A 72,089-nucleotide genomic window follows, 5' to 3' on the forward strand; every position below is an offset into this window, starting at 1 on the left:
TAGCAAAGACTGTGCCATCCGGAAGCACCCAAGAACCCCAGATCCACTAAGCGGGATGATCCTCCAGGATCGGGGGGCCTTCAACAGGGAGACAACAGGGAAGCTAGGATGCTACAAGTGCACATTGATTTAGCTGCTTTACTTTTCTTTGCACTCCTACTTTGCTACAGTTTTCAATAAACTTCAGTACATAACAGTAAACTAGACCTAAAGTAAGATCTAGAAATGTACGTGGAATTCATAGAAGCACAGTCCTATTGCTGAAAGGAATAAAAGCAAGCTAATCAGCTTACCTTCCTCCCAGACACAGCACTACCCATCTATCACCACCCAAATGAAGGACCCCATGCCATCATTAAAATGAAACACACTTATAAAATCATGGATTTATACCTTTGCCATTTATTTTTTAAAATCTTATTCAAAATATTAAATAATACAATTTCAGATATGAAAAAAATTACTGCAATAAAACAGTTCAGGTGTATTTCCACTCTGCTTCCCTTCCTTATTATAACAGTAAATTGTCCACCCAAGAGCAACAATGGACTGCCCTGCCTCTTCCACCTCTACACAAACCGCATGCCCACTGGCTCATCTGGGCTTTGTGAGTGGTGTTTAACATATATTAGGGGTTATGTTTTCTAAAAAGTTGTCGTGACACTTGTAAGAAGTCAACCAGGTTTCAAATCACATATTTACATATTGATCAACTCCTTATGATAGAAAGACAGGCTAAAATTAAATACAGTAAATCATTTCCAGTTTCTATTAAAAAAGAACAAGAAAACAAAACAAATACAGGGGGAGAAAGAGTTAGCATACACATATATCCTTCATGTATACAAACAACTTCATTCAGGTATAATTTTAATTTGAAAGACTTAGATACAATATTATTTAAGTGACATGGCCCCGAAAATTTATTCAAACTTACTATAAAAAAATAAACAAGTGAACAAATATGGTATAATTTTAAACTCTGCCCCTAGCTTGAACACTTGGAGAAACCCATGCTACAATCAGTTGCTAAGTAAAAGCAATTATTCACGTATTTAAAATTTTGTGACAATTTCTACCTCTAAATTTAATTCAGTAATTCAAACCAAAAAATGCTCTCTGTAACATTTTATTTATGTCCACTGCAAACTGCAGAGTCTCTACTGCAGAATTTCTAGACAAATTTATTAATGTGTTACTTAAAATTGTGGTCAGAATGAGCAATAATAAATTATGTATAAATTATCCAAAAATATCCAAAGCAATTTTCCTGGAAGAAAAAAATGTTACTTATATATAAAGCATTATTACATACATCCTTACATACATAGATACAATATGACAGCACAAAGAAATGTGTGCTTAAGAAACAGTATTTGGATGGCAGAAAGAGAATCTGAGTCAGCAGTATCAGATGTGTTAGAATTTAATTGTAAGTTTGGGATCTTTTAAAAGTAGCATTACTAACACTTCCAGAAAAAGAACAATAAAGAAATCTAAAACAATAAAAACAGGTAATGCTTAGCTCCACATTTTGGACACCTGATTGAATTCAACTCTAAAAATGTAGATAAAAAAATTATATACTCCTTGTTCATGAAACTTAACTTCCAAAGCACCAAGGCAAAATAAAGAGAGGCCCACCTCTCATTTAAGTACTAACTGCCAATGGCGAACATCTGCACAATATCATATAAAAAGTCAAGCAAATAAAATTACGTAATAAGCTAACGCAAATCACAGTGCTTTAAAATATATAATCATTGGTAATCTTCAGAGAAGGCATTGCCTCATTAACATTCTGGTCTAGACGATGATATTCCACTGTTTTCGAACAAAGACCATCACGCCATTTCCTGCTTTGAACCAGAAGGAAAATCTGGAATAAAACAAAATAAATCAGATATGCAAAAAAGAAAATAGAGGACATGCTAAAAGTTTTTTATAACAAGTGAAGTATCTCTCTCCTAGGTTCCCAAATACAAAAGTAAAATGTCAACAACAAAAGGGCTATTTTGTTTTCCATCTTGTAAACAAGGTGAGACAGTGCTTTTTAATTTTTAATGTACATAGGAATGCCTATTAAAGACTGATCCCTGGCATCTCTCTTCAGAGATGAGTTAGTAGATTGCAGTGGAGTCGAGGAACCTACCTGTTTAACAAGTCCCTTAGGTATTTATAATAGAGATGGTCCAACACTAAACACTGGAATAAAATATCACTGGCATTCAAAATTTTGTCCACCTACAAATATTTACAGAGCTAGTGACAGACCACTAAACCACAAATAACCAAAGGGTTTGTTTGCTTGTTTTCTGAGTCAAAACAACAAGCAAAATATTAGAATCACTGATTCTCAAAGCTGGAAGGCATTGTGAAATTCTCTGGTCCAGTTCTATCATTTCGCAAGTGAGAAAATCAAGGTCCCAAAGGGGAAGGTGGCTGCCAGGAATAACAAAGCAAGTTACAACAAAGTCAAGACTGAGAATTCCTGGCCAATAAGTATTAAAAAGGACATTGTGGGGCTTCCCTGGTGGCACAGTGGTTGAGAGTCCGCCTGCCGATGCAGGGGACACAGGTTTGTGCCCCGGTCCGGGAAGATCCCACATGCTGCAGAGCGGCTGGGCCCGTGAGCCATGGCCGCTGAGCCTGCGCGTCCGGAGCCTGTGCTCCATCTGCAACGGGAGAGGCAACAGTGAGAGGCCTGCGTACCGCAAAAAAAAAAAAAAAAAAAAAAAGAAAAAGGACATTGTGCTTGATCTCCCTTTAAATGTTTAAAAAGCTTAACTATTTAGCTCTGGGACTACACAGTGCCCAGATGAACCTTCACACTAAATTATCCATCCAGTCCTATTTATGCCTCCTCTGCTTCATGTAGTCCAACACACCAATTCCAGCACAGCAGTGTTCATCACAATATTATTTCTGAACCAAAAACTGAAAACCATCTAAATACTCAGCAGGAAAATAGCCAAATAAATTATGTAGCTATTAAATCATGTTTTTAAAGAATATTAATGATATGAAAAATGCTCATGATTTGTTAGGTAAAAGGGAAGATACAAAACTCTATATGAAATAATCAAATTCATTTAAAAATTAACATACACATATATGTCTGAACTATACACACATTTACAGACCAGAAATATACCAAAATGTTAATAATGCTCAGCTTTGGGTAGTAGCTTATATTTTCTTTTCTACACTTTTCTGTGTCCCTAAAAAAGACATGTAATACTTTAACAACCAGGGAAAAAAGTTATCAAAATATCATAAAGTTCAGTGCTTAATAAATTAGAAGTCTTAAATTAACAATCTCTCTCCACAAGCACTCCCAGTGAAGTAGCAATGCTAAGTTAAGATACAAAACCTTTTTTTAAAAAAATCACTGGGCTTTGGTTTTGCTCAATAAAAATATTTTGGCTTCTTTTTTCAGAAGCACATGTAGTAAAGCATTCTGTCTTTCATTTGTTAAAATACACCACAAATTTATAAACTGATATGAGACATCTTGATACTTTACCATCAATAGAAACCTGACCAAAAAAGAAAAAACCCTGAATCAGCAGAAGTATTAATAAGAAATATGACTGAGATTATAGAGGGCAACTAGAGGGGGTGAAAAATCCCAAACTTACCTTCCTTTTGTTGTGATATGTAATATAAACAATAGCAATACAAAAAGCAAAAATAATAAGATGGAAAAAGAAATGGCTATCTTCCTCTTCTATATTTGAGGGTGGGGTCTTAAAAGGTCTCACTGACTGTTCAATTTCCATATAGCTCCTGTTTTCTTCCAAGGCCTCATTGGACTCATCGTCCCGGGGGCTGGTGGTCCAGTCGTAGTCTGGTTCTCCATAATCTCCATTGTCCAGAGTGTCTTTGGCAGTGGACGGAGAACTATTCAGTGTAAGAAGATCCTCCTCCTCTATGCTAGGATCTTCATTGTTATCAGCTTCCTCTTGGGACAGAGAAGTAGTAGGCGAGGGATGAGGGGACAGAGATGCCACTCCACTTTTTTCTGTACTAGTTGTGTTAGGGAGAGTGGCATTGATTTGGGAAACAGGTTTGGTTTGGTTTTCATTTGTTAAAGCATCCATATTTGGAGTAGAAACATGTGACTTGAGTGCAGTCTGGCTCAGCGAATCAGCCTGTGATAGAGCTAAAATAAGTAAATAAAGAACATTAAACTGAAATCTTCAAATTTATCTCCACCAAGCTAGAAGCACATATACCTAAATTTTCCACTAAGCTAGGATCAGCCACCTGTCTTTCTGTTCTGGGGTTGGGGTAGAGTCTGGGTACTGAAGTCAGACCTCTGTGAAATGAAAACAGAGGGTACAAGCTCTGTGTGAACTTTGCCACTGTGACCTAAAGTCAAACCCCTCTCTATTCTTTCTTTTCTTTTTCTTACAGTGGCAGGCTATGTAATGCAGTAGGTCTCTTATGCTGCTTAAGTTGTTACTATCTGGCAAGGCAATTGTTATCTGATGAATATTTCATTTTTTACTTCAATTTATTTCATTTTAACTTTTTCATTTTTTATTTCATTTTAAATTCAATGCCCAAAATTGAGATATACATGTAATGCTGTCAGCAATTATACTGTATTTTCCTAGTCCGTTCACCCTTCTACTCCCTTAGCAGACCATTCACATTTCCTCTGTCCTCAAACTTCTAACACCTTCTCTGTTGTCCTCATTTTTAAAGGCTAACATCACTTCCTAACTTCTCTGAGAAAAATGAAGCCATCAGAAGAGAACTTCCATGTACTACCAGAACTCTAGGCTCATAAGTCCAGCTGCCTACCTGATATCTCCTCTTAGACATCTGTCATTCAAATTAACATGTTCAAAATGAATTCTGACTTTGGCTTCCAGGAAGATGGAGTAGATGTATTTTTCTCTATTCTTCCCACTAAAAACAAATTAAAACCCTGCATATTACATATAAAATAACATAAGATGACTCTGAAAGGTGGAAAGAATAAGGCAGAGTGGTTAGAGACCTGAGGACATGAGAAACAACCCAGTGGTGACTTTTCTGGATTTTCTTTTTACCTCACATATTCCAGACTTGAGCTGAAGAGCCCAGCAACCTGGAAACACCACAGGTGTGGACAAAAAGGGCCACCCAAAAAGCCTGCTCTCTTTTGCCAGGAGATCAGGAGAGAGGCAGCCTAGCAAGAAAGAAAACTTTTAGACAGTGACTGCTCTACTCCAAGCAAACAACACAGAAAAAACTGTGGCTCCAATCACACCTACACCAGCAAAGACCGAGTGGGGAGCCTAGATTTCCACCCTCACCAAGCTGTAATGAGGTGCCCCTTCCCCTCCACAATAGGGTGATGTCAGAGGAGGCCTAGTGAACAGTCAAGACTTTAACCATGGTCTAGCAGTAATGAGGCCACCCCCAACAATATGTCAGTGCAGACCATGAGGGGAGCCAAAACTCCCACCCCTGCCCAGAACTAACAGGACCACCACCACCCTTCAGGTGCCAACACAGATCAAGTGGAGACCCTAGATTTCTAGCTCTACCTGCCAGTAATGTGCACCAATCCCCACCTCCCCTGCCAGAGCAATGTCATAAAAAGCCAACTAAAAGAGAAAGTTTCAGACCAGAGTCTTAACAACACAAAGTACCACAATTTACCCCATACAAAATACATAATTTGAATAGCCCTTTAACTATTAAGGAAACTGAATTTTTAATTTTAAAACTCCCCAAAATCAAATCTCCTGGCCCAGATGGTTTCACTGGAGAATTCTACCAAATGTTTAATGAAGAATTAACACCAATTCTACACAATCTCTTCTAGAGACTTGCAGAGGAGGGAACACTTCACAATTCATGTTATGAAGCTAATATTATTATCCTGATACCAAAACCAAAGCCACTACAGAAAAAGAAAATTATAGACTGATATCTTTCATGAACAGAAATGCAAAAATCCTTAACAAAATATTAGCAAATAGAAATCAACTTTAGGACTTCCCTGGTGGCGCAGTGGTTAAGAATCCACCTACCAATGCGGGGGACATGGGTTGGAGCCCTGGCCCAGGAAGACCCCACATGCCGCGGAGCAACTAAGCCCGTGTGCCACAACTACTGAGCCCGCGTGCCTAGAGCCCGTGCTCCGCAACAAGAGAAGCCACCACAACGAGAAGCCCGCGCACCGCAACTAGAGAAAGCCCGCGTGCAACAACAAAGACCCAACACAGCCGAAAATAAAGAAATGAATAAATATTTTTTAAAAAGAAATCAACTTTAATATAAAGTTCTCTGGTTGCCTAGTGGTTAGGGTTTTCACTGCTGTGGCCCAAGTTCAATCTGTAGATGGGTAACTGAGATCCCACAAGCCACGCAGTGCAGCCAAAAAAAAAAAAAGAAAGAAATCTGCAATATATAAAAAGAATGATACTCCATGATCACTAAGGTTTATTCCATGGATGCAAGACTGGCTCAATACTCAAAAATCAAAGTAATCCACCATTTTAACAAGCTAAACGAACCTCAGCCTAAGTCTCACACCTTTTACAAAAATTAACTAAAAATGTATCACAAATTTAAATGTAAAACTACACAGATTTTTTTAAAGACGACTTAGGACAAAATCTTCAGAATCTAGGACTAGACAACAAATTCTTTGACCTGATACCAAAAATACATAAAAGGAAAAATTCATAAATTGAATTCCATCAAATTTTTTTAAATTTATTTATTTTATTTATTTATCTTTGGCTGCTTTGGGTCTTCGTTGCTGCACATGGGCTTTCTCTAGTTGCAGCAAGTGGGGGCTACTCTTCATTGTGGTAGAGTAGGGCTTCTCATTGCGGGCTTCTCATTGCGGTGGTTTCTCCTGTTGTGGAGCACGGGCTCTAGGCACACGGGCTTCAGTAGTTGTGGCACGCAGGCTCAGTAGCTGTGGCTCGCGGGCTCTAGAGCACAGGCTCAGTAGTTGTGGCACACGGGCTTACTTGCTCCGTGGCATGTGGGGTCTTCCCAGACCAGGGCTCGAACCCGTGTCCCCTGCATTGGCAGGCAGATTCGTAACCACTGCGCCACCAGGGAAGCCCAATTCCATCAAAACTTAAAAACTTTTTTCAGTGAAAGACCTTCCTGTGAGGATGAAAAGGCAAGCTACAAAATGGGAGAAATATTTGTAAGCCCCATACCCAACAAAGGCCTAGTATCTAGAATACATAAAGTGAAAAAGCAAACAATCCAATTAGAACATGGGCAAAAGACATAAAGAGACGTTTCACCAAAAAGAACATACAGATGGCAAATAAGCACATGAAAAGATGTTAACCATTAGGGAAATGCAAATTAAAACTTCAGTGAGAGGGCTTCCCTAGTGGCACAGTGGTTACGAATCTGTGGTCACGGAATCCGCCTGCCAGTGCAGGGGACACGGGTTCGAGCCCTGGCCCGGGAAGATCCCACATGCCGTGGAGCAACTAAGCCCGTGTGCCACAACTACTGAGCCTGAGCTCTAGAGCCCACAAGCCACAACTACTGAGCCCACATGCCACAACTACTGAAGCCTGTGCACCTACAGCCTGTGCTCCACAACAAGAGAAGCCACGACAATGAGAAGCCCGTGCACCTCAACAAAGAGTAGCCCCTGCTCACCCCAACTAGAGAAAGCCCGCACACAGCAACGAAGACCCAACACAGCCAATAATTAATTAATTAATTTTTTAAAAAAACCTCAATGAGATATCACTGCACACCTATCAGAATGGCTAAAATAAAAAATAATGACAATGCCAAATGTCAGCAAGGACGCAGAGAAACAAGATCACTCATATGTTGCTGCTGGTAATGTAAAATAGGACGACCATTCCAGAAAACAGCTTGGCAGTTTCTTAAAAAACTAAATGTGCAACTACCATGTGACCCAGCAGTTACAGTCCTGGGCATTTATCCCAGAGAAATGAAAACATGTTCACATAAAAATCTGTACATAAATGTTTATAGCAGCCTTATTCGTAATAGCCAAAAACTGGAAACAACCCAGATGTCCTTCAATGGATGAATGGTTAAACAAAGTGTAGTATCCATACCATGGAATATTACTCAGCAATTAAAAGGAACAAACTATAGACAAATGAAACAACTTAGAAGAATCTCCTGAGAATTATGCTAGGTGAAAAAAGCCAATCCCAAAAAGTTACATACCATATGATCCCATGTATCATATTCACAAAATGATAAAATTATAGAAATAAAAAAGATTAGTGGTTGCCAGGATTTCAGGAGGGAGTAGGGATAGGAAGAAAGTGAGGGTAACTATAAAAGAGCAACAGGAGAGATCCTTATGGTGATGGAAATGCTCTGTATCTTGATTGTATCGATATCAGTATCCTGGTTGTGATATTATACTACAGTTCTGCAGGATGTTATCACTGGGAAAAACTGGGTAAAGGGTACACAGAATTTCTGTATTTTATTTCTTACAACTGCAAGTGAATCTACAATTATTTCAGAATGAAAAGGTTAAAGAAATGCATTTTTTCTTCCCACTCCAAAAAGAAAAAACAAAGAAACAAAAACAAAAACTTGTTCTATCTATAGTCTCCCTCTCAGTTAATGGCAACTCCATTTTTCTGTTACTCAAGCCAAAAGCCTTGGAGTCATTATTTTAACACCCCACATCCAATCTGTTTCTCTGCCTTCAAAATATATGCAGAATTTGAAGAGTTTTCACCCCTCCATTGCTACTGCCTAGTCCAAGCCACCACAATCTCCCCTGGATTATTATGGTAGCCTTCTAAATGATCTGTATTCTTCTCCCTTAACCCCTAGTGTCCACTCTGAACATAACAGCCAGAGTCATCCCGTAAAAACTTAAGTTAAAATGACGTTACTCCTCTGCTTAAAACCATCTAGTAGCTCTCCATTTCCCTCAAGAGTGAAATTCAAAGTCTTTATAATAGCCTATAAGATCCTATATGATCTGGTCCCCATTATCTCAATGCTGTTATCTCCTACTAATCTTCCTAACTATTCTATCCCCACTGCCTACTTAACAGGTAGCAGGCATTCAATAAATATTTATTGAAAATGCTCAACTCTCACCACAAATCCTACACTGCTTCCCAAGTAGCGTTTCTGCACCTACTACACCCTCTGAAAAGCCTTTCTCATAGTTCTCAGCCAGGTAAGACCCCGCCACTCTTCTAAGGATATCTCCAACATCACCCTATTTGTTGCTGTAACTCCAATACCTAGCACCAAGTAGGAGCAGAATTAATAAATATTGTTCAAGGAGTAAAAATCTGGAAGTTGGGACTTCCCTAGCAGTCAGTGGTTAAGACTTGGCGCTTCCACTGCAGAGGTCAAGGGTTCGATCCCTAGTTGGGGAACTAAGATCCCACATGCCACAAAACACAGCCAAAAAACAAAAAAACACCTGGACGTTATATACAAGAAAACAAACTAGGACTTCATCTGAAACATTTGATGTAAATTAGATCAACCTCCTGGACTGCCACTCCTTCAAATGAAAGAGGTTGATCCAGTCAGCTATAAAGAGTATTCAGAACAAAGTGATAACTCTGACTTTATGGATTTGTTTGCGTTTATATATATATATATATATATATATATATATAAACTTTAGACTTTTACATATTGATATATGTTCCATTTCTACCCTTTCCTATTTGATATTACCTCTCTAGTTAAAACTTAACACTTTAAAAATTAAAAATTTTTAATTTAATTCTCTCCTACTGGTACCTTTTTAAAAACTGCCTTAAAATAAACTATATCAATATTTCTCGAACAAGAATGCAGAAGACCCTGAGAGTTCATTCACACACTGAATTCTGGGAAACAATGCCTTAAAAATTAAATACACATTAAATAAATTTAGGCAACATCTAGGAGCAATATGATGGTCAATGTAGAAAGCAGGCACTTTTGAAATGGCATGGCAAGACTAGGTCAGACGGTGAGCATCCAGTGATCCAAAATAACACTTACATTAACTTCTTTAAACTTTACCAAAACAAAAGCATCTGTAAAAAGTCTTACAGATTGCCAAGAATATACCCAAGCACTGAAATTTTAAGAAACCTAATATGGAACAAGTTTAAATAAATCTGATATGGAAACTTTCTAACTTCCTATGCTTATTTGAAGTTTGGAATGCAATATATTCTAGCTAGACTTTAATTTTCTTATTACAAGGGTAATTACTTTGAAATCACTTTACCATAAGGCATGCTTACAAAAAACATTTATATTACCCAAAGCTTTACACATGCTACACTGTACTACAATGGAGCTGCTTCCCTATTAAAAGCATACATGTTAGTTTTCATTTAAGTTATTTTCAATAGGGAATAATCTGAATTTAAAATTGATATATACAAAAACTTAATAAAAGAAAACCATTCCCTGAAATGTCCTAGTATAGTTGGAGCAATGTTTATGGGGCCTTAACAAATAAAAAAAAACAAGAGGACACCTTAATACTCCACACTCACCCTGCTTACCCACACATCAGAAAATTTTCAACCACCTCTTAAGAGAAAAAGTTGTTTTTGAAACTACAGTTACCAGCTACATATTCCCCAAACTGTATATCTTAAGCACTCCAGCAAGAAATATAAATGCTTAAATGTCAGTTTTTTCTTAGATGATTAAATGACCAAAACAACCATGCTACTTAGGAACTTTAGGAACAGGAGTATCTGCATCAACCAGAGAAATCCTCACTATATTTTATTAATGATGAAAGGGCCTTGGGAAAATGGGCCACAGTCCTTTCCCACAGAGTTACAAACACTTCGGGGAGGGTGGTCCAGGTGCCCTGCCCTCACGGCTGCTGGGGAAACCCAAGTAAGTAACCGCAGCACTGTAGTACAGGAATGTATGGCTAGACAGCCCCTGTTGGCAAATAAATGAACACTATCCCATTTATACTGTTTTTCATCTGAACTCAAACAAGATTTAGGCAGAAAAAGAAGGATCATGTCTTGGCCTGAAATAAAAACGGGACTACTAAACAAGATACTGCTTAATCATTGTAAATTCTTATTAGTGGATTTGTTCCCCCTAAGTCTCAGGCCCTGGTCTACAGGTTTCCTCTTTTCTCAATAAAGCCTTCAATATCTTGATTCACAATGCAACATTTCTAAGAAAAGGAATACTTAATCGTGCAGCACTATTTACAATAGCCAAGATATGGAAACAACCTAAGTGCCCATGGATCAATGAATGGATAAAGAAGTTGTGGTACACATACACAGTGGATTATCATTCAGCCACAAAAGAGAATGGAATCTTGCCATTTGCAACAACATGGATGGATCTTGAGGGCATTATGCTACGTGAAATACGTCAGTCAGAGAAAGACAGATATATGGTTTCATTTACATGTGGAATCTAAAAAACAAAACAAATAAAAACAAATTAAAAAGCTAAACTCATAAATACAGAGAACAGAATGGTGGTTGGCGGGGACGGGGGCAGGGTGGAGGTGAAGGGAATCAAAAGGTACAAACTTCCACTTATAAAATAAATAAGTCATGGGGATGCAATGTACAGCACGGTGACTATAGTTAATAATACTGTACTGCATGTCTGAAAGTTGCTAAGAGAGTAAATCTGACAAGTTCTCATTATAAGAAAAAAATGTCAACTATGTGTGGTGATGGATGGTAACTAGACTTAGTGTGCAATCACAGTGTATACAAACATCAAATCATTACGCTATACACCTGAAACTAATATGTCAATTATACCTCAATAAAAAATAAAAAAAGAAATACTTAAATCCTACAGATCCATTGAAATGAAGCAGGGTTGTCTGGTTAACCCAGGACACAGAGAAGGGGGACCATGTTTACAAAGAATCTCCCTTGTCCCAGAACTCCTCTTCTCCTCCCAAGCCCCTCAGGAGTCCAACGCCCCAGCATTCTGGCTCTTTACCAAGCCCCGGAACCTCCCAGTCCTCACAGATGCAACAATACTCAAAGATAGCTCTTTTCCTTTCACTTTCGCTCTCCAAATTATTCCATCGGCTCGGTCCGGTCAGTGCCCCTACCCACCTTCGTCTTTACCGCTGATCTCACCCGTTCTGGAAAGCCCCCGCCTTCCCTTGGCCCAGCTAAACCCCTGGGCACCCGCACCTGACCTTGGGACTCTCTCTAGACACCACACCTCTTACTCTCGGCTGTCTCCTCAGCACCTGTCCCCTCTGTGCTCTCTTCTAGACCCTCCTAACTCCCATCTCTGTAAAGAAAAAAAAGAAAAAAAAAACGTTGCATGCCATTCCAGTTCTACAAGAATCAAGCTATTAGCCACTGCAGTTGCCCACCTACAGTGGATCTGAGGGGAACTAAGGATGGAGAAAAACTGGATGAAGTATTCTGTTTTGGATACACGGGTCCTAGACAGGTAAGATGCATACCTAAGGAAGAATTTCAATAACCCCAGATTCTTGCGTCTTCCCACACAAAGTACTAAAATTATGATCTTCAGATGTCTGTTCTTTATGATGAGCAGTAATCTTTTGATGTTTGACTACATGTTTTTTTCCCAGCAAAAAATTCATCCATTAACCTGGCTCCTGCCTCACCTCTTCGAACAATTTCTCAGAACTGAGAAACTGGCTCCCCCCGCTACAGTCTTTAGTAAGACACTGAATAAACTCACAGTTCTTACAGTTGTGCGTTTTTGTTTGTAATCGACACCTCCAAGGGATCTTGGAGACCGCATCACCGCCATTCTCTGTGGCAACCCATTCTTCAAGACTCTCTAGACACCACCACCACTCCTCCCTCCCCGCCCATCTACACGCTCGCTGCCTGGGTCCCTGCAGCTCTCAACCCCACTTCTCAGGCCTCTTGGAGACCCCACCTCCATAGACCCCTTCAGACAGCCTACTCTCCCTCTTCGGGGCTGTAGAGACCCTGCCCCTCTAGACATCGCCACCTGCTCCGGACACTCGGAAGCGCCCGTTCCCTGGTCGGGCCCGTCTTGGCGTTCCGCGCCCGGGCCCTCCCCGTCTTCCCGCGACCTCCCTACCGCCACGCCCCATTTACCACTGGACGCAAGCAGAAGCGCCAAGACCAGCGGCAGCGCCAGCCCTCCGGGGACCTGGATGGCCGGCCTGGGCCGCAGTTTCGCTTGCTGGGCGCTCCTCATCCTCCTCAGCGTGGCGGCGGCCATAACGGTCTCGGCTGCGAGCCTGCGCGGTTGCTAGGCTCTACGTCATGACGTCAGACACTGCGTATGGCATCGCGGCCGTAGGCGTTTACGTCCCAACGTGATGACGTGTCAGCCTGGAGTGGGGTTCTGGGAGCCGGAAATGAGGGAGAGTGTTAGCGGGAATTGGGGCAAAGGGAAGCACCAGAAACTCGGCTGCAAGCTAAGGATGTATTGTGTAAGGTGTGAAGAGAGTCAGAACGAGCCCCTTCTTCCCACGTGATGAGCTAGTATCAGCTAATAACTTTTAGAACATTTTTAGAAGGAATATCCATCTGTGTAATAGACTGATCCCAAAAGAGAAGTAACTGCCCTCCCTCTCCCTCTCCCAACGGCAAAAGGGGACCTCACTGCTGGCGCAGCGGTTAAGAATCCGCCTGCCAATATATAGGGTACACGGGTTCGAGCCCTGGTCCAGGAAGTATCCCGCATGCCGCAGAGCAACTAAACCCCTGTGCCACAGCCACTGAGCCTGCGTTCTAGAGCCCATGAGCCACAAATACTGAAGCACACGCGCAGGGAGCCTGTGCTCCACAAGAGAAGCCACCGCAATGAGAATCCTGAGCACCACAACAGAGCGTAGCCTCTGCTCGCCGCAACTAGAGAAGGCCCGTGCGCAGCAACAAAGACCCAATGCAACCAAAAATGAGAAAAGGCAAAGGAAATAAATGTTGAGTGGGTGGTGGAATTTTAGGTTAAGTGTTAGTGTTCTATTTTTAACATTTCCCCATAATCATTTATTACTTCAACTAATACTTAGTACCTCTCCATATTTCAATATACAGCACTGAACAAAACACTTTTGTGGAATTTATTTTTCTGTGAGGGAGACTATAGTGTTTAAATACATACTATATACAATGGTAAAGGTATTATGGAGGAAAAGCAGGGAAGTGGGCTAGGAAAGAGGTGTGCAAACAGCTTCCACATTTCCTACAATAAGCTTCTTTTAAATGTTGTTAACTTAAACCCCCCAGAATATGAAAATGCAAATTTAGAAACTTCCAGGAAGTTCCCTCAGGGCCCTAGCCACAATGCTTTGGTCTGTGTGTTCTGTGAATATTTTCTTAATGTCTATAGGCTTCAGCTCGTAAAATTACATTTGATTGATTTGCAGGAAAATCAGCATGGCATGAAGCAAGACATTTATTTTACCCCACAGCTTCACCACTCTGGTCTCCATGATTTCCTCAGAGGATTGCTGCTATCCCCCAGAGACAGTTGAGCTGCCTCTTTGAAGAGAGAAAAGCCTGTGTTCTCCTCAATCTGGTTTCCCTTAACATTTTATCTGGCACTAGTGACCGCTCAAAAATACAAACTCTGTGTTGTTAAGAAAACTAAGAGGTCATTCATCTATTCATTTCCTTAAGCCCACCACAAGCCCAGATAGACTGAATGGTGCACTTATTGCAAAACTTCCAGGGTAGCCAGGGCACAAAGTCTTCCCAAGTTCCCCTGGAGCTTTCCCTCTGTGAGTACAGAAACCTTCACTCAGCTCAACGAATAAGCCTCTCAGTTCTAGCTTCTGCATATTGGGAGATTCAGACTTAATCAGGCCTTTTTCCTGTAATAAACACACCTTCAATCCTCTCTTCTTTGTCCACTTTGTTCCTTTGGCCCCATACCAGATTATTTCAATTCTCTTACTGGTGAGATATCATGAACTCAAGGCATTTTGCACAATACTCTGACATGCAACAACCAGAAAATATGTAAATGGGAGGAAAATATTCCCTCAGAAGGCCCTTTGTACATTTCAAAATACCAGAAATGCACCTGGCTTCTGACTGGATGTGCCCAACAACCATTATGGACCAAAATCTCTGGACACATTTAATAAAGTTAACTTTGAAATAGCTGCGGGTCCTTATGAACCTGATGAAGACAGTCTAACAAATGCTGAGGCCAGCAGGTTTGGGGTGACCAGTTACACAAAATGCTGGAAGTAAATCTGATACCTGTTGGGAATTGTCACTTCCAAACATCCATAAAAAGGAATTCTGCCTAAAAATATTTATCATTGAGTAGAAAAAACTATCTAGGGCTTCCCTGGTGGCGCAGTGGTGGAGAATCTGCCTGCCAATGCAGGGGACACGGGTTCGTGCCCCGGTCCAGGAAGATCCCACATGCCGCGGAGCGGCTGGGCCCGTGAGCCATGGCCGCTGAGCCTGCGCGTCCGGAGCCTGTGCTCCGCAACGGGAGAGGCCACAACAGTGAGAGGCCCACGTACCGCAAAAAAAAAAAAAAAAAAAAAAAGTCTACATTTGATGAAGCTGGATAATGTATATGCAGAGTTGTTACTATTCTATTGATATTTCGTAAACATTTGAAATCCGTGGTTTTTTTTAATATATACGGCAGAATTCTGAAACCATATCCAATGACCCATGCCTTTATATGATCCCCTGCCCTTGAGTGTGGGAGGTGTCTGTGAATATGATGGGATATCACTCCTGTGATTAGGTTATGTTGCGTGGACAGTTGACTTTAATGGAAGATTATCCTCAGTGGACCTGACCTAATCAGGTGAGCCCTTAAAAGGACAGGAATGCTTATAAAATAAATAAGTTATGGGGATGTAATGTACAGCATGGTGACCATAATTAATTGTACTGCGTCATATATTTGAAAGTTGCAAAGAGAGTAGATCTTAAAAGTTCTTATCCCGGGCTTCCCTGGTGGCTCAGTGGTTGAGAGTCCGCCTGCCGATGCAAGGGACACGGGTTCGTGCCCCGGTCCGGGAGGATCCCACATGCCGTGGAGCGGCTAGGCCCGTGAGCCATGGCCGCTGGGCCTGCACGTCCGGAGCCTGTGCTCCGCAACGGGAGAGGCCACAACAGTGAGAGACCCGCGTACCGCAAAAAAAAAAAAAGTTCTTATCCCAAGAAAAAACCAATTCTGTACAGTGATGGATGTTAACTGGGCTTATTGTAGTGATCATTTCACAATATATACAAACATCAAATCATTATGTTGTACACCTGAAACTAATATAATGTTATAGGCCAATTACATCTTAATTTTAAAAACAAATTTTTAAAAAATTATAAAGGTGTTTGGGCTCTTCTGGAGGATATTTGAAGTAGGGAAGGATTTGACAGTGAAATTTTTCTGTTCCAGCTCTGAAGATGGAGGACACCACATGGCAAGGAATGCAGGTGGCCTCTATTTGCTGAAAGTGGCCCCTAGCTGATGGCCAGCAAGGAAATAGAAACCACTATCTTACAACTAAAGGTAATTGAATTCTGCCACAACCATATGAGCCTGGAAGAGGACCCCAAACTTCAGATGAGAACAGAGTCCGGCTGACATCCTAATTTCAGCATTGTGAGAAACTTAAGAGAGCCCAGGCACCCGGTGCTTGGACTTCAGACAGACAGACCTGTGAAATAATTGTTGTTTTAAGCCACTAAATTTGTGGTAATTGTTATGCAGCAACAGAAAACTAAAAATATCACACACACACACAGCCACACCAAGGGGCCAAAGAACAAGACCAAACATATGTCCTGTTTATTTACACTCCTATTAATAAAGACAACAAAAGAAGGATAAGGTTTCAATATTTTATTCAAGTTTTATTTTAAGTGATGTTAATTACAGCATTTGAAGGGGAGGAACTAATTCCACACAAAATGGAAGACCCTAAAATGTACCCATTAAACTGCTAAAAAATAAACTGAGTGGCGAGAACACAACAGAAGTTCAATTTAGATTCTGAGTGTTGTCACCATGTGATTACAGTCACAGAGACTCTTCCCAGCTTGCAGCTGGAGCTCTTAGAAGCTATTTCATACTCTGGTGCAAGGGCAAAAAAACACAACATGAGAAAAAACACAGTTAAGTCCTGAATTATTGGCTTCATCACATCCACCTTCTCCACCCCAAAATGGCACAAAAGAAACAGCTACCACGCCCTGCAGACTACTTTTGGTGTAAAAGAGGTGATGGATTGGGGTGGAAAAAGTCCCTGCCTAAAAAAGTCCCTTTCAGATGAGTTTGTATACACCATCAAAGAGTCTCTCCTCAATCAGGGTAGGAAACCAAGGTTCAATTCTCAGGAAGTCACAATTTCATTCATTTACTCAATACGAATTTACAAATTACAAAGTGCCTGCAAATTATCAACTTCCACTTGCAGCCATTTCTAGGTAAAAAAGGAACCTGATATCTCTAGAGGGGCCAGCAAGCTCCCCCTCAAGTCTACAGCTGAAAGGACCTTTTTTGAAATTGGGTTTCTTCTGTACCTCTGAAAGGGTAACACCCTAAAGCTGAATCATCTTTAACCTGGAAGTCTAACATGGTATTTAGCGATACTCGCATCCCAGACATACAACATTAAAAGGTACACTAAATTCTGAAGGTAGCTATGCTGCAAAATAGTTTAAAATTAAACGATTGTACAGTATTCATTTATGCTTGAAACTCCAGTCCTAGACCAAGCTTGTGGCCACCAGCGTTGACATTCTTGCCATCCAGCAGAGCTGACAGTGTCAGTTTGATACCTGCAGGGGGAGAAGTCAGGGAGAGGAAGGGAGGAGAGAGGGAGGAAAGAAAAGAGAAGTTAGCAAATGGAGGATGGCTGAAGCACACTGGTGACACCACACCAGATTCAGAACCTGTTCCAGCTGAGTGTGATCAGCAGGGGCAAAACCACAGGCCCTTGAATCCCTGTTGCTCAGCGCCATCCGACTAATGACTGGGTAGCTGAGGATGAGCTTGTGCAACAATAATGACGACTCCATAGCTCACCCCAATCCACTTTCCTTCATCCTCTCATCATCCCCGCTACAAAATCCATGCAGAAAACTTCTTTAGCAAAAGCCCCTTGAAATGAAACCCCAACCACGAATCAGACTCCACGGTCTTAACACTCCCAATCGCAGCATGCACACAAATGCAAACACACACACACGACTAAATGCTATTTTCTCTAGAACAGCTTGATTCTGCCATCATGTAACCTTAGATTTCCAGTGTTCAAAGCCCCAGTCTGACCAAACTAACCCCAAGGGGGTATTACTTCCTGTAGCTGTAACATACTATGGACTAGCCTAGCTAACTGTGCAGAGGAAACCTACAAACCAGTTTCACAATGGGGATGACTTATAGGCTGGTTTTAAGAACCTGCTGGAAATAAGTATCAAGCATTAGGCACACACTGGGAAAAAGAATGGAAGAAAATAACCAAAAATGTAATACATGTTAGCCTTGGCCTTTTTCCTCCTACTTACTACTTCTCCTATTCGCCAACCGTTTTATAATGACCCTGCACTCCTTTACAAACAGTCAACTATAAAACTTTATATACACTCATTTACAATGTACTACACAGTCATTTTACAAGCAATAACATAAAGCAGCAAACCAGCACCACATCTTTTTTAAGACAAAGAACTAATTTCACACAACCAACACATACCTGGCTTTAGGGTCTGAGTATATCCTAACCCTATCAGGCTGGAGTTGTTCACTTTAGCCTAGTCAAGGAAAAGATAAGAGAGTGAAAATGTTAAGTACTTCACATTTCTGTCTCCAAACTGAATAAGAGCTTTTTAATCAACCAACTCTGGACTTCAGTATCAAATTCTCTTTTTTCATGACCACTTTGTTTATAGGATTCATTAAATTCAATATGAAATATATCAAATTTAGGAACTAGGTCTCAGAAGGGTAACGCAAAGAAACAACACAATTTTCAAGTAAAAGAAAGTTATTATTTACATTTGATTCCTTACAGTATGTGTGCCCAATTCCATTTATACATAGTAGGTCTGTATTTTTAAGTTGTAACAGGTGAGGACACCTTCATTTATGGCCAGAGACATAAAAGACTTTCTTGTATTTGCTGGGATAAAGAAAAACAGACCAAATGTCAGATGGGGTTTTAAAGCGTTTTTTTAAACAGCAGAACATTGTTCGAATTTTTTCTTCATGAAAAAGAGAAGCAAAAATCAAAAAAATTTGGCACTGACAAGCCTGAATTTTTGGAGCAAAACAATAACCTAGACAATCACTTAAATGTCAGCACTTACTGAATGCTGATTAATAAATTAATCAATAAAGCAGCTGAGTCGATAATAATTTCGCCCTTATTCTTCTGCCTGAGTTGTAGGGAAATCTGGGCCTCTCCCTGGCCCCTTTCTAGGGAAGTAAGGAGAGGTCAGGAGCAGAGCAAGCTCACGCTGTGAGAACACCTGGCGAAAGCCAGAGCTACCAGGGTGTGTGTCTTCCTGCTCACATGCTGTTTTTAGACGCAGCATCTCCCACAGGAGAAAACAGGAAGGTAGGCCTCCAGGCAGTCAGTGCCCCATCTAGATGTTCCATTTTGCCCACGCCCTCCAAATAATAAGGCCCCTTTTCCTTTGTTTTAAAGTGCCTAACATTAAGGAAGCCAAATTCAGTTCCTATTTCAGGAGACTTAAAATAGGCTGTCTGTAAATTACACAAGTCAGCCCAGAAACCATCCTGCAACATGAGATTTCCTCATTCCACCCCAAAAAGGATACAGCCGGCAGTGCCCTGTGACAACAGAGATGAGCTCAACAAGATTTAACGCAAAAACTGTGCAGCAACGCAAGGGTCCATTAGCTATGCTACAGGGTCTGCAAGATAAGATGCCAACCACCCAATGCCAGGGCCTGATTTCTTAATATGCAGTACAGGAGCTGGGCAAGAGAATGAAAACTGAGGGGGAAAGGAACATTTAAAACCTTCAGGTTCAAGGTAACCCCCTTTACAGTCTGCAGCATGGACCAGGGACTGGTTAGAGAAGGAGGTTCCATAGCAAGGCAGTCTGGGTCAAACACAAACCCCAGCACTTACCACCTGCCTGCCCTTGCGCAAGTTACTCAACCACTCTAAGCTTTCAGTTCCTCATTTGTGAAAACATGGATGGGATAATTAAAAAAAAAAAAAAAGCACCTATCTCAAATGGGTTGTATAAGAATTAAATACAGTAATCCACATATAATGGTCTCCATACAGTGCCTGGCAGCCATAGTAAATACCATTACTATGATCGTTTTACTCATTGTGAACCCTTTCACAGTGAGAAAATCTCTAGTCAAAGCATGGAATTCCATCAATCCAAAAGGATTCCAACCTAAGGGTCAGGGTAAGGTCTCAGAGATACATGATTCCACAGGTACCCACCGAGAAGCAGGCGTCAGGGTCGATCTGGTACTTGGCTGCTATTCCGAAGCGAGTGTTACTGTTTCCTGCTGTCCAGGCCAGATTAACAGCAGTCTCCAACTTCTTATTCACCTTCTGATAAATGGAGCCACCAAACTCTGTCCCGTCATTTCTGCAAATAAGCACAGCACAGATGCCAAGCAGCCCAGGAAGGCGACCTGAGCTGGGCAGAGCTGACCAAGTCTAACAGAGGACAAGCATGTTGTAAATGGATTCAACTGATCACAAAACAGGCACCAAATTACGGCAAGCCTGATAGGAATGGCACAGACACCAGGGTCAGGAAGGTTCAGAGGAAGGGAAAGGCTATCTCAGCCATCACTGGGAACACCCAGAGGCAGCTCAGTCAACTACTCAGGCTGCATGGAACTTGAAGTTTGCTTCTACATTAATCTTTAAAATAAAAGCAGTAACTAGGGCACTGGGATTCTGGATTCTGAGTGATTTCTTTCTTCTGCTGCTAAGGTTATTACTTTTATAAATGCTCTACTATAAAAATGGAAAGAGAGGACAAAGCCAGAAATGGCAAGAAAGTCTGGGCCACTCATGTTCCTCAGAAGGCAGCTTATAAGCCTTAGCACCAGCACCCTTAGCACCCTTAGCTGCATCCACTGCTGAGGGTGCACAGCCAGAACTGACCCAGGCCCTAGGAGGAACAGCAATTACAAGAGAGCTTAACCTATTATTCAAACTTGTTGGCCTATGCATACTATTGGCCCATGCTGCAACATCTATGGTCCTGGTGAGATTTGAAAAGGAGCAACTTGCTACATTACAAGATGTTTCTGTCTTTCAAAAATGGAATGAAACCCAGCAAGCCAAACTCCTTCCTCTCTTCCAAACACACCGTACTGACCGCAGCCTCTGGGAATATCCCCTTCCCCACTCTAACATTTTTAACATAAAAATACAACGTCAGGGGACTTCCCTGGTGGCGCAGTGGTTAAGAATCCACTTGCCAATGCAGGGGACACGGGTTCGAGCCTTGGTCCAGGAAGATCCCACACGCCACAGAGCAACTAAGCCCATGCGCCACAACTACTGAGCCTGCACTCTAGAGCCCGCGAGCCACAACTACTGAGCCCGTGTGCCACAACTACTGAAGCCCACGCGCCTAGAGCCCGTGCTGCACAACAAGAGAAGCCACCGCAATGAGAAGCATGCGCACCGCAACAAAGAGTGGCCCCCGCTCACCGCAACTAGAGAAAGGCAGCGTGCAGCAACGAAGATCCAACGCAGCAAAAAATAAACAAAACAAAGAAATTTAAAAAAAATACAATGTCAAAGTTCTGCCTCATCATTTTGGGTGTCTCCAGTGGAAATAGCACTGGAAACTATTAAGGCAGGTCCGATACACTTTGGAATCCAGCAAAGAGCTTAGAACTCACTAACCCATGAATAAATTGTTGCTGTTTCATTGCAAACTCTGCTCTTCACTAATATACTCTCCCTAAAGTAGATGCTCATTAAATACATTCTAAATTCTTAAGTTTTCCCTGAAATTCAGCCAGACAGACACTGTGCTTCCAGAAAGTACAGGAAGAGCATAGACACCATCTGATTCACAGAGAATCCTGACTTCTTCAGAAAGTCTTGAGCATGCTACAAAACAGCAGCTTGTCAAAAATAATAGATTTTAACTCAAATGGGGAAATTTCCTTGGGCTTAAATGTGTTTAAACATTAGATTTTTCAATACATTCTAAAACCAGCAACACTGCCTTCCTGTACTGAACTCTTAAAACCACAAAGGAACTTGTTGTAAAAAAAATCATCTGGGGGCTTCCCTGGTGGCGCAGTGGTTGAGAGTCCACCTGCCGATGCAGGGGATACAGGTCTGTGCCCCGGTCCGGGAAGATCTCACATGCCGCGGAGCAGCTGGGCCCGTGAGCCATGGCCGCTGAGCCTGCGCGTCCGGAGCCTGTGCTCCGCAACAGGAGAGGCCACAACAGTGAGAGGCCCGCGTACCGCAAAAAAACAAAAACAAACGAACAAACAAACAAAAATCATCTAGGGCTTCCTGGTGGCGCAGTGGTTAAGAATCCACCTGCCAATGCAGGGGACACAGGTTTGAGTCCTGGTCCAAGAAGATCCCACATGCCGCGAAGCAGCTAAGCCCATGCACCACAACTACTGAGCCTGTGCTCTAGAGCCCGTGAGCCACAACTACCGGAGCCCATGTGCCACAACTACTGAAGCCCACGCGCCACAACTACTGAAGCCCACGCGCCTAGAGCCCGTGCTCCGCCACAAGAGAAGCCGCTGCAATGAGAAGCCCACGCACCGCAATGAAGAGTAGCCCTTCCTTGCCGCAACTAGAGAAAGCCTGCGCACAGCAACGAAGACCCAACTCAGCCAAAAATTAATTAATTAATTGTTTTAAAAAAGCCATCTAGGGCTTCCCTGGTGGCGCCGTGGTTGAGAGTCCGCCTGCCGATGCAGGGAACACGGGTTCGTGCCCCGGTCCGGGAAGATCCCACATGCCGCGGAGCGGCTGGGCGCGTGAGCCATGGCCGCTGAGCCTGCGCGTCCAGAGCCTGTGCTCCACAACGGGAGAGGCCACAACAGTGAGAGGCCCGCGTACCGCCAAAACAAAAACAAAAACCAAAACAAAAAAGCCATCTACATGAAGCACACAGAACACCTGTTACACACCTGGGCCTCTGCAAGACCAGGGCAACCCAGATTAGCTGTGTCAGCTGTTTCCATGCCAGTTCCAAAAATAAACCATGTCCACTTATTAAAAATCTTGAAACTCCGGTTAGTAAAACCTAAAAGTCATTGCTCTTCCTGGAACTGGTGCAAGTTCCCAATTCCAAACCAAGGAAGCACTTTCCATGTCAGCCAAAATTTTCAATTAAAAAACACTTCTATGCATGTGATATTTTTCCTATGGCTTTTTTGCATGTTACCTTTTTTAAATTTACGTATCTTTTTTGACCTTTTTCAGTAAACATTTCTATGAATTTTAATACAAAGACTCCTGTAGCCAGGATACAGAACAGTCCCACTACCAAACTCCCCTGTGCCACCCCTTCAAAGTGATACCCTCCCTGTTCTCCTCCCCCAACCACTGGGCTGTCCATCTCCATAGTTTTCTTGTGATTTTTTTAGTTTTAAAAGACTCAAATTTTATTAATTTATTATATTAATGTATTATATTAATTTATTAATTATAAAAATTCCTCAAAAATTTTTATTACAGAAATGTTACTAGTTTAGACCCAAATACCATTTACTTGTCTCTAAATTTTTAAAGTCACTTTAGTGACCTCTAGTGGAAAGAGAGAAATTTGGTAAATTTGTACCCAACTTGCACCATGCATTAGTTCTTCATGTCTACAAAGATTTCATGGATGAAATCTGTTTCCCTTAAATCTAAATCAGCACTCTGCTTCAACCCTCAAGTTTGATTACAAAGGGCTCTCTCTAACCTACCCTGTAATTTCCTCTTCCCTTCATGATACTGTCCAGTTAATAAACTTTTAAATGTTCTGCCATGCAGAGAAGACACTCAGTATTTAACTGAGATAATCAACTCCTAATTTGGCTCCCATGCCTACATTTCATTAAAGCACTGCAAGCTGGTCCTCAGGCAGTATACAGAGAAAGAGAGCTACACCTCCCCACCCCCATTTTGTTAAGTAAAATGAAAGGCCCTCCAACGTCCATAAAGCTGCAGGGAAGGAACACTCCTGTGGACTGACATCATGCCCTTGCCGTAAGTGATCAGCCATTCTGTGTGTACCAGGGACAACATTTACTGTTCACAGAATAGTAAGAAACTACATCACTTCAGGAAACGGGTAGGTGGGAAACAAGAACAATACTAGCAGGCCATTTGGCTCATCTGATTCCAACAAACTCACTTCCCAGTGACTAAAAATTAAGCTTAGAAAAAAATCATGGTAAACAATCCCCCGACTGCACACACTCACATACACTTACACATTAGTGTGAAGCTGGAACTCATCAGTCTTGTAGCCAACTGCAAAGTTGCTCTGGGTCACTCGAGACTTTGCGGTCTCAAAATTCATCTGGTAGCCAGCCAGCCAGCCCTCGTAACCCAGCACCAGCGCACCCCGGATGGAAGGCCCGGCAATGTCGAAATCCACGTCACAGCCCAGGTTGATATGTTCCCGCTTGTACCCTGTCTTGATTTTAGCATTTTTTTTCCTGGAGGAAAAGAAATTGTATTAAAATCAGAAGCTCATTCATCTTGCAACAAGCATGCCAAGAGACACAAATTTAAAAAAATAATAATCCCCGTTTGAATAGGAGGGTAGGAAGGCAAAGCCAGGGCCCCAGATCTCCCTTAAGCAACTTCTGTGCCACAATGGGCAGAACACAACCTCTCTTCAACTGGAATCCAGAATAATGAAGAAACACCACCATAATGAAGCGAGAACACAGGCAAGAAAAGCTGGAAAAAGAAGCGCTAAGTAATTTTTACTATCCTCTCCCTGTGCTTAATACAGTGGCCCACACAGGCATTCATTATGCAGAGCACCACCATGTAATTATGAAACAGATGCATCTTTGCTATTTTCCAAGTCTGTGGAAAAGATACATCTGTCATGAAGGCAGCTATCTAAGCAGCAGCTTTTAATGAGATGGTCATCTTCTTACTTCGTGGCTCACTTAGTAAAGAAATACATACTAATTCCCTTCTAAGTAAATACAACAGTTAGACAGCTTTTAATTCAGTATCTATGAGATCCCAATGAATATATATTTCAGAGAACTGGATAGTGAGGTAGAACCTGGGGCCCTGCAGTCATAGGGGGCCAGGAAGCCCTGGTGGACTGGACAAGATCCCAGGTCTAGTCTGCTGATCCCAGACTTGCGTATACGGCCAGATAGTGCCTCCCTTGACTATCACTCAAGACCCAGCATTTCCCAGGAAAGGCAGGTGAGTCATGTCACCTGCAAATATATTATCACAATGACTTTTACCAAAAGTCAGCATTAGAGACAAGATCACATCTATCAAATAAAATTTAGACTATTTTCACCTGATTGTTTCTGTCATTCAACTGCAAAATGGACATCTTCCACAGCGAGAAACATTCTCAGCAGAGACCACAGGAGAAACCAGATACGCTTCAAGGTTCAAGGACCACACAGCCCTGTCCAGCCCAGCTTCATTCACACCGAGATTAAAGCTTCATCCCCAGCACCCAAACTGGGGGCCCTAAATACCATTCCCTCCTAAAAGGAACCAGCACTCCTCAGAAAAGTGCAGATTACAGGTTGGGGCAGGAAAGGTGCAAGATGAGCTTGAAGCATCTATCAAAGCTATCAAAGACTTTGAGGTTGGGGCAAAAGGACTTGAGAGCTAAGATGAAGAGGTTCCCACAGGGACTTCCCTGGTGGCCCAGCGGTTAAGACTCCATGCTCCCAATGCAGGGGGCCCATGTTCGATCCCTGTTCAGGGAACTAGATCCCACATGCCACAACTAAGAGCCTGCATGCCGCAACTAAAAGATCCCACATGCCGCAACTAAAAGATCCCGCGTGCTGCAACTGAGACCCAGCGCAGCCAAATAAGTAAATATGTAAATATATTAAAAAAAAAAAAAAGCAGGCTCCCAAGGGCTTCAAATATGAGACAATATAAGCATCAAGAATAATATCAGCAGCGACTGAAGCACATCAAATGTTTAAATCTATGAACTCATAATGACACTCAAGACACACACACATTGGTCATCTTTAGAGACTAGAGAATCAATTTGTTATTTTGAAAAGGGTAAATAAGAAAGGAATCAAACATGTATCCCACCTTTCCTATACTAACTATATCTCAAAATAACCAAAGATTTGATAAGTTTCTCTTTACAGAAATATTCCAGCTTAAAAATGAAGAAAGAAAGATAAAGGTGGAATTATCACCAATTTGTAACCCCTTATGAGTAGATCATGAATGGCACTAACATACAAAGAGAAAACCAGGCCTTCTGTGTGCCTCCCTATGGAAGCAGATTTCAGCACCCCCCAAAACGGAATCTAAATGTGATGAAGCCTCCAGACTTAGCAATTCACAGGAAATGTGGGGGACAGGGGAACAAGTTAAACAACACCACAGAATGCAAACAGCAAAATTTACTCTATATATAATTCTAGAAGACAAATGATCTAGTTTTAACAAATAAACTGCAAGGGGAAAAAAAAACAGAAGAAGAACCTAAAAACTAAGATTTAGGAGCCACATGAAGCAATTTTTACAATTTTGCATGGACAATTTTTGATTCTCTAAAAAATTTTCATGAAATCATGTAAATTTGAAGAGACTAGGCTTGACAATATTAAGAAATTATGATTAATTTTCACAATGTAATGATACTGTGGCTATGCTTTTTTTAAAAGGAAACTTATTTAAAGATACATATGAAAATATGTACAGATGAAAGTATGTGATATCTGTTATTTACTTCAAAATAATCTGAGGGTGGGAGGGGTTGATTATGGATGTATAAATAAAACATGATTGGCCATGGGTTGATAATTATTAAAGCTGAGTGATGAGAACATGATGAAGGTATAATATGCTTTTCCGTATTCGTTTGCATGTTTGAAATTTTCCATAATAAAATATTTAAAGATTAAACACTCCAAGTTCCAATGAGTCAGAATTTCAGAGGTCATAGGTGAAAATAAAGTTAACACCCTTCCCTAGTGACAATGAAACTTACAACTTCTGTTCAAGTTGCTTCTGTACATTTTTGCAAGCTTTGAAGGAAAGGAGTGACAATCAAACTAACTCTCAATAAGAAAAACTTAAAATAAACCTATTTTGGTCTGCCGGCTCTTTAGAGGAAGAAACCTGGGTTACGACCAAGTATCCAGTTGGCACCAAGCAGGGTAGAATGATTGATGAAAAAAACAGCTGCTCAGAGGCTGACATTTAGAAAGAAGGGGAAATCAAGACATGTAAAAATTAGGCATCTTTTAACCACTGGGTAAAGTGCTGCTGCTCACACAAAATGTGACACCTGTACCAGGGCCTCTGACCAGTGGTGTGCACAAGCCACACTAGACAGTTACACAGTGCCTCCACATGCCACCCCACTGGATTCTGGCCAGAGGCACCAGGTCCCCAGGGAAAGGGCACTGGTGGGGCAGTGACTAGGTTTCTCTCCAGGCTTGGCTCTAAGGCAGCATTCTATGCCTTTGGAGCTTTTCCTCTTTCAAATATTATTGGGATTTTTTAAAGCTATTTAAATAATGGTGCTAATTTGACAGCACCTGAGAGAGGTATACTCTTAATCTGTGGTTAACAAGCTGGCTTTATCTGTGGTAAGTACTCAGTGTGGGTGCCAGTCCCCTGATGAGGTCTGTCTGCAGCTTCATCCAAATGTGGTATATGCTTACCTCTTTAAAGGAAGCCAGGATACTTTCCCAGGCTGTACCCCTCAGACACTTTGGAAAGTCAGCTTTCATTTCCAATCTCCATCGAGTCATCAAAACTTTCCTCAAATACCCAGTAGCAATGAGTACATCTTGTACCCACAGTCTTAGTTTCTAAACACCATTCTTCAATAAAAGGAACAAAGGCTCCTCAGAGAAATAGCTGATAGCAGGACTAGGGAAGAACAAGTACACTTTCTGAAGAAGTGCTCCAAAAAAATGACAGGGGCTTGTCAAAAGCACACAGGATGTCAACTTGAAGGCTCCCAATGGCCATATCTGGGACGATATGAGTAACAAAATACAGTAATGGATTACAATCCATAGAATAAAATAAATGTCCAAGAATCCGTACTGATACAGATAACTGATCAAATAAATAAAAGGTGGAGAAGAAAGAGCTCTTCCTTTCAGTAAAATCCCAATTAATAAATGTAGAAGGAATGATGGGAATAGAAATTCACCATTTGGGGGACTTCCCTGGTGGCGCAGAGGTTAACAATCCGCCTGCCAAGGCAGCGGACACGGGTTTGAGCCCTGGTCCAGGAAGATCCCACATGCCACAGAGCAACTAAGCTTGTGCACCACAACTACTGAGCCTGCACTCTAGAGCCCGTGATCCACAACTACGGAGCCCGCGTGCCATAACTACTGAAGGCCACGTGCTGCAACTACTGAAGCCAACGCACCTAGAGCCCATGCTCTGCAACAAAAGAAGCCACCTCAATAAGCCCCCTGACTCGTTGCAACTAGAGAAAGCCTGTGTGCAGCAACAAAGACCCAATACGGCCAAAAATAAATAAATAACATATAAAAAAATAAATTAAAAAGAAAAAAAGAAAGAAATTCACCATTTGCCAAACACAGTTGTTGCAGGCAAGAATCACCAATGGATACGAATATTTGTGAGTCAAAGTATAAAAATTAGAATATTTGCATGGTCTCAAAGCATCTCCCCACAAGATACTTGTTAATTATAAAGAGAAAAAAAGTAACTTTACAGAGAAATCTGGCAAACGCCACTTTAATCAAGTGACCAAAGTAACGTCACCAGTAATGAGGCACATTGATATATACCCCCTGATGTCATGCACCAAGATGGACAGAACACAACATCCTATCTACAGCTATCAAAAATAAATAACCTGAAAAAATAAATAAATAAATAACCTGAGTTTAACCATGAGAAAACATCAGACAAATCCAAATCAAGGATTCTACAAAATAATTGGCCAATCATCTTTGAAAGTGTCAGAGTCATGAAATACAAAGACTTAAAGATGGTTGAGATGGTAAATTCTATGTGTATTTTACCACAAATTTTATTTTTGGCCACACCACACAGCATGCAGGATCTTCCCCGACCAGGGATTGAACCTGTGCCCCCTGCACTGGGAGCATGCAGTTTTAACCACTGGACTGACTGCCAGGGAAGTCCCCACAATTTTTAAAAACTAAAAAAACTATGAAATGAAATTCAATACATGCCCTTGGCCTTGTCATCAGTGTGCAAAACAACCTTCCCAGGCCTAGGAGACCTACTGCTCTGAATGGAAAAAAACAAGAGTGTGTTCTAGAAGAGACTGATTCCCTCTAGCCACTTTGAAAAGCACCAGGAGCTGAGGCAGATCAACATGCCCTCTTGCCTCCTGATGTGCCCAATAACCAGCAAGCCTAATCTGTCTGTGACTGGAGGGCCTAAAGCAGGAAAGTGCAGTCTCAGGAGCCACCTTGCAATTAAGCCCACACACTCTCAGTGTCCCTAAGTAGGAAGCTAGGGAAGAGGCCCTCCAGCATGAAAAATGGGGCTGGCAACAGTGACCAACAGCCCTTGCTTCCAAACACTGCCTGCTGCCCTAGAGCCTTGGCCACTTACATTGTGAGCAGCCTCACTCACATGGAATGGAGCATTACTGGACCAGAAATCCTGCAGCCTCCACAGCTGAGGCCAGGAGAACAATAACAAACAGCACAGAATGAATCTTAAATCTTACTATGAAACACCACTAAAGGTCCTTATGGAGAAAACAGATGATATTCTTACCCAGTGTTTGGTGAGAAGGATGAATCGAAGGTCAGCTTCAGGCCACGTGCAAGCTGAACAGAAAAGAAATTCACCAACAGGTTTAGTCACAAGACAGGCAGCCAATGTCACTTAATAAAACTGTGTCTTTTCACAAGTGACCATTACCTGATCTTCCACGGTAATCTCCGTGCCTAGTGTGTTGTCAGTGTTCCATTTCTCCGTAAACGTCAGACCATACTCGGTCCATCTGTACTTGGTTTCCAGACTACCCGTCACTTTGGTGGTCTCGGTGTTGGCGGAACCTGAGCTTGTAAATTCCTTTAAAGAAGAGAGTCACAGCCTGCATGCCAGCACTTCATTCTGCATTGCTCCACCCCTAAATGCACTGTACTTTCCTTTATGCAAGAGGTGAGACCCTGAATGTGTGGGTGCAAAAGCTCATTCTATAATTCAGTTAGATATTTGAAGTACAGATGGAGTCTGCTAATTAAAGGAATCTTTCAGGGAATTCTTTATCAGGAGAAAGATTCCTTCCTCCCCTGTAACTCTTTAGTCTGGACAGGAAGGCAATTCTCCTTCTGTCCTACCTCCAGGCTCGTACAGAGAAAAAGCTTTGAGCTAAAGCTGACATTGCAGTAATTCTACCCAAAACTTCCTCCTTCCAACAATTCACAATCTAAAAGGGATTACTAAGATTTGGGGTTTTTTTTCAATAATTATGTGGTATGGAACACAGGTCAATTTTGAAATAAGAAACATGAGGAAAAATAAAATTGAGGCCTGCCCCATATTCCTATGAGTATTAACAGCTACTGAATTGGGGACGTAGTCACATGGTTCCCCTGGACCACCCATGCCACAGAGGATGCAATGAATGTGACAACCACAAGCTGCCACAATCAGAAAAGTCCCTTTGTTTGCCACCCAGATGGAAGTTATTGATTATTTATTGATCTACAACAAATATCCATGCTCCATATAGGCAGACAACTTACCAGTCCATTCTCAGATTTTGTTTTCAAATCAAGTTTTATTAAGCCAAACCCTAAAGAAAGAACATGGTAACTGTTAATAGGTTAAATAACTAACTCAAGAGCAGCATCTCTGCCTCCCTTAGGTTGTTTAAAAATGAGATGAGTGCAGAGGGCACTGGTCTCCACTGCTGCCTGCCTCTCTGTGTGTGGAGCCCGGCTGCCATGGAACAGTGGCAGGCAGAACAGACACAGGCCCCACCTGCACTCCCAGTGGAGTCTGAGAAAAGGGTGCATGACAGCGTGAGCACATGCCTAAAGACGAGCTCCAAATTTAGAAGCCGCACTCCACTGCAGCAGCATCCACAGACCTGCTCCCGCCTAGGAGAAGAAACAAGAATGTCCACTTGTCTGCAGCAATTCACAAGCCTACCTGTACTGGGTGCACAACCAAAACTGCTTCACTAGCCATAGAAGGCTTATCTTTTTTCCCTGACATGAAGTTTCTGAGAGCTGACTGACCCAAGTCTCTCAAACTGTAATGGGTAAAATACCAAACATGCCAACCCAGTTTCTGAGCTGAAAGGCCACTCCATGCAACACTCACCATAGCCCTTGGTAAAGACATCCCTGGCAGATTTGCCAAGATCAGCATACGTGGGAGGCACAGCCATCTTCTGCTATAATAAAAGAACCACCAGAATAAACACATTGGTAAGTTTTCCACCAATAAAAATCATCAGCACTGAGTTCCACATACCTTATTCCCCCAGGTGTGGACAAAGAAGACTGTGCTATCTCCTGCTTCTTTCTGTGGCCAGAGCTTGAAACACCCAGTAAGTTTTTATTGACAGCACACCAGCCTGACTTTGGACCTCTTCTCCTAGGCATCCCCAGGACTGAGCACAGGCCCAGAATATGGTAGGAGTCAGTCAATATTTTCTAAATGAATTCATTGGCAAAGACACAGTCCCATAAGCCAGCTACTTTACTGAACTGCAGGACTCTTGCCAATAAAACATATCTTCTTACAAAATATCAACTGCTAGGACATTAAATACATGGCAACGTATTTTCTATACAGTTCTGATTTCATTCATTCAACAAATATTTATGGAGTACCTACTATGTGTCAGAATGGACCCAACTTTTCACAAAACCTTTGCTACGGGAACCCACTTTTAGAGTATCATATTCCTCATAGAGAAAACAGTAAAACCTACCTACCTAACTAGGCAATTCTTCACATGGAAGGAAACGCAACCACATCCCCCCCAAATTTAATTCAAATAAACATCTATTGAGCTTCAATGTGACTTGACTTTTAAAACCAACTATCAAAGTACTACTTGGGGGCTTCCCTGGTGGCGCAGTGGTTGAGAGTCCGCCTGCGGATGCAGGGGACACGGGTTTGTGCCCCGGTCCGGGAAGATCCCACATGCCGCGGAGCGGCTAGGCCCGTGAGCCATGGCCGCTGAGCCTGCGCGTCCGGAGCCTGTGCTCCGCAAGGGGAGAGGCCACAACAGTGAGAGGCCCGCGTACCGAAAAAAAAAAACAAAAACAAAACAAAACAAAGTACTACTTGGGATTGATGCACATCACTAAGTCAGTCAACAAGCATTTATTAAACACCTCGCTGTTCAAGGAAGGCAAGAACTTCAAATAGTCCTTGCCCTAAGGACCACACTGCGCTGCTGGGAGGCTCTGCACTGATACATTATGTACACAGAATTAAAACCCTAATCCAGATGGCACACACTCTGTGCTCCACCCAGGAGGAGAGGGGAATGCGAGAAAGCACCATCTTCTGCATCTTCTCCATCTCCAAAATTGTTAGCCTCAGCCAGAAATTCAATTAACCCAAGGATGGTTCCATCCATTTAAAATACAGCATACCTAAATTACCAAACTGCATACACCTCACCTAAAGTCACATATAAATGTATTCACACAAATTAACACCCACATGGCATATTCCTGGTTAAATGGGAACCCAATGAAAAGTGGTGCAAGTGATCTCAGGGGAACAATATCACAACTGGGAGTTGCATCCTGACCAAAGCCTCAACTTCAAAGACACTGCAGGGAGCCCAAAAAACCAATGAGTATAATGTTAAAAAACTATAAACTTGCACAATTTTAAATTATAAAACTGTGGTCCTGGTCCTATTTTACTTTTTTCAGAGGTTTTGCTAATTCTGTCCCAGCTCCCTTCTGTGTCAGAGCAGAGAGGAGCAGCCCAGTAAGCTGTTTACGCGCTCCTATTTTTGTTGCTGTTGTTATTGTATTTCTCACACATGATCAGGCCAGAACCATGGGCAACTCAGTCCCCATTAGGATCAGGGCATAAAGAACACGGTGGAAGACCCATTTCAGGCTGCTCCCACTGGCTCTTTCAAGGCTCTCTCCCCTCTCCCCTTCCACCCCAAATGAACCCCATAGGCACACCCACCCCAGGGACAAACCAGGAAACCATCCACCAGGTCCTCCAGAAACACCCTCTGCCTTAGGCACACGCCCCAGCCACAGATGGGCCTGGGCCCCTCCCAGGAGAAGCAATGAAACAACCCTGGACTGAAGGCTGAGGTAACAGAGCCCCAAGGAAACGTGCAAAACATCTCAGCAAAGGGCCCAGAACATTCTACACACACACACCAATTGCTAACAGTTATCAGTGGACAGAACACCCCTCTTCAGTGCTGTCCCCTTCCCAGCTGGGTCACAAACTCAGCCCCAGCCGGGTGACAGGGAGAGCAGTCCAGTGGCAATATCTCCGGGTCAGCTAAGACCTCCTGTACCTCAGAGGTCAGGGCCTTCCCGAGTACCCTCCCCTGGCTCCAGGACCCGCCTCACCACACGTGGCACACGTGGCTTTCACGTCTGGACTGGTCCATCCCTCAGGAAAAAGTCAGAACACTCATCATTTAATGCTCCCCAAATGCCCCTGCTTATCCCTAATCCCCAAAACTGAAAAGCAAAGCCACCTGTCAAAACACACTCCACCCACAGCAAAAATCACCCTAAAGCGGCCACTGAGGAGATTACCATGCAAGGACAGGAGAGGTGGGATGGCAGAGGGAGCTCACATAAGGCCAGGCTCTCCTTGCATCCCCAGCACAGCAGCGGGCAGGGAAGATGCACAGAAGCCACGAGCTGAGTGGAGCCAAACCCACTCCTGGCCCTGAGGTAACACCCACCAAGGGGGGCAAGACGCTGACTCCCCTGCACCAAAGGCTGTGTGGCTGTAGCTTCCCCTTTTGCTTTTCATGGAGTCTTCCTCTTTCCGCACCTCTCGTCTCCTGCTGCACTTAATCTGACAGGACTGAAGCAGCTCTGCCTCTCTGAGAAGCCCAGCTTTCCTACAGCTGCAAACAGCACCCAGCACAGTTCTCAGCACCTGCTTCAAAAACAATTTTAATGTAAAAACAATGACTGGCATCCACACTTTCTCAGGCCAGGGCTAGATGGGGAGAGAATTCAGCATTCTGCTTTCTCACTTAACACCCTGCCTGCACTGACCTGGAGACTGAACCCCGGTCCTGGCCCCTCCCGCCACCTCAATCAGCTCCAAATCACTCCCCATCTGTCTCTGCAGCATCCACCCCACGTGTCTTCAGAAAAGGGAACCCTCATACGCTGTTGGTGAGAACATAAACTGGTATAGCCACTACGGAAAACAGCATGGAGATTCCTCAGAAAATTAAGACTAGAACTATCATATGAGCCAGCAGTTCCACTTCTGGGTATTTATCTAAAGAATATGAAAACACTAATTCGCAAAGACATGTGAACTCCTATGCTCGTCACAGCATTATTTACAATAGCCAAAAAATGGAAAAAACCTAAGAGACCACCAACAAATGAATGGATAATGAATGGATAATGGATAATACTGGATACTGTGCACGCGCGCGCGCGCACACACGCACACACACACACACACACACACACACTGGAACACTACTCAGCCATTAAAAAAAAAAAAGATGAAATCTAGCCATTTGTGACAACACGGATGGACCTTGAGGGCAGGTATTATGCTAAATGAAATAAATCAGATGGAGAAGACAAATTCCCTGTGATTTCACTCATATATGGAATATAAATAAACAAAAAACAAAATAAATGAACAAACCAAAACAAACACATAGATACGGAGAACAAAATAGTGGTTACCAGAAAGGAAAAGGAGGGGAGAGGGTGGGAATGGGTAAAGGGATTGATATCGTGATGGATGGAAACTAAATTTTTGGTGGTGAGCACACTGTAGTGCACACAGAAGTAGAAATATAAGGTTGCATACATGAAACACAATGTTATAAACCAATGTTACCTCAATAAAAAAGGGAAAAAAAAAAAGAAGAAACTCAGCTTCTAGAGGCTGAGCATGAAGCAGGGTGTTCTGACAGCACTGTCTGTTTAATAAGTATATGCGCAGTAAGCATCAAAGTATTTTTACAGTAGAAAAAAAAAGGAAACAGTATCTGACAATAGGGACTAAGTAAATGACAATGTAACCAGTAGGCAGGAGCTCCCTCTACAGGGAAACTGCGGCACCACCAGGGATGGGGGAGACACACAACTAGCATGCCGCACCGCCACAATGGCCTAAGGAGAGCTGAACTCAAGCTGAGGAGACCAACCAAGCGCCTTCGGAAGAGAGTACTGCCACTTCTGACATCAGAACCAAGCACGGACTTCATTAAAAGGGCCTCAGAGAGCCACATTAGAAAGTCTGACACATCTATGTTTGGGCAGCTCACTCAACCAATGGATTCTCAAAAATGTAAATGACAATATCTACTGTTGCACTGGAAAATGATCAATCCCATTCTCCCCAGGTAGGAATACTACGTACAGTACAGCCCCTGAGGAGCCCATTGGTGGGCAGTGCCTAAGTGAACACGCAGTAACTCTAGCGGCAATTCTACTGCTAGGAACACACTCACAGTGGCACCCAAGGCACCCAAAGATGTATACAGGAGGATGCTCACTGCAGGGTTATTTTTAACACAAAACCCAGAAGCAACCTAAATGTCCACCAATAAGGAAACAAATGAATAAAAATTAAGGTGCTTGCAAACTAAGGAATACCATGTGGTAATCAAAAAGAATGAGGTGGATTTCTACGTGGTGGCATAGAAAGCTACCTATGATAATAGTTCAATGAAAAGAGCAAGCCACAGAAAATGTATAATCCCATGTGATTGGAGGAAAACCATTTTACATATGCATCTTTATATGTTCCACATTTGTGAATGGGTGGAAAAGCATGTGAAAGGGAAGGACATGAGCTAACCTGTAAACTGTGGCTGCCTTGGAGCTGCTTCTAGAAAGGAAAGGGGGTTTAGGAAAGGAGTGAAGTTAAAATAGGATTTTCATTTTTGATTCTACTTAATCACTTAAGTTGTTTGTGTACTTGATAATTTTTTTTTAAACTAAGGACAGAAAATTTAAAAACCTAACGAATGTGTTCAAAATTAAGCCACGCTGCATTCATGATGCCACAAGTCACATTCCAAAAGGCTACTGCAGCAGAGGTGCCAGAAGGGAAAACCATCAAAGTGTCTATACTGGTTCCAAGAACAGATTCAAATCACACCGAGGTGGCAGGGTTAACAGGTAAGGCCTGTGGGGGGCACATTCTACCCTCAGGTTACCACTGATGGCTTTGGCCACCCTGCCCAGAAGGTAGGAGTAGGGCAGAGCTCCCTAACTTCAGTGTACATGAGAGTCACCTGAGGCACTTTTTCAAAAGCCTCCTTCCTCCCTCTCAGTGTTTCATTGCCTATCGCACAGGCAGGGCAGCCCTCAGATGCCACTGAGAAGAGTGGGCTGGCTCCCCGCACCAAGCATCCCCCAGCACCCCCACTTTGAAGCGTGTTCTTTTCTCTGCAGAAGCTCCCTCAGAAGGATCCAGGCAGGGGAGCCTTGGTGCTCTCAGAAAGCCAACAACCACTGCAATGGCTGATACAGAGAGCAGGGTGGCCATGGGTCCAAACGGCTGAGTCAGGAACAGTGGAGAGGAAAAGTTTTCTGAACACAGGGAACACCCAGTGGGTCAACAGACAACATTTTTAATGGCAAGGGTATAACTGGGCTAGGACCTAAACGTCAAGAGCCACCCTGCCATGGCATTTCTCCACCCATCCGAGTACCCAGGTAGCAGGGCACAGTGACGAATGGAAGGGGCTGTGTGACTTTGGACAAGCCACTTATACTCTTAGGGTCTCATTTTGCTCATCTATAACATGGGGCTAACAACAGTGCCTTGCTACCACTGTTGCTGCAAGGATTAAGTAAGGAAAATAGAGCATGCAGAAATGTCTGACACACAGCGAGTACTCAATAAATGGTAGTGTAACCACAATCCATTAATCTGGAGATTTTTTGTTTGCCCCTCCAGATTCACCTTCCTCCTCCGTCCTGCTCTATGCCCCAAGAGCTGATCATTATGGACTGTTTTCAGTGAGCTATGGGTTGGACTCAGCAAACAGGGGGCACCAGCAGAAGATGGGAGAGTGCAATTGGGGTATTCATCCCCCAGGCTGCCTCCCTGTTGGTCCTCAGGTGGGCAGTGACTTTCCTCTACCCAACGCCACAGCTCCTGCCAAAGGACCCCCTCCTGTTCTAAAGGACCAAGGGGCCCACACCCCTTGTCAGGTGCCCCACACTCTGCCCATACCTTTGCAGATGATCCTTGCATCACGCTTTCTTTAATTAACCCATGGGAGTGTACATCGGACTCCTGCAAGGACCCCAACCGACACAGCAATCATCGCCTTCACCATCACCATCCCGGGTTCCCCTTAGGAAGGAAGAACTGTAGGAAAGCCTTTGGCTCTGCTATTTCTAACACCATTCTAGGTAGTCTGTCAGGGCAGAACTGGGCCAGCCTATAAGAGGGGCATCAGACCAGCCAGGGATTAGAGCAAAAGCAACTACTCCTAACTCTGGGGACCAGGAAAAGCAACTTCGCCCGCAGGAGGCCAGAGCTGCTCTGAAAGCCAGTATGTGAGGCCAACGCCATCAGGAGCCTCCCTGCACCCCTACCCCACACTTTCTCACCAGAAGTGGCAGCCCAGGAGAAGGGCCCTGGTTGAATCTGCCCAGGAGAAGGGCCCTGGTTGAATCTCCAGGATGCTGGCAAAGCCAATGCCCGGGCTCAATAAGTGGCAGTGTAACCACAATCCATTATTCTGGACATTCTTTGTTTGCCCCTCCAGATCCACTCCAGACTCTGGTAGGTCTGTCCTCTCAGTGCATCTGTCCTCCCACCCCCCTCCATGAATGTCTCACACAGGGCAGCTGGGCTTTCCAGGTATTGCTTCTATTTTAAAACACCCTGGGAGGTGGGCCACCACCGGCACAGCCTTCCACAAGCCTCAAGAGAATGCAGCTGACTTGGGGACACCCTGCCTGCCCACCCACCCATCAAGAGGAGAAGACCGGGGCTGGCAGGCAGCATGCCAAGGTCTGGATCCCAGGTGCACCTAGGGCTCCTGCTCGCTGCCTGGCTTGACCCAGTGGAGATAAAATAGACGGTGCTTGGGCAGGTAGACTCGGGAGTCCGGCAGACCTGAGTTCCAATCCTACTCCACCACTCTCTTGTTATGAGATCTTGGGCAAGTCACAACCTATCTGCCCTTCATTTTTCTTCAGTTCCAGTACAGGAAAAGAGTCCCTGACTCAGCACCATTCTGAGGACTGAATGAGATTGCTAGTACAAAGCGCTTAGTACAGTGGCTGGTACCCAGTAAACATGTAACAATCACAGCGAGAACTTATTACAGATTTTCATTTTATATATTTCTTATCATAATTATAGCTGCTGTGCAGGTTGCCGAAAGGTCACCCTGAACCACAGGGTCCAGAGTTCTCCCCAACCATAATGAGGTATTGTTTAGCTGAATATTGTCCAGCCAGGTCCTGGAAGAATGCCTCCTACCTCATCCCACAGAAAACTGACCCTTCTCCTGATAAACACCCTGTGCCACTGTCCTCGCAACAAATAGGGTAACTCCATTGACTGCTGTCCACTGACAGCTAGACTACACCCAGCCATGCACATGCTCCCTCTGATCAGTGTAAAAGGGTAACAGTGCCGCTCTGAATAGCAAGTTCTACCTTTCAAAAGGCACTCAAATCTATTAGCTCCTCACAGTGGCCCCTTGGAGTGGCAACTGCAGTGTGAAAGCATCAGCACTGGAGCTAGCCAGTCCAGGCCCTGAATCCCAACCCCGTTCCTGCTGAGCTGTGTGACCTTGGGATGGTTACCTCACCACTCTGTGCTCAAGTCTCCTGACCCGTGAAATGGAAACGACAGTACCTCTCTCCCAGGGCTTGGAGGACAGTGGATTCAACGTCATAATACATACGTCAACCAGCCAGGAGAGTGCTGGGCAGGCCCTCAATAAAGAATGACTGTAATGATGACGATCACAGTTAGAGTGGAGAAACTGAGGAACAAGAAAGTAACTTGGCCTGTAACTAGACCCTATGGCTCATGTCAGAGCTGTGTTATATGAGCCCAATCTGCTCTCCTGGACTCTTTCCAGCAGAGCTCTGGGTAAAGGGCTAAGATTCTCACTTACCCTCACCCCTCTGAGAGCAGGCAGTGAAATGGAGGATTGTGCCCAGGCCCAGCTGATCACCTGATCACCTTTCCTCAGTGGCAACCAGAGGGGAGCCCCTGAGCACCCTGGGGGGCTGCCTGCAGGCTTGGGCTGGCTCTCAGCCATACATGCCTCTCTCTTACCAAAGATGTCACACTTTGAGAAATCCCATCAAGGGCAAAATGGATTTTGGGAGCACCTTACCGGTAAAGGTGGCAGTGAATGTTCCCCATGACCACCAGCTTGGAGGTGGTTGTCGACGTGTGCCTACTGTCCAGTGGGGCCAGAGGCCCAAAGGCAAATCCTCACTATATGGTCCCCCTGAGCCCCTCTGTTTGTGTACAAACAGCCCCTGCCTATAGAATAGCAGAAATAAACTAATTGACTGAGAGCAGCCCCCCATACCCAGGCTCAAGCACTTTACTCAGGACAACTCCAGTAGAAGCCATTGACCCCCTCACCATCCGAGAGGGAAGAGGCACCAGGCCCAAGGGCTTTAGGGGAATCCCCTTCACCAGTGTCACCCCCAGCCCCACAAGCCCAGAAACACCAGTTCAACAAGTTTCCCAAAGGACTTGGAAAGTCACAGAATGAGGATAACATGTTCAAAGCAATTATTTCAAATTAGGCAACAGTTCTGCCTATCACTGTTCTAGGGCTGTACACACCCTTGTAGCCCTTTATTTATTTGTGACTCTCTGCTAGGCAAGGCTATTTTCTGAAAGTGAATGAGATGTGTGTCCTTCAAAAAGGATGTCCAAGATCAAGGGACTATGGTCTGGGCCTGCAGCCACTACATATACCCATTCAATAATCCCACAAATACTTAATGAGCACCTACTATAAGCCACATGCTGGAATGGTGAAAACTATCCTTCTGTCAGCAAGAGTACATTCACCCCCACAGACCATTCTCAAGTACCTAGTATTGCCAGGTGGCACCACCCCATGCACTGAAAACAAAGGTGTATAAGGCTTAAGCCTGACCCTGTAGGAACTCAGTCCAGAGCTGGGGTGGAAAGAAGGCAGACCCTGGGCAGTCTGCCCTGCCCTTGCCTACAGCACATTAGGCATTTCCCTATCTCCTCTGGAGAGGGGAGGCTGGTCCAGGGGCTGGGGGCCTCAGGTGGAACAGGCCTAGGCTTAGCCCAGGTCTGAACCCACATTCAACTTTCTGCTCCAGCCTGACCCTGTCTGTCTGTAAACTTAAAGGTTTTTTAAATTACCCTGAAAGTTACTCAATGCCTGGCACACAAATGCCTAATAATAATGTTTAAAATAACAAAGACCACCTTTATTGAACCCTTTCCAGAGCACCACGTGGAGCAAAATAGTCTGCAGGGGATGGGCTAGATCCTCCCCTAAAAGCCTCAAGGGTAAGTGTCAAGGTTTCTGCCCAGACCTTCTCCCTACCAGGCACTGTTCTGAATGTTTGAAGTTAATCAACTCATTTTATTCTTCCCAAAAACCCAATGAAGAACAGGTATGATGGCTCCCGTTCTACAGATGAGAAAACAGAGGCTTAGTATCTTCCCGGCTGTGTGACCTTGGACAAATCACTAATGCTGCGTGCCTCAAATCCAAAGGGCTCGGAAGCAGTTTCGTGCAGGCACCGCTGCATTTGATGAATGAATGAGCAACCGAATCAGGCAGGAATCCCTCCTAAGGCCAAGAAGGCCACATCACTACCCGCGGGACCTCTTCTTCTAAGGCCTAACCTTCTGCCCAGCCCCCAGCTCCGGCCCTGGTCCCTGCGGCCTAAGTCGACTGTCAGCCTCCCATTCCGCCCGGAAGGTGCTGGCAGGCGCAGACAGTGCCGGGAGCCAGCTTCTCCGGGCGTGGACCCGACAGGGCGTGCAGCGCCGGGGGCGCGGGACCCCGGTCGTCACATGAGCTCATCCCCGAGGCGACAGCGTGGCCCGCACAGGTCCGTGAGCCCAGCCCGGCGAGCTTAGGTGGCGGGCGGGTCCCTGCCCGACCCGCGCTGGCGGGATCGAGGGCCAGAGGTCGCCTCCAAGGAAGGTCACCTAGACCTGAGGCGGGCCGGGCCTCCACGCGGCGGCCCGTGCCCTTCCGCCCAAAGGTCCCCGCGGGCTTTTGGTCCCCAGCCGCAGGCGCCTCCGGATGTCCGGCCACCCGCTCCCCCGCCCGGGCCTGCTCGCCGCCCGCCCGCCCCGCGCGGCCTGCTCTGCCAGTCGCTGACCCGCCAGGCCCTGGCGGGCCGCTCCCGTTCCCAGCCCCGGCCCGGCTCTGGGCCCCTCGCCCTCACCCGCTCCCCGTCCCATCTCCTCCCCCAACTCCCCACGGGCCGGCCCGCGACTCGGGGCGCAGTCAGAGGCCTGGCCCCTCTCCGCTGCGCCTACCTCAGAAGCGGTGGCAGTGGGCTCAGCGGCGGCTACGGCGGGGGCTGCAGCGTGAGGAACAGAGCCAGCGGCGGGGCCGAGGGCGGGGCGGCACAGACGGCGGCGGCGCAGACCCGCCCCGACCCAGCGAGGCCGGCCCCGCGAGCTCCGCCCCCTGGGCCGTCCCGGGACACCGCCCGGGCCCCGACCGGGTTCGCTTCCAGCGCCTGATCCGCGCGCGGACTTTTTGGGGCCCTTCGGTACCCGCGGCGGACGCGTGTGCCCACGGGCGAGTGCGGACACGCGTGATTGCCTGCGTGCGCCCGGGCACTGGGCGGCGGGACAGCGTGGGGCTGACGTGTGCAGAGTTGTGTGCGTGCGCAGGGACAGGCGTGTCGCCGCCCGCGCGGGCCGACCTTGCTGGAGGTCCCTCCAGGTTGAAGCATTCGGGAAGGGAGGGGTCTTCCGGTTAGCTGAGCAGTGGCCGAGGTCCCCTGCGCTAACAGAAGACACGCGGGGACCTGGGCCTCCTGCTCGGCCTCGGAGCTGGGAGACAACACCCCTCCCCCGGGAGTTGATGTGGCGGGTGGCTGGACCAAGGCCTGGCCTGGGTGGACGAGGTGACCCCGGGGTCCTCCCCAGCAAAACCTGCTCAGGGTGTTAAATCAGACTCCGAGCCCCTGAGGGCAGTCACAGACTCGGCGAGGGGAATGAGCGCCCGAGGCGGCGCGGATACAGAGTAGCGCCCACGAATGCTGCTCCTTGGCCCTCGGCCCTCGTCTCCCGGCTCCCGGCTCCAGACACAATGTTTCCGGCGCCTCCGACCCTCCGTCTTGCAGCTCCAGGCTCGCAAATCCCTGCAGGGGCCTGGAACGGAACGCGCCGAGAAAACCCCTCAAGATGAGTAGACAGTTTACCCCTATAGCGAAGCGGCTAGCAGCCATTTTCGGAGCATTTGAGAAGTGAGAAAAGTAAATTGCCTCTTGCAAGAACGTCCTCTGCTGGGTCCTATGGCGCGCGGACCAGCCTAGGGCCCTTCGGGAACCCGCGTTCAGACAGGGCCTGCCTGCCCGCGGGGCTCGGTTAAAGCCTGCGCAGTCTCCCCCCTAGGCCTACGCGACCCACCCCTAGCGGACTTAGAGAATTAATGAATGCCAGGCTGGATGAAGATTCTGCACATCCTTCGCCTTTGGCCAAAAAACGTTATCCAAGGCTTGAGGCGTCTAGGGCCCCTCGGAGGAGGCGCCAGTCTACAGAATCAGGACACCTGCTCGCAGCAGTTGTGGCACAAATTAGAGGAGTAAGCAACTGGGGCGTTCAAAGAGGCAATCAGGCCAGGCTGCTGGAAAGAGGCAGCAGCTTCAATGAGGAAAGTGGCAAGTAGTATTCCAGTGCCCTAGGGGTGTTGAGAAAGAAAGGAGCTTATGGTGGGGGAGCGGGCGTGAACAGAGTGCCCTGCCCTGTAGCGGGTGTGAACAGAGTGCCCTGCACCTGTAGGGGCTCCGGTCTGACTGAAAATGTGAGGAGGAGCTCCTGGACGCCTTGAGGTCCTGAAGAGTAGAAGACTAATACCAGAACTCTCCCCAGGCCCATGACCTGCTCCATGACTGACTGGAGACTTGGAGCTCCCCAACCTGGCCATCCCCACCCCCATACAAAGGCCCCAGCCCACTCCTGGAAAGCCACTGAGTTACCCACCAATGCAGTGAGGAAGAACTTGGGAGGACAGGACCTCAGAGAGGTAGGTAGGACCAGGTGGCTCTTCTAGAAGATGCAGCTTCAGAAACCTCACGAGCTAGGAGCAGATGCCTGCCCAAGGTCAGTAAAGCCCAGGTGTGACACTTGGACCAAATGTCCAAGGTGCTCCCTCCCCTCCAGCACCTCCCTGTCAACCCCCCTTTCACTGACCTTCAGCCTGGGGAGAGTTCCCCATGCCCCACCTTCTCTGGGTCCCTTCTGGGGCTCCCCTAGGTGCTACTCTTGAAACAGGAGGGAAGGGGTCAGGGCACAACCTCTGAAAGAGTGACATAGCCCGAGGACATGACATAAACTGATTAGAACCAAATGCGTCCAAGATGGCAGACAAGTCGACTTCCACTAGACCTTGAGCCGCAGTATACACTCACTGTAACACATCAGCAAGCTAAATGACACACCCACAGGCGCTGTGACAGTTCCAAAACAGACCTTAAGGATCAAAAAGTGGTCGGTGGCCCAATTCCTGGAAATCCCCGCCCCTTCCTGAAATAGCTGGAATGCTCCTCCCACTCATTAGCCTATGAAATTACCCACCCCTATAAAAACTGACAACCCCATACCCTGGTGCCTTTTCTCACCTTCTGAGGTGGCCCACACTCTGTCTGTGGAGTGTGTGTCTCTCTACATAAATCCACTTCTTACCCGTCACTTTGTCTCTCACTGAATTCTTTCTGCGATGAGACATCAAGAACCTGAGCTCCATTAAGTCCTGAAACCAGGTGTGTGATCTCAGTTGAAAGACTGTGGGTTTTGGCCGGGTTCGAGTCCCAGCTGCGTGGGTTCAAGTCCCAGCTGCATGGGTTCGAGTCCCAATCTGAGGTGCACAGTTTCACTTTCAGATTAATCACCTGAGTGCCCTTTGAGTCACTTACTGGCTGTGTGACCCTGAGCAAGAGGCACAACCTCTCAGCTTCAACTTCAGAGGGTTGTTGTGATTTTAAAATGAGACACATACAAATAAGCACTCAGAAAACAGTGAAGGAAATCAGGTAGGACACGGAAGCCTCAGGACCTAGTGCTGACCCCTCCCGACCGCAGCCCTGAGGGAAGAGCTGAGCAAAGGCAGCCTGTCCTACCAGGCTTACCACACCACCAAGAGCCATGCTGCCAGCCCTGCCTCCACTCCTTCTGCTACAGCTGATTGGGCTGGGGATAGAAACCTGACCCAAGAGTGGCCAATCAGGTCCTCTCTTGCAAACTAAGAAATCCAGGTCAAGTCTAAAAGTTTTCATTTGGGGGAATGACCCTTCTCTTTCTCCTCTCAGTACACAAGCTTTAATGGAGCTGACTCCATCCCTAACTCCAGGGCTGTCCTTGGGGTGACCCTGGCTCAGCCTGACCAATCAGAGTACTGCACTCCCCTGGTTATAGGGATGGACCAGTGAGACCCGCCCAGACTTCCTGGGTCTGTTGAAATAAAGATTTTCCCTAAAAATGAAGCCAGCCCACAAAAGAGAGAGAAACCAGGTCCTGGAGACATCTTGCTCCAGGATCTAGCCCTGCCTCTGACTACCCGCTGTGCTTTCTAGCTCTCTGAAATGAAAGATTCCCTTTTTGCTTAGTCCAGTTTGGATCAGGTTTTCTTCCAAGTCCTAACTCTGTTCCTCTCCTCTGTGCAAGCAGAGCAATGTACAACATCTAGGAAAGAGGAGATTTTACTTTCATTTTTAATATTGGAATGGGTGATCAGAGTAAGTATATGTTGTCTTCAGTTTCTTTAATCAGTGTCTTATTGTTTTCCAAGTATAGGTCTTTTACCTCTTAGATTTATTCCTAGGTATTGTATTCTTTTTGATGTTTCTCTGATAGTTCACTGTTAGTATATGGAAATGCAAGAGATTTCTGTATATTAATTTTGTATCCTGCAACTTTACTGAATTCATTGATGAGTTGTAGTAGTTTTTTGGTGGCATCTTGAGGATTTTCTATGTATAGTATCGTGTCATCTGCACACAGTGACAGTTTTACTTCTTCCTTTCCAATTTGGATTCCTTTTATTTCTTTTTCATATCTGACTGCTGTGGCCAGGACTTCCTCAATATGATTTCTTAATACTGTCTTTGTCAAGTAACCAGAGCTTGAAGATGAGGTCCATGAAAATAGAAATGGAAGATGGAAGATGGAACATATATATATAAATTATTCTTTAAAAATATTCTACTTGTAACCAGCATCAATGAATTGGATTATAAAGCTGAATTGTTATAAAACTTAAACTTTCCAACCATTTTTCAGGCTAGAGACTGGGTAGGAGGAGTCAAGACTGAGGATTTGTGGTCAAGAATCCCAGTCCATACTCCCTACAATGTGCCCTGTCGCTCATTATCCAGGAAAGGACTTGACCAGACCTCCAGGTTCTGAGTGACACGGAGAGCAGAAATCAATTGAAAAACAAGATGGTAACCATCCCAAGATAAGAACAATAGAAGTTTTTCTCCCCCATATCCAAAACCATGAGGTGTCCTACAACTAAAATAGTTCCAAGAAGTTCCAATATCATAACCATGGTGGTGGTGGTGGTGGTGTTTATATATACACTCAAAGACAGAAATATTAGAAAGAATGGCATTAAATACTAATGAAAGCTGTGTTTCAGTTTATGGGACTATGAGGTATTTTTATTCCTTTGGCTCTTTCTATATTTCCCAGATATTCTTTAATGAAGATGTAATACCTTTCCTATAAAAAGAACTTTCTTTCATTTTTAACAAAGCCAAATGAGGTTGATTAGGAGAGATCACGTAAAGTGATACAATCCGGGATAGCAATTAGGCAATATGTAATACAAATCATAAACCTGCTCCCTTTGACCTGTTCCTGAGAACCTATGCTAAGGCAACAATCCCAACTATGGGGAATGCTAGCTTCAGAAAGATGGATAGCAGCCCAGAATGCAATACAGACTGGTTTCCAGCACGAGCAAACAGAAGCACATCCCCTCAATGGAGCACTCATGACCTTGAGGAAAGAAGGTTACAAAGACTTCCTCTGGGGAAATATTTCTGTTACAGTGCTCATTGAACACAATTATATTTCAGTATTACTGCAACCACAGCTTAAAAACCTTAAAAATAGTAGACAGAATAATGACCTCCACAAGAGGTCCTTGCCCTCATCACACAAGACTTCCAATTCAAAAGGAACTTAACAGGTGTGATTATGCTAAGGATCTTGAGATGGAAAAATTAACCTGGATTGCCCAGTTGGGCCCAATGTAATCACAAGGATCTTTATAAGAGCCTCAGAGTAAGAGAAGGTGATGTAACAGAAGAAGAGATCAGAGAGAAAGAGAGAGAGAAGCCAAAAGATGCTACATGGCTGGCTTTGAAGATGTAAGAAGGGGCCGTGAGCTACATAATGCAGGCAGCCTATAGAAGCTGGAAAAGACAAGGAAATGTATACTCCTTTAGAACCTTTAGAAAGGACCAGCCCTGCTGATACCTTAACTTTAGGCCTCTGAGACTGATTTTGGACTTCTGACCTCTAGAAATGTAAAATAATAAATCTAAATTGTTTTAAGTCACTCAATCTGTGGTAGTTTGTTATGACAGCAGTAGAAACTAATACATGAACCTTTGGAAGACAATATTAAAAATGATTTGTTAGAATGCTATCAGCTCGGGCTGCTATGTGTAACAAGACCAGGTGGCTTAAAGCCATTTATTCCTCACAGTTCTGAAGGCTGGAAGTCTGAGATCAGGGTGCCAGCATGATCGGGTTCTTGGTGAGAGCCCTCTGCCTGGTTACATGGTCTTCCTTGATGTGTGCAGGCAGAGAGATCCGTTGTCTCCTCTCCTTTTTATAAGGGCATTAATCCCATGGTGAGGGCCCTACCCTCATGACCTAATCTAGCTCTAATTCCCTCCCAAAGGCCCCACATCCTAAGACCTTCCCATTGGTGGTTCAACAATGGAATTGGGGTGGGGAAACACAAATACGTGGTCCCTAATAAATGGCAAGGTTCCAAGTGGCTTTTTTCTTTTATATTCTCTACTTTCCAACTTTTAAATAATGTGGTAAACATATTAAAATCAAACAATCATGAAAAGAGGCAGGGATTTCTGCTATATAAAACCAACTGCAGTTTGGAACACAGACCTTCCTATCATTGTGCAGCCAACACAGGCCTCAGTCCAGGCCCGGCTCTGTTACTTGTCCGGTCCCCTAAAAGGGACATCAGTGTGTGTGCCTGCGCACATGGGTGTGGGTTGTGAGGGTGGTGAGTAGAATTGACCCGGGCTGGAATCCTACCAGAGACTCCTGAGCTAAGAGAAGCAAGAGTTTCTCCTTTGCTCAGCATGTGCTGGCTCCTGAGAGAGATGAAGAAAACGGGGGGGGGGGGAATTCAGCTGGGATCCCCTTTTATTGCAGGGAACCCCTTTTCCAGACCTTACCAGTAAGTGGACACATGTGCTTTTCTCTAAAGGCAGAAATGGAGCTGCCTCTTCCCCATGACTTGCCTTCACTGCCCAAGGGTCTGGGGTTTGATGAAGAATTTCCCAGTTTCTACATCATGGACTCTGCTAAGAGGCACAACGTGTTTTTTTTTTTTTATTTAAATGGTGGCTGAAGTCAAATGGAGTTTAATATCTGGTACCAACCTTGTAGGGCTGCCCAGGGATGCTGGCTTCCAGACACTGTCTGTCCAAGCCCGCCATGTAGGGTGGAGTGATTTACATACTGCACAAGCACAGGCCAAGGGGATGCGTGGGGCTGAAATTCTGCCACAGCTCACGGAGCCTTGGGTCCCAACAAGATTGTGTCAGCCACAAGAAAAGGACTGTGTTTCTGCTTCTGGGCACCTTTTCACAATCTGTTTGGAGGCGTCAGCTGGCAGCTGAGGCCCATGTGTCTCTCTGCCAGGCATTGACTTCTGTTGTTTTCTCCCACAGCTGGTGCCTTCTCATTCTCTGGGCCTCAGCTTCAGTTGGACGACCTCAAAGCTGCCTTTCCCCGCCCACAATCTAAGGCAGGTTCCCTTCTCCCCTCCGTCCTTACTCGGAGCTCAGCCCTGTTTTCTCCGCAGCACGCAGCACACTTTAAAATGACTTAACAGCTGCTTTGCTCTCTGTTATCTGTCTCCCCAACTAGAATGAGTGCTGATCACGTTGCAGGTATTCAGTAAATGGTGAGTAAATAAATGACTGAATAAATGACGAGGGACACGCAGCATAAAGAAAGGGGACTGGGGCTTCCCTGGTGGTGCAGTGGTTAGGAATCTGGCTGCCAATTCAGGGGACACAGTTTCAAGCGCTGGTCCGGGAAGATCCCACATGCTGCGGAGCAAGTAAGCCCGTGCGCCATGGCCGCTGAGCCTGCGCTCTGGGGCCCGCAAGCCACAACTACTGAGCCCATGCTCCACAACTAATGAAGCCCATGCACCTGGAGCCCATGCTCTGCAACAAGAGAAGCCACCACAATGAGTAGCCCACTCACCTCAACGAAGAGTAGTCCCTGCTCGCTGCAACTAGAGAAAGCCCGTGAGCAACAAAGAAGACCCAATGGAGCCTAAAATAAATATATTTTTTAAAAAGATATTGTTTAAAAAAAAAAAGAAAGAGGACTGACTTGGAGTCCCTTACCGCCCCTCTTTGCAGGTTGCACACCTTGGCAAACGCTGTTTTCTGTCCTAATGGCCAGACATCTAGGAATCATGCTCCATGCGTTGTGAATCCTCCAGGAAGAATGGACTCACAGCCATGGTGTGGGGTGGTACTGTTTAATCTGCCCATGTAAAGAATTTAACCTCACCCAAAGGAAGGTCTGGGCTTTGCCCTAGGCTTCTGGAAAGAAACCTCTGAGCCCTTGCAATGTCATGCCAGATAGGAGTATCTTTACTTAGGGCAAGGGCTGGCCACACAGGATAAACTAACAGTGTGATTTAGGGTGGGGACTGGCCACACGGGATAAACTAACTGTGATTTAGGGTGGGTGCTTTGACTCACACGGTATCAGCTGAACCTCCAGGGGGACTGGAGGCTGATGTCAGCTATGTGGATAGTCGACTACAGAGCCCCAGTGAATCTCTGGACACCAAGGCTTGGGTGAACTTCCCTGGTGGGCAATAGTTCATGTGTATTGTTACACATCGTTGCTGGAGGAATTAACAGTGTCTGTGAGTCCACTGGGAGAGGGCAGCTGGAAGCTCCACATTTGGAGCCCTCCTGGACTCTGCCCCACGCTTCTCATCTTTTGGCTGGTCTTTTTTTTTTTTAATTTATTTTTTTAATTTTTGGCTGCATTGGGTCTTTGCTGCTGTGCTCAGGCTTTCTCTGGTTGCAGCAAGCGGGGGCTACTCTTGGTTGCGGTGCGGTGGCTTCTCTTGTTGCGGAGCATGGGCTCTAGGCGTGCAGGCTTCAGTAGCTGTGGCACGCGGGCTCAGTAGTTGTGGCACGTGAGCTCTAGAGCGCAGGCTCAGTAGTTGTGGCGCATGGGCTTACTTGCTCTGCAGCATGTGGGATCTTCCCGGGCCAGGGCTCGAACCCGCGTCCCCTGCATTGGCAGGCGGATTCTTAACCACTGAGCCACCAGGGAAGCCCTTTTGGCTGATCTTAATCTGTACTCTTTCCCTGTAACAAACCATCAGTGTGAGCATAACGGCCCTCAGTGAGTTCTGCAAGTCCTTCTACTGAATTATCGAATGTAAGCATGGTCTTGGAGACCCCAAACTTGCAACTGGTGTCAGCAGTGGGGGTCGTCCTGCTGACTGTCCTCCCTCTAATGTTGCACTGCCCTGACCCACACACACACACACACGTGTGTACACACACACACACACACACACACACACACACACACACTGCCCAAGGACTGACTTTTCCTGGTTTCTCCTGGCTGACTGAGGTCTGCTGTCAGACCACCAGGCATCTGCCCCGGCTGGTAGCACACTGCCTACTGGTTTTTATTCCCCAAGGCCTCCTCCAGGAGCTGGAGAGTAGTTGCTTCCTCTGCTCCTCTTTCCTGGCTGCTGGGAAGAACTTTCTTTCCAGTGTGGGCAGTGACAGGTAGACAGACAACAAACCAGCAACCAAGTTGGCTAGGAGCTCAAGTGTTCCTGCTATTGTCCCCACCCCAGTCTCTCATAGCCCTCTCCTCTGTGACCTACTCTAGTCTGTGCTGGAGAAGAGATTGTAGAGGGCGGGCTGACCAACAGGGTTTTCTCTGGAAATGCTGGAGCTTTCCTAAAACTTGTTAGGACCCTCCTTTCTCTACTGCCCACCAGCTCCCCCAGCTGCCCAGGAGGAGACTGCAGAGCCACAGACAAAGTCCTTCTGGAACCGTGCACCTCAGATTGGGACTTAAACACACATGCCAGGACTTGAACGTAGCCTAAACTCAGATTGGGACTCGAACCCATGCAGCTGGGACTCGAACCTGGCCAAAACCCAGTCTTCCAACTGAGATCATACACCTGGTTTCAGGACTTAATGGAGCTCAGGTTCTTGATGTCTCATCGCAGAAAGAATTCAGTGAGAGACAAAGTGACGGGTAAGAAGTGGATTTATGTAGAGAGACACACACTCCACAGACAGAGTGTGGGCCACCTCAGAAGGTGAGAAAAGGCACCAGGGTATGGGGTTGTCAGTTTTTATAGGGGTGGGTAATTTCATAGGCTAATGAGTGGGAGGAGCATTCCAGCTATTTCAGGAAGGGGCGGGGATTTCCAGGAATTGGGCCACCGACCACTTTTTGATCCTTAAGGTCTGTTTTGGAACTGTCACAGCGCCTGTGGGTGTGTCATTTAGCTTGCTGATGTGTTACAGTGAGTGTATACTGCGGCTCAAGGTCTAGTGGAAGTCGACTTGTCTGCCATCTTGGACGCATTTGGTTCTAATCAGTTTATGTCATGTCCTCGGGCTATGTCACTCTTTCAGAGGTTGTGCCCTGCCTCCTTCCCTCCTGTTTCACTTCCAGCCACAGTCAGCAGAGCCCAAGACAGCAGCAGCTTTGAATGCCCCTCAGAAGTTTAGAAGTTTCAGGTTCAAATCTAAACTTAGCAGCCCTGGGCTTTCCTGGTGGCACAGTGGTTAAGAATCCGCCTGCCAACGCAGGGGACATGGGTTCAAGCCCTGGTCTGGGAGGATCCCGCATGCCTTGGAGCAACTAAGCCCGTGTGCCACAACTACTGAGCCTGTGTGCCACAGCTACTGAAGCCTGCGCACCTAGAGCCCATGCTCCTCAACAAGAGTAGCCACCACAATGAAGCCCGTGCACTGCAACGAAGAGTAGCCCCCACTCGCCGCAACTAGGGAAAGCCTGTGTGCAGCAATGAAGACCCAACGCAGCCATAAATAAATAAATAAAATTTAAAAATAAAATAAAATAAACTTAGCAGCCCTGCTGCCCTGGTATTACAAAACAAGTTCATCCGTGACTCTTACATAAGAAGATTAGGCCCTTTATTGCCTCCCTCACTCCTCCCCAGCTCCTCCTAACGCCTGGGGAAATCCTTGCTTCTCCTTAAGTGTGCTAAAACACCCCTACCCCCAAGGACCTCACCCCTCCTCTCCCTAAGCCACAACACAAACCTCATTATTCCATACACAGTAAATCTGAAGTAGGAGAGAACCAAGTTTAGCTTCCTCCCTGTCTGGTGCGGTTTAAGCATCATCCTGCCCAACCACAGAGGATTGGACCACATGACCTCTTCATGACCCTGAGCATCAGGCTCAGCAAAAGTAAGGAAACACTCTTTATTTTCCAGGGATTATGGAGCAGGCTGCTTATTTACAAAGCCTTCCTGGGGAAATAAGTAAATAAAGCTACCAAGGTCTTAAGAGACACAAGATAGCCTAAAGGAAAAAGCAGTCCAAGAAAATCCAAACTTAGAACACAGCAATGGAAAGGTGATGCTTCTGAACATGTGGTGTACATGAGAGTCACCTGCAGGGCTGGTGGACCATGAAGGGAGCGGGGCCTCACCTCTCAAGCTTCTCCATTACTATTTCCAGGGTGGGGCCAGCACCTGCATTTTTCACAAGCACCCCAATTGATCCTGGAACAGCAGGCTCAGAGAATGGCTGTGACCTTACATAACCTCACAGGAAGAAATACGGGGTGTGGCTGCTCTGAACATCAGTCCCCTGGGGTGTTAAAGGAAATAAATTCAGAAGATTTTTTTTAACACTGCTCTTCTTCAAGATCCAACATCTGTGTGCTGTAGGGAGGGATGTGACTCTCTAGGAAGATGCTTCACTTTTTGCCATTGTCCTGTCCCTCCTACTCATTTACTCAGCCAATATTCATTGCAGGTTGCTGTTTTCCAGACACTGCCCTAAGAACTGGGGATCTAACATAATGGTTGGTAGAAACAGACACTGTCCCTTCCCTTGTGGAAAAGATAGACTTTGCTCAGATCATCATACAAATAAACATGTAAAGATGAACTTTGATAAGTTCTATGGAAGAAAGATTCTTAGAAACATTCATTCATTCATTCAACAACTACGTATTGAGCTCCTACAATGGGCCGGACACTGTTCTACATGTTGGGGACTCAGCATTAAAATAAGCGGATATAGTCCTTCCTCTCTTGGTACTTGCTGTCTAGTGGGCAAGACTGACAGCAAATAAATATGAATTACAATGTCAAGTGCTGGTAAGTGTTCTTTAGAAAATTAAGTCAGGGTTGGGGTAGAGACCAATGGCAGGGGGGTGATCTACTCAGGACAGTCAGGGAAAGCCTCTCTGGGAAGGTGACTTCTGAATAGAAATGAAGGATGTGAATGAAGTGAGCAAGTGGATATTGAATGGAGGGCCTGACCTGACCAGAGGAAGGTGGGCGTGGTGGGTTGTCTGTAAAGATGGAGGTCAGTTCATCCCAACCTCTCCTCTCATCAAGAGGCAGAGTCTGCTTCTCCTCCTACTAAAACTGGGCTGGCCTCGGGGCTTGCTATGGCCAACAGAACGTGGTGGGTGAGACACTGTGCCAGTTCTGAGTCTAGACCTTAGAGACCAGTCAACTGCCGCTCTCTGTCTTTTGCAGCCTGGCTCCCCCCAAAATAAGTTCAACTACTCTGCTGGAGAGAGAGGCCCAGCTGCCTCCACACCCCCACCCCCAGCAGCCATCTAGAACACTCCAGCTCTGCCGAGCTCCCAGCTAAATGCGACCACAAGTGTGACCCCAGGCAACACAACATGGAACAGAGGAACGGAGCAGCTGAGCCACTGCACTAGCCCAGGCTTGGGATGAATGTGGCTCAGACAATGGTGAGAACAGCAGTGAAGATGGGGAGAGTGGAGGAAGTAGACGAACCTGTAGGGCTCAGTGATGGAGGTAATGCTTCTGGCTGTGTAATGAGGGGCTGGTACTGTCTCTACTGAGCTGGGAGCACTGAGGAGGGACAGGTGTGGGAAAGATGGTGAGTTTGGGTTTGACCATGGGAGGCGCCAACCTCCTGCCTTTTTCCCCAAGCCCAGCCTGGTGGGAAAGAGAGTCTGAGGAGGAGGAATCATCACGTCTGTAGGAAAAGGGGAGAGAGCAACCAAGGAAGTTGGCCTGATTTTTTCTTAACAAGTACATTGTTAAACGTTTAACCAAAATGATGGGAAAATGTCCCATTCTCGCTGACTTCCCTGGTTGCTGCACACCCTATGTGGGGCTTCTCTGGTCCAGCCTTAAGGAGTGGCCCTTAACTAGCCCGACTGCAGCCCACCTGCCAAGGCAAGTTGCTCCACTTGGCTCTGGGCTGGCTGAGCCAAGGGTGCACTCCCACCCATCCACCAACAGGTGGCAGCACACTCTGTGCCCATCACCGAGAGTCTCTGAACAACAAATTCTCAAAGAAGCTTTTCCAAAAACAAAAAAACAAACAAAAAAAAGGCGGGGGACTTCCCTGGCGGTCCAGTGGTTAAGACTCCGCGTGTCCACTGCAGGGGGCAACGGGTTTGATCCCTGGTCAGGGAGCTAAGATCCCACACGCTGCGTGGTGCGGCCAAAAAAAAAAAAAAACCAAAGAAGCTTTTCCGGTGAGACAGGCATCAGTCTCCCTCATTTATACCCCCAGCTCATCTTCATGCAAAGATTTCAGGCCACTAGGGTGCTGGGCTGGTTTTCTGATCCAGCTCCAAGGGTGATCCCCAGGGAGTATTTGGCAGCATCTGGGGATATGTTTGTCACCACAGGGGAGCACGTGCTACTGGCAAAGACTGGAGAGAGGCCAGGGATGCTGCCAAGCATCGCACACAAAACAGCGCCCACAACGAGGAGGACCATCCAGCCCAGATGAGCAACAGCGCCAAGCGTGAGAAAACCAATTTAATCAGAGTCTCAAGAGTGGGTGGCTCGTGGGGTCTTGGACATCTGCGGACCAGGGGCCACTGGACTAGGCTGACTCCCAGCCCCCCTCCCCCAGGCAGCCATGAGAGGCCTCCCGTTGCGTCCTTCACCTGCAGCATCTCCCTCCTCCTTCCTACAGACATCACCTCTTTCATGCCTCACTCGACAGTTCCTGATCCGCAAACATGTCCAAGGCACTGTTCTGGCCCTGGAGAGACCACAGGGGACAAAAGCAGATACAGTCCCTGCCTTTTTCAAGGAGCTCAGAGGCTGCAGGGAGAGACAACATATTTTCAAATGTTACGAGTGTTACATAGGCACAAACAAGGCACTGAGATACCAAAAACTAGAGGGGCCCAACTTTAACCAAGATTGGAAAGGCCTCTGAAAGGTGACAGTTGAGGTCTGAAGAAGGAACCACTCTCTTTTATTGAGAAGACAGTATAAGTAACACTAACATGCATTTCTTTACATTACTCACAATTCTCTCCCCACCCACTTACCATAACTGCAACAGGGACTTTGTCCCTGTATTGCTATAGCGTTTCAACCATCCCACGAGTGTATATACTGTGTCATAAGTTTGTTTCTCCCTTGTTGCTATGTAGTTTGGTGACGGTCATTTGTAAAAGCATTCAATGTTTCAGTGTGGCGAGAATTTTTTAAATTTTCTCAATGGTTCCCCGGTTGTTGTTCCCTCATCCTGTGGGAAAGGACATCCAAGCAATCTAATAGAGCTTCAGGAATCATGCTCAGCTCACCAATCTCACTAGCCTGGAGTTGCCCTCCCCCTCTTCCCTCCTGTGAGTATCCACTGAGGTACGTGGGATGACCGCTATCTTATGGTGGGACAGGACCTTGAGATGGGCACATGTGACTGCACATCAGGGGTCAACAGGGAACCTTGGTATGGTTTCCTGGGCTGTGCCGCATTTGCCCAATCAGGATCCCAAGTATAGGCCGGTGTAGAGGGTTTAAAATATGCCCACTAATTCTTTCACAATCCTTCCTTCCAAAGGAGGATCCTAATTCTCCTCTCCTGATTGTGGATCAAAGATTTAGTGACTTGCTTCTAATGAAAAAATGCAGCAGAAGTGACGCCATGTGTCTCCAAGACAGGTCAGAAAAGACATCGGAGCTCCTGCTTTGCTTTCCCTAGGATCACTCACTCTGGCAGAAGCCGATGGCCATGTCATAAGGACACTCAAGCAGCCCCGGAAGAGGCCCATGTTGGGAGGAACTGAGCCCTCCTGCCAACAACTGTCCTCCTTGTCCAGGACAGTCCCAGTGTTCACACTAAAGTCCCACATCCCATGAAACCTCTTAGTCCTGGGCAAGTGGAAACGAGTGGTCACCCCAATAGGCAGCACTTTTCCAGCCATGTGAGCAAGTCAGTCCTCCAGCCCCAGCCAAGCATCCAGACACCGCAGCCCTGACCAACATTTCACTGCAATTTTGTGATAGACTCTGGGCCTAGTTACACGGCTGAGTCACTCTTTAACTCTTGACCTACAGAAAGTATGCAAGATAATAAAGGTTGACTGTTGTCTCAAGCCACTACTTTGGGGATAATTTATTAAACAGCAACAGGTGAGTCATATGCTCAGGACTCTCTATTTCATGACATTCCCGGGTGCCGTGGGCTATGAATCAGCATTTGTGGACCATGGACCTGGTCTTATTCCCTAAAGCAGCACTTTCCAATCGACCTTTCTGCAACGATGAAACAGCGGTATATCTGTGCTGTCCAATGTGATAGTCACTAGTCAGCTGTGGCTACTGAGCTTAGAAACGTGACTGGTAAGACCGAGGAACTGATGTTTTTATTTGATTTCACTTTAACGAATTCAACTTTAAATTTAAATAGCACACGTGTATGATTCCATTTATATAACATTCTCAAAAAGACAAAATTATGGAGATGGAAAACAGATTAGGAGTTACCAGGGGTTACAGATGGTGGGGGAAACAGTGATGGGTGTGGCTATAAAAGGGCACACGTGAGAGAATTTTGTGGTCATGGAGTAGTTCTGTATCTTGATTGTGCTGGTGGTTACATAAATCTAAACATGTAAGAAAATGATATAGGACTATACACACATTGTACCAACAGCAATTTCCTGGTTGATATTGTACCACAGTGACATAAAATGTAACCATCAGGAGAAACTAGGTGAAGGGTACATGAGACCTCTCTGCACTATTTTTGTAACTTCCTGCAAATCTATAATTATTTCAAAATAAAAAGTTTAAAATAATTTAAAATATAAGCATAACGCATCAAATAGCACATGTAGCTAGTGCCTACCATGTTGGACAGTGAGGCCCTATATAATGCACAGATCCCCCTGGAATATCTTCTGGTCAGTTAGCCTCTGTTCAGAACTCCCAGTGACAGGGAACTCACTGCCTCACAAGGTTCTGTTCGGTGGCTCTAATGAGAAGAAAGTTCAGGCCAGCAGGTTTCAGGGTAGATAGTTATTCCCTCACCTCTCCATTTGTGCTAGAATCATGAATTAGGCCCAGACGTTCTAGATCAAGTTCTCACCTCTAGGGAGCCCAAGGGACGCAACAGGAAAAGTGCTCCAGTCACCCACCACTTTCATTACTATCACTTGTCGCTCATGAGACAGACTACAAGGACCTCACACTTTGCCCCAATGCAGCCCTGGATGACCACCTTGTCAGATTTTGAAGCAGCCATTACTGACCATTCCAGCTGATCAAGAAAGAACTAAACACAGGTATAGGATTTTAGAGAGTGAGGAACCTTAAAGACTTTCTGGATTTATCCCTGCCTTTTATAGATGGGAAAATGAAGACTTGGAATAAATCTATAAGTATCAAATTCACTTAGTTCAAACAAGCATGAATTACCTGTAGTAGACTGCATAAGCCTACGTGCTAGCTTTGAAGATGGAGGAAGAGGCCATGAGTCAAGGGATGCAGGTCTAGAGGCTGGAAAAAAGGCAAGGAAACAGATTCTCTCCTAGAACCTTGGAGGGAACATGGCCCTGCAATACGTTGGTTTGGGCTCAGTGAAACCATTTCCGAGTTTTGGTCTCCAGAACTGTAAGACAGTAAATTCATGCTGTTTTAAGCCACAAAAATTACGCCAATTTGTTACAGCAGCATTATGAGACTAACATATTGCCTAACGAAACTACATGTGCACCTAAGTTTTGACCCACCAACCCACTTCTAGGAATTTACTCTGAAGCTACACCTCCAATGTGAAATATGCATGCACAAGGTTATTCATTGTAGAATTGTGTGTAATTGCAAAACACTGGAATCCACTAAGTGTTCATGCACAGGAAAGTGGTTGAATAAACTCTGGTATGACCACATGATGGAGTAGTATGCAGCTATACATAAAAATGAGGGAACTAGTACAAATTGATTCCCAAGAGATATTAAGTAAAGGAAGAAAAATGCAAAGGAGTATCTATGGTATCCTACTTTTTCTTGAAAGAAAAAGGGGATATAAGAAAATATATGTATATCTGTTCATTCCGCAAAGAAGTAAAATTGAGGAAGGAGAAACTATTAGATTGCTTACCTACACGGGAGGATGGGAATGGACGGTAAGAAGGAGGGAAGGGAAATGGGTAGAAGTCATGATGGGGGAGCGCTCCCTCTCGGAGTTTATCTTTTTGTATCGTTCTGAGTCTTAAAACCATGCGAATATTTCATATACCAAAAAAATTAATGAAAATCAACCAGGATACGGGGGACCCTCAAATGGAATAAAAACAGTAACAACTGAATTTAATTATATTAGAAACAAATGGAACCAGTCACACCAGAAAGTGAAGAAGAAAAGTGCTAATCTAAGTAACTTTGGAAAACATGATTTTGACTGTACATGGCTAGACCAGAAAAGAACTATACATATATATTTCAGTTAGTAAATTTGTTTCTCAGGAGTGTATGGGTTAGCAATTCTAAAACTACTTTGTGTATGTAGTGGATTGAGTTGTGTCCCCCAAAAGTATGTGTCCAAGAATCTATGAATGTGACCTTATTTGGAAATAGGGTCTTTGCAGGTGTAATCAAGTTAAAGATCTCGAGATGAGAGGGGGCCCTAAATCCAATGACTGGTGTCCTTGTAAGAAAAAGAAAAGGGAGATTGGACACACAGAAACACACAGGGAAGAAGGCCATGTGAAAACAGAGACAGAGACTGGAGTTGTGCAGGCACGCCAACGGTGGCCGGCAGTCCCCAGAAGCTAGGAGAGAGGGATAGAACAGTTGCTCCCTCAGAGCCTCTAGAAGGAATCAACCCTGCTGACACCTTGATCTTGGCCTACTGGCCTCCAGAACTGGAAGAAAATTAAGTCCTGTTGTTTTAAGCCACCCAGTTTGTGGTAATTTGTTACAGTGACTTTACGAAATTAATAAAATGTGTATACTGGGATTGAGCAAATAAGTAAACATATGTGGGTAAAGAGGACCAGGGTTGTCATTTTTGAAGAAAGGAATTACAAATAAGTAAGGGGATAAATTAAAATAAACCCTGGGGTACTGAATTGGGTCAGAGGTATCAGTATAAAGTCATGATTGTTTTAAGAGAGAGAAATAAAAGAAAGAGATTGAGATGTATGTGTATGTGTCTACATGCCCATGTATTTCCTAGTTCTGTCCACTGACAGGGCCTAGAAGCAATGATGCTCCAGTAACAATGAGTCCACCTAGCCCCCAGATCTTGGCTTCTAAGCACCAGGCTCCAATAGAGAGGACCAGGGCTTTTTGGGGAAATGGCTGCCCCTGGGCTGAGGCAGGGACTGTACAAGGTGAGCCTGGTATATTTTGTGATTCCAGAAATTACAAATTTTCTAAGAAAAGAAAAAAAGGATAGGTATACCCAGGAGACCACCTGAAAGAGCTCTCAATTGCCAAACCTCGGACAATTTGAGCAAAAAAGTAGTGCTATTAATGAATTACAATCCACAGACTAAAATAAATCTCCATGAATCCATACTGATATAAATAAATATTAAATAAATAAATGGGGGAGAAAGGACAACTCTTCCTTACATTAGAATTCCAATTAATAAATGTAGACGTACTGATGGAAATAGAAAGTCACCATTTGCCAAATACCACAGTAAATGTTGCAGGCAAGAATCATCAACGGGTGCTAAAATTAGTGAGCGAAAATATGACAAGAAATAGAATATTTTCATAGTCTCAACGTGTTTCCTCTCAAGATATTTTTTACTAATAGTAGCTTTACAGCGGAGAACCCCAGCAGACACCACCTTAACCACGTGATCAAAGATAGCATCACCAGCAGAGAGACATGGAGACACATGTGCCCCCTGCTGTCACACTCTGAGAAGAGCACAGCATCACCTCTGTGGTCTTCCTGCCAAATGCATAACCTCAGCCTAATTGTGACAGTTTGGGGGACATTCACAAAATAACTGGCCAAAACTCTTGAAGTGTCAAGGTCATGAAAGACCAGGAACAGTCCCAGATTTGGAGAAACTGAAGAGACATGACACCTAAACGCAGGATGCAATCTCTGGATTGGAACTTCAACCAGAAAAAAGAGGACACTAATGGGTCCATTTAAGTTCTATTAACATCTGTAGATTATACAAATAATAAATGCTGGAGAGGGTGTGGAGAAAAGGGAACCCTGTTACACTGCTGGTGGGAATGTAAATTGGTGCAGCCACTATGGAAAACAGTATAGAGCTTCCTCAAAAAACTAAAACTAGAGGTGCCATATGATCCAGCAATCCCACTCCTGGGCATATACCTAGACGTAACTCTAATTTGAAAAGATACATGCACCCCTATGTTCATAGCAGCACTATTTACAATAGCCAAGACATGGAAACAACCTAAATGTCCATCGACGGATGGATAGAGAAGATGTGATATATATACTGATATATATATATATATATATATATATATATACAACAGAATATTACTCAGCCACTAAAAAGAAATAATGCCATTTGCAGCAACATGGATGGACCTAGAGATTATCATACTAAGTCAGAAAGAGAAAAGATACATACCATATGATGTCACATATGTGAAATCTAAAATGCAACACAAACGAACATATCTACGAAACAAAAACACTCACAAGTATAGAGAACAGACTTGTAGTTGCCAAGGTGGGTGGGGGAGGGAAGGATTGAGAGTGTGGCATTAGCAGATGCAAACTATTGTATATAGGATGGATAAACAACAAGGTCCTACCATATAGCACAGGATCTTGTGCTATATCCTGTGATAAACCATAATGGAAAGAATATGAAAAAGAATATATATATGTATAACTGAGTCACTTTGTTGTACAGCAGAAATTAAACACAACTTTGTAAATCAACTGTATTTCAGTAAAATTTTTAAAAAAGATCTGTAGATTAGCACATTGTATGGTATCAGTGTTAATTCCTTTTTTAGATGATTGTATTATGGTTATAAATGATACATAGGGTAAGCAGAATCAAAGTATATCTGAACTCTCAGTACAATGTTTTTTAGGAAATTTGTTTTTTAAATTTATTTTTGGCTGCACTGGGTCTTCATTGCTGCGCGCGGGCTCTCTCTAGTTGTGGCGACCAGGAGCTACTCTTCGTTGTAGTGCGCGGGCTTCTCATTGCAGTGGCTCCTCTTGTTGTGGAGCACGGGCTCTAGGCGCGTGGGCTTCAGTAGTTGTGGCACACGGGCTCAGTAGCTGTGGCTCGCGGGCTCTAGAGCACAGGCTTAGTAGCTGTGGCACACAGGCTTAGTTGCTCCACGTCATGTGGGATCTTCCCGGACCAGGGCTCAAACCCGTGTCCCCTGCATTGGCAGGCAGATTCTTAACCACTGCACCGCAAGGGAAGCCCTCAGTACTATTTTTATAATTAAAATTATTTCAAAATAAAGGAATTTTTTAAGGGTATTTATTAAATCACATCTCTGTGTGAGGGACTGAGGTATTGTAGTAAATTCTAGATGTGGCCTCTATGCTCAAGGAATTACAACATATGGGGTTCACAAACAATAAACAAAACAAACACATAAACGATACATTTCAAAGAGTTAAAAGTGCAACAGAGGGGCTACAAAACCCTGATGCCGGCCCCACCCCCAGAGATGACGCTTTAATTGGTCCTCCGACAGCAGTACTTTGAAAAGCTCCCTCTGGTGAATCTAGGACGCAGCGAGGGCTGAGAACCCTCTACCGCCAGGTGGAGACCTGGTTGCTATTAGACAATTAGCCACCAGGTGGCACTAGAATCAGGCCCAAAAGGGCTGTTCTCAAACCCTCCTGGGAGGAGACAGAGTCCTCCAGATTAAGGGGGCAGGCGCTAACCTCCAGCCCCCAGGGACTTTTTTCACCCTAAGAGTGTGGGGTGTCTGCCCACAGACATTTCCCCAAAACTTTCAGACTGCTCCTGGCTGGAGCCTGCGTGGGCCTTAGTAGGCTACAGGGGATCCCAGAAAGAGCGCCCCATCACACACATACGGAGCAAACTCCCCCATGCCTGTCAACTAAGAAAACAAGGGGTGCCAGCACAGCCCTTGTAGGTGGTGAGCCTACCAGGACCACCAAAACAGGCCCCTCTCAGGATGGGGAGCGGGGCCTTAGTTCCCTCAGTCCGCAGGAAAATTACTGCCCCTTTTGGCAACCAAGAGAAACCCCTAAGCATGCAGCACTCATGCCTTAAAAGAAGCCACTGGCTCCCCATCTCCAAATGCCCTTTGAAGAAAAACCCAGGTACCCAATAGTGTGCCTACTTCCCAAATAAGAAAGAGGGGACTCTAGAAGGCATTTCTCCCTGAATTACCTTAACTTCCCCAGAGAGCCACATGGAGTATTGGTTTGATGAAGTGACATGCACATGAAACAAAAAGTTAACATGATGGAAAAAGTTTTAATAGATTCTCAAATTTATACAGCAATATTGTATTTATTTTCCTTTTTAATTTTCATAAATTAAAAACAACAGAGGGCTTCCCTGGTGGCGTAGTGGTTGAGAATCTGCCTGCCAATGCAGGGGGTACGGGTTTGAGCCCTGGTCTGGGAAGATCCCACATGCCACAGAACAACTAGGCCCGTGAGCCACAACTACTGAGCCTGCGCGTCTGGAGCCTGTGCTCCGCAACAGGAGAGGCCGCAATAGTGAGAGACCCGCGCACCACGATGAAGAGTGGCCCCCGCTTGCCACAACTAGAGAAAGCCCTCACACAGAAACGAAGACCCAACACAGCCATAAATAAATAAATTAATAAATAAATAAATAATTTAAAAAAAAACCCAGAAAGTGAATTACTAAATGAAAAAAAATTTCCTCTCTCTGGAAAAAAACCAACCCCCAATACCTCATTTCACCAGGGAGGAAACTAAAGTTCACAGAGGGGCAGGCCTTGCCTAATGTCACACAGCAAGGAGCCTCAGAGCCATGCCTCTGCCCCAGGTCTCCTGCCTTCAGTACCGGACCCTGCCCTGGTCCCATGAGGAGTCCCCAGCTCCAAGCCTCCCTGTTGCTAATAGGGGACTCCGTGGAAGCAGGGCCCACACGGGGTGGGCTAGCCAGCCCACCCTCCAAGGGACTGAGGCACAAACCTGGCTACCACCCAGCCCTCCTCAGACACCGTCACGCTCCCTGACTGGCCTGGCCACCCTTGAAGCTCCTGAGGTGACCCGTTTCCCTCAGCTTCAAAACAAACCAAAATGCAGACCAACATCCTTTGTTTGTTTTGGGGCATCAGAGAAAGGGGAAAGCAGTTCTGTGGGTTTGCACTTAGAAACAAAACTGCTCTGAGCTTCCCGAGCAGAAACCATACCAAAGGTGAATGCAGAGGCCAGAAACCCTCACGGCAATGCTCTCTCCAGATGAGTCAAGGGAGGGCGTGGCAGGCTCAGAAACAAGGCTGCCCACTGACCCGGCACCTGCTCCGGTGAGCCCAGGTCCGACAGCAGCAGCTGCTCAAGGCCATGGCCACCCCTTGCTCACCCCATACTCACCCTGGGCAGACTGGACCTGGCAGGGGACCAGGCCCTGATGGGGCCAGGTCTCCTCCCTTAGCAAGGAGGGGTGAGGAGACAGGGCATGGCAACGGAAACCGAGCCAGTGACTGTGGACCTCACAGCCCACCCTCCATCTCAGCAGCCCACAGCCCACAGGCCCGTGCTGAGTGCCGAGGACCAGGTGAAGCATACCCGGGCCCTGCCTCGTGGGAGCTCCTGGTCAGCAGGTGAGATAGTGTGGGCTCACTCAGCACTCAGGGCATGTCCGGACAGGCTCTGCTTGTAGGACTTTTGTTTCCTGATGAAACTGGGCTCCCCCATGTTTCCACCCTCCTGGAGGTAGCACACAGCAAGGCAGAAACCAGGAGGCTCCAAGTGGTTGGGGACTCTCCTGTCTTGATACCCAGGGTGTGTGGGCCCTGGGAGACATGCTGGCTGGGGACCCTGCCTGGGCCTTTTCCTGAGTTTGGATGAGGGAATGGGAGCATGTGAAGCCAGGCCCACAGAGGCCCATCTGGTGCTACTGGATCCTGTCAACAGCCTCAGTGAACACCCATGAGCCTGGTGTGAGAGGTGGCAGGAGGACCGTGGTCAGAGACTCAAGGGTCAGCTGGCCTGGCAGAGTGGTATCATCAATAATGAATGGCCAAGGATAGCCAGAGATGCTCCCAACTGATTGAGAATTCCTCACTTCTCCTAAAACTTTCAGATGCACAGCTTCTCATTTGAAGCTCATTTGAGCTTCACGACTCTTCCAGGCTGGAGAAAAATGACGCAGCTGGGGTTCAGAGAGGCAAAGCAATTTACTAAAGGGACTACCCTGGCGGTCCAGTGGTTAAGACTCTGCGCTTCCACTGCAGGGGGCACAGTTTCAATCCCTGGTCGGGGAACGAAGATCCCTCATGCCGCGTGGTGCGGCCAAAAAAAAATAAAAATTTACTAAAGGTCACATAGTAAGCCAGCACCTGGTTAGCATGGGCCATACCCCTCCCAGGAATCAGCCCAACGAGAGCAGGATTCTAGGCTGTGGCGCTGACTGGTGGGAAGCGGCTGGAGAGGACTCCTCACCTCCTTCCTTGGTTATTCTGGTCTAGGATGGGTTGAGTAGACTTTGTACTGAGTGACTCCATTTTCTTCAGCTCCGACCATTTTTCAGTTCTTTGGCAATGAGCTAAGCACCTGTTTCTCATTCTCTCACCTAAACCCCTCTCCAGCCTTGACGAGTCGGCGCCTTCATCAGCCTATTTCAGAGGTCAGGAAGCTGATACTCATCAACCAGCCCAAGGTCACCCAGCTGGTCAGTGGCAGCCTGGACGCAAAGCCAGCCTTTCCCACTCCAGATCAGGCTCTTTTCTGCTCAGTACCCTGCCTCCCTCCCCTGTCTCTTTACCAGTGGAATTTCGAGCTTGCACTTCCTCGTTTCCATAACTGCCCCAAAGTTGGGTCTCCTCCAGGATCCCAGGTGGGTTGTGGTTTGGGGCCTAACCTTCAGGGGCTCATCTCCCCTTGGAGGAAGGTGGACTCAGACATCTGTGCAGGGGCCCCAGTCCCTCCCCATGCCCAGCTCCAGCTCGCATTGTGTGCAGGTGTGTGTGCCCACCAACGGCAGCCAACATCTGGCTACCCACCGACTATCAATGGGAGATCTGCCCCCTCCTTCCTGCCTGGTCCTCCTCAGCTGCTGGGCCCTCAGGGAAGCCCCCAGTGCCTGTGGATTCATAAAAACTTCCAGGGCCCTGCTAAGCTAGCTGGCATTTCAACTCTCTCCACAGAACAGAGGTTCCTCTTCCTTCAGAAGAGGGGCTCAACAGCACGTGTGTGCGCACATTCCCCTCTGGGTGTCTGTGTGTGTACGTTCCTATCTGTGTGTGTGTTAGTGTGCTCACTTGTATTCAGGTACCTATAGAAGCGTGTGTCCAGGTATAGCGAAGACCTTGTGATTTACTGAGCTGTGTGTCTGTGTCACTGTATCATTCATTCAACAAACAATTCTTGACCACCTGCTCCATGAGAGTCACTGTACCAGTTCTGGGAACACAAGAGAGACCTGGGCCACATGGAGAGCAGAGCCCTGATAGAGGGAACCCTCAACCCAGGCCATTCTGGGGAAGGGAGGCTGGGGAAAGGGCTCTAATTCTACATGGGAGCCAGAGGGCAGTTTTAGCTTTTGGGGGGCTGGTCTCAAGGCAAAGGCCCAGCAACCCCCAACAAGGCCCGCCTGGCAAAGCCCCACTCTTTTCATCCCTGATCTCTTCACAGGCCAACCCCCTAGTGTCAACGAGGGACAAAGCAACAGCTCCTTCCATGGAGGAAAAAGAATGGCCAAAAAGATTCCCAAAGAAAATCCACAAAATCAATCAAAACAACTCCAGGCCCGGCTGGCTTAGACTTGGCTGCCTGTGGAGAAAGCACAGTGTGTTGGCCCCTCTGACCAGCCCCCAACTTGTTTACAGAGGGCACAGCTGAAGCCCTGTATATCTGTTTCCCGTTGCCGCTATAACAAATTACCACAAACGCAGTGACTCAAAACAACACAAATGTTATTAACTTACAGCTCTGGAGGTCAGAAGTCCTCAAATCAAGGTGTCAGCATGCCTGCCTTCCTTCAGGAGGTTCTAGGGGAGGATCATTTCCCTGCCTCTTCCAGTCTAGAAGCTGCCTGCATTCCTTGGGTCTTGACCTCATCCACGGTCTGCAATGCCAGCCATGTACCAGCTTGAAACCTCCTTCACCTCTGCTTTTGTTGTGTCGCCTCTTCTGACGGACTCTCCTGCCTCCCACTTGAAGGAGACTGGTGATTACTTTGACCTCACTGGGATAATCCAGGGTCATCTCCCCATCTCAAGATCTTTACCTAAACACATCTGTGAAGTACCTTTTTCCATGTAAGGAAACGTATTCACAGGTTCTGGGGATTAGGACCCAGGCATTTTAGGCAGGTGGGGAACATCATTCTGCTTCCCACACTCAGAAATGGAAGGACTTACCCAAGGTCTGAAGCGGTTGGGTAAAGGCCAGAACTCAGGCTGCAGACCCCCTGGTTCTGTGTCCTTTGGGGCAGCACCTCAGGATAGAGGAGAAAGAAGCTGCCCCCCCAAACTTAAGCTAGTCTCCTAAAATATGCTGTGCAGACTGGTCAATAGCACCTGGTTTGTTTTTCATACCGGTTCCACCACCTACTAGTGGGGTGACCTTGGGCATGTGGCTTAATGTCTCAGCACCGCGATCTTTGCATCTGTGAAGTGGGGATGACAAGGAGAGCAACCACGAAGCCTGGTCTGAGGGTGCAATGAGCCTGCGTTATGGCTGCGCTGTCAGAGCTGTGGCAGTGATCTCAGCAACCCCCTACCGCCCTACTCATCCCATTTGGAAATGCGAGAAGTGAAGGCCAGGAGAGGGCAGGGAGGCACGCATGCACCCAGAAGGCCTGGTAACCAAACAAGTGCCCTTGACCCTTGGAACCCTTCTCCTGCCCCTCCCCAGAGCAGTGGGGAGGCCACTTTCTTGGAATCTCCCCAGGGAAGGAAGCCTTTGATACCTAACTGGGTCTCAGAAAGGGAACAAAGGGATACTTTTTGCATGATAAAGCCACCTGCTGGTGCAGGGAAGAAACCCTGCTTCATAGAGTTGGGTGTTGCATGACTGCAGACACAGGCAAGCAGTCCGTGGGGTCCCCCAGGGGCGCGGTGCCCACACAGAGGCAACAGAGATTCAGTAAGTGTCCCCATAGCTGGGAGGGAGGGGTGACGTCAGAGGTGCTGCCAAGGTCTCTCCAAACAGGAGTTTGGGATGGGGTAAGGAGAGGTTCCCGGGGGACTGGGAAGGCTTCCAGGGCAGGGGGTGTGAGCCAGGCCTCCGAGGACCATTCCTGCAGGAGAGAGAAAAGATGCTCTCCTGCCCATCTCCAGGCCACAGGGTCTTCATTCAGCCCCGCAGTAGGGAACTCCAGGCCACAAAAGACTGCAGAGCCTCCCAGGCCTCTCCCCTGAGGCTGCCTCCTCGCTGTCGTATGGCCAAGAAGTATTTCCTTAGCTGGTGATACTGCAGACCCTGCCATCAGCTGAAACCAGCCCTCTGGGGTTGCCTTTGCTGTTTTCTGTTTTGATTCTGCACACTTTTCTGTGCCATGTGGATATATGCGAAGCAAATCAGCACATGACTCAGTGGTGTTCCCACGTGGGTGGCGAGGCTGGCTTGGCAGTGACGCAGGACACGTTTGAGGGTCTCAGAGGCAACTTCACCACCCGGCCCTGCTCTTCACAACGCCCACATCACGGCATGATACTGGGTCATAAAATGTTAATCAGTATGCTCCATCATTTTTCTCTGACTTTTTAAAAACATAGGAGCTTTGTCACCACTCGTAAAAGACGTTCAGGCCACCATCAAAAAATCTACAAACAATAAATGCTGGAGAGTGTGTAGAGAAAAGAGAACCCTCCTACACTGTTGGTGGGAATGAAAATTGATACAGCCACTATGGAGAACAGTATGGAGGTTCCTTAAAAAACTAAAAATAGAACTACCATACGACCCAGCAATCCCACTACTGGGCATATACCCTGAGAAAACCATAATTCAAAAATAGTCATGTAGCACCATGTTCATTGCAGCTCTATTTACAATAGCCAGGACATGGAAGCAACCTAAATGTCCATCGACAGATGAATGGATAAAGAAGATGTGGCACATATATACAAGGGAATATTACTCAGCCATAAAAAGAAACAGAATTGAGTTATTTGTAGTGAGGTGGATGGACCTAGAGTCTGTCATACAGAGTGAAGTAAGTCCTAAAGAGAAAAACAAATACTGTATGCTAACACATATATATGGAATCTAATAAAAAAAAAAGTCATGAAGGACCTAGGGGCAGGACGGGAATAAAGATGCAGACCTACTAGAGAATAGACTTGAGGACACAGGGAGGGGGAAGGGTAAGCTGGGGCAAAGTGAGAGAGTGGCATGGACATGTATACACTACCAAACGTAAAATAGATAGCTAGTGGGAAGCCGCCACGTAGCACAGGGAGATCAGCTCGGTGCTTTGTGACCACCTAGAGGGGTGGGATAGGGAGGGTGGGAGGGAGACACAAGAGGGAGGGGATATGGGGATATATGTATATGTATAGCTGATTCACTTTGTTATAAAGCAGAAACTAACACACCATTGGAAAGCAATTATACTCCAATAAAGATGTTAAAAATATAAAATAAAATGTGGAAAAAAAAAGTTCATACTCATTAAAAAAATTGGGTGGTAAGGACAGACCACCCGATGGCCTCACTATCCAAGGAAAATTACAGTTAATACCTTGGTTTATTTTTTGTCTCATCTTTTTTCCCCCACGGCATCTTTTTATGTTTAACGTGTCTGTGTTCATGCTGCATGCACACCTTCTGATTTTTCTTCATTTAGCATTAACTCATTTACTGCTGTATCTCCAGCATTTAGTGCACAAATAGGACCTCAACAAATATCTGCTGAACTGAGGAATGAATGAACATAGGTAATTTTTCCATGTTATGCAAAAGTAATAATAATCATAATATGTGACGGTTGAGGGTTTACTTCGTTCTGAGTGTTTTATATATATTATTTCATGTGACACTCACAATAACCCTATGAGGTAGGTATTATCATTATCCCCATTTTACAGATGCATAAACTAAGGTTTAGAGAGAGAGAGATTAAGTTCCGAGGTTGTGTAGTTTCTCACCCAAGTTAGCCGATCCCAAGCCTATATTGCCAATGCCTTGTATCACTGCCGCTCAGTGAACATTTTTAGAGAGAGCATTTAAAATAACTTGTTGGTATTCTTTTAAATAGGCTGAGCCATTCCTCAATCACAGCATATTTAGGTTATTTTCTGTTTGTTTCCCCTACTTTCATAAATAATTCTACAATAAACAACTTCATGCATAACGAAATTCTATATATGTCTATTCATTAGCAAAGACTCCCCAGAAATTGAATTACTGGTTCAAATGGTGCATTTTAAAATCTTTCAGGCATGTTTTCCTTTCAATTATGTTTTGTTTTGTTTGTTTTGTTTTACATATGGAAATGTAGACCTATTCAATCCACCACCTACCATTCTACATGTTCATCCACTGTTTCCAGGTCTGAATCACCTTCCCTTTCCAGAGAAGTTACTAATTCTATTTTCTACCGGTTGTACAGTTTGCTTTTAAATTATTCAACCCTTTAGTTCTTCAGTGCATCCTTTGGGGGATATGCTAGAGAGAGGCCCCCATTTACACTTCCAAGTCCCCCCAGTAATCCCCCCTCCTCTGGGCAGGGGGAGAGATGAAAGGGAATGGAAAATAAGGAAAGTGAGAAATTCTACTGAGACTGATGTTCTCCTAATTACAGGGGAAGGAGTGCCCCTTCTTCTACACATGAATGACTTTCTCCCAAGGTCTTCCATTTCTTTTTCTTTCCCTTTGTCTTTTATTATTCTTTATTTACTGGTCCTACCAACATCACCCTTTACCCAGGCCCACTGTTCCTGTGTGCACTGGCTTTATAGACATATGTCTGTGTCCCAAGTTGCGACTGATTTCTCCTTCCTATTCCTTTCCCATGCTGTGCCTCATTTTCTCAGAATATGAAGGAATTTTTGTTTGTTTGGGTCTGGGTAAAGGTTCTTTGGCAGGAGAACATGCACATGATCTTAAAATAAAGACAACATTCTGACACTAAGGTAATGCACAGAAAAAATACAGTGCTCAAACACCACTGCAAATAAATACCCCATACAGATGAAGTTTTCCTGTATGTAACAATATTTCTTATGAATCAACAATGTAAGAGAAGGTGAAAACGGGGGTCCCTACAACTAGGAATAAGAAAAACTTATTCCAAAAAAAAAAAAGAAAAGCTTATTCCAGGAAACAGCATTGTTTTATTCTTGCTACTTATATTATTATAACTTGTCCTGTATTTTGAAGGAGGAAGGGCATTTTTTCTTCTTCCTCCAGAGTACCAATCTGACAATTCACACAACTTCCCTCAGCAAATTAGGACAGGATGCAGGAGGTCTTCCATGTGTTCTTAGAAACTTCTGAAGTGCACTGGTTGACCTGGAGTTAAGGCAGAACTGTCCTAATAAGAACTGGCTTAAGAAACTCCCTGAAAAATTCACAGGATGCAAAAAATTCTTCAAACATAATATTAGAAATATGTCAAACTGGGAATGAGGTTGTTGCTGGGCACATTAGTGAATGGGCTTTGTGTGAGTGGGTGGGGGAATCAGGGTAAGTCGCAGGGGGCTGTGACCCAGGTAGATAAAGACCTCCCTGCCTCCCCAGCAAAAGAAGCACCAAGGGCAGGGGTGGGGGGCGTCTGGAGGGCCAGGGAAGCTACCCCCTCACTCTCCAGCCCCCGTGGAAGAGCCCTCTGGGTAGTTTTTGACAGTGTGCATGATCCTGGCTGCAGGAAGAGTGGGCTGCGTAGACGCCACGTAAAGTGTGTGGGTTGTGCCCTGCACAAGAGCACGCGGTCGAGGGAGCCAGGGATGCTGAAATCCAGCCCGCACCCTCCAGCGAGGGGGATGGAACACCTTCTTGCAGTTTTCCCAAAGGTGCTGGAAGGGCCAGCGGCTGCGTGGACTGGAGCAGTGAATTGCAGCAGCCCTGGACCAAGAGCCAGGGGGCCAGGCCCTGACTCCCACTCGGCCATGGCTCTCCAGATGGGAACCTGAAATACCTTCTCTGTGCCTCAGTACCCCCATCTGTCTGAGGAGGGGGTTTGGCTAGCCAATTCTGATGGTCCCACGGAGCTCTGCGCTCTAAGTCTATTCTCAGAATCTACAAGCAGCCCTTGCACTACCCACTGTGCGTTCCGCCTGCCGGGGCGAGAGAGAAGACTCACTAGGGTGCTTGCACAGGTCAGGGCAACCAATAACCAACCGTCTGCAGCTCCATTTTGAGGGCTTGATTATTTGTCAGAGCCCTACTGAGTAAGTCAGCAGGTCCCCCTTGCTCCCCATCTGGATGTGACACCAGCTGCACCTTCTCCCTTTCCTCTTTCTGTAAACCCAGCTGAAGTGGTAGGAACAATCAACACCAATCAATGCATTGAGCAGTGGTGCCAGTCAATGTACTTGTGCTCACTCACTGAACTCTGACCTGCGTGCCCTGGGGCCACGCTCCCAATTTTGCAAGGTGAAGGGACAGAGGTTCCAAATCCCAAAATACATAACTAAGCAGGATTCAAACTCAGATCATGCTGTCTCCAAACACAGGCCCTCATGACGTTTCCACCTCTTTTGT

At 45.6% G+C, this 72,089-nt stretch overlaps 2 protein-coding genes across 3 annotated transcripts; both read right to left on the reverse strand.

The window, feature by feature from the left end:
• Positions 1-386: 386 nt before the first annotated feature.
• CUNH5orf15 (chromosome unknown C5orf15 homolog) lies at positions 387-13,234 on the reverse strand. The gene is made up of 3 exons (XM_029218763.1): positions 13,068-13,234; positions 3,642-4,165; positions 387-1,879 (listed from the first exon to the last, which is right to left on the reverse strand). The coding sequence occupies exons 1-3, from the start codon at positions 13,192-13,194 to the stop codon at positions 1,748-1,750; spliced, it is 783 nt and encodes a 260-aa protein (XP_029074596.1). The 5' UTR covers positions 13,195-13,234; the 3' UTR covers positions 387-1,747.
• Positions 13,235-16,741: 3,507 nt separating this feature from the next.
• On the reverse strand, positions 16,742-41,967 carry VDAC1 (voltage dependent anion channel 1). 2 transcript variants are annotated; one of them, XM_029218021.1, is made up of 9 exons: positions 41,809-41,967; positions 31,438-31,510; positions 30,855-30,904; positions 30,025-30,177; positions 29,878-29,930; positions 24,372-24,599; positions 20,386-20,536; positions 18,653-18,710; positions 16,742-17,735 (listed from the first exon to the last, which is right to left on the reverse strand). In XM_029218021.1, the coding sequence occupies exons 2-9, from the start codon at positions 31,502-31,504 to the stop codon at positions 17,644-17,646; spliced, it is 852 nt and encodes a 283-aa protein (XP_029073854.1). In that variant the 5' UTR covers positions 31,505-31,510; positions 41,809-41,967; the 3' UTR covers positions 16,742-17,643. The 2 variants fall into 2 exon arrangements, with proteins under 2 accessions (XP_029073854.1, XP_029073855.1); XM_029218022.1 differs by having other exon boundaries at positions 31,438-31,507; positions 41,809-41,871.
• Positions 41,968-72,089: the final 30,122 nt, after the last annotated feature.

Source organism: Monodon monoceros, unplaced genomic scaffold (assembly GCF_005190385.1).
Source record: "Monodon monoceros isolate NGI ecotype Baffin Bay Population unplaced genomic scaffold, NGI_Narwhal_1 Super_Scaffold_12, whole genome shotgun sequence".
Classification (NCBI taxonomy): Eukaryota; Metazoa; Chordata; class Mammalia; order Artiodactyla; family Monodontidae; genus Monodon; species Monodon monoceros.

Coding starts and splice junctions, on each gene's coding strand:
- CUNH5orf15 (XM_029218763.1), bottom strand. CDS start 13,194: ATGGCCGCCGCCACGCTGAGGAGGATGAGGAGCGCCCAGCAAGCGAAA. Junction 4,166..13,067: donor GCTTCTGCTTGCGTCCAGTG/GTAAATGGGGCG, acceptor TACTTATTTTAG/CTCTATCACAGGCTGATTCG. Junction 1,880..3,641: donor CATATCACAACAAAAGGAAG/GTAAGTTTGGGA, acceptor GTTTTATTCCAG/ATTTTCCTTCTGGTTCAAAG.
- VDAC1 (XM_029218021.1), bottom strand. CDS start 31,504: ATGGCTGTGCCTCCCACGTATGCTGATCTTGGCAAATCTGCCAGGGAT. Junction 30,905..31,437: donor TGTCTTTACCAAGGGCTATG/GTGAGTGTTGCA, acceptor TTCTTTCTTTAG/GGTTTGGCTTAATAAAACTT. Junction 24,600..29,877: donor TCCTTCTCACCAAACACTGG/GTAAGAATATCA, acceptor CTTTTCCTCCAG/GAAAAAAAATGCTAAAATCA.